The 72,089-nt window shown below is 28.9% G+C and overlaps 5 protein-coding genes, 1 long non-coding RNA gene and 1 other non-coding gene across 19 annotated transcripts; 2 read left to right on the forward strand and 5 right to left on the reverse strand.

Moving 5' to 3' along the window:
- Window positions 1-21,838: 21,838 nt before the first annotated feature.
- Window positions 21,839-24,399, reverse strand: LOC133036644 (oxysterol-binding protein-related protein 2B-like). 2 transcript variants are annotated; one of them, XR_009687222.1, is made up of 4 exons: window positions 23,536-24,399; window positions 23,183-23,413; window positions 22,944-23,094; window positions 21,839-22,790 (listed from the first exon to the last, which is right to left on the reverse strand). XR_009687222.1 is itself a non-coding variant. In XM_061113236.1 (2 exons), the coding sequence occupies exons 1-2, from the start codon at window positions 23,061-23,063 to the stop codon at window positions 22,608-22,610; spliced, it is 303 nt and encodes a 100-aa protein (XP_060969219.1). In that variant the 5' UTR covers window positions 23,064-23,172; the 3' UTR covers window positions 21,839-22,607. The 2 variants fall into 2 exon arrangements, 1 of the variants encoding a protein (XP_060969219.1); XM_061113236.1 differs by lacking the exons at window positions 23,183-23,413; window positions 23,536-24,399 and having other exon boundaries at window positions 22,944-23,172.
- Window positions 24,400-25,128: 729 nt separating this feature from the next.
- Window positions 25,129-34,419, forward strand: LOC115714973 (uncharacterized). 9 transcript variants are annotated; one of them, XR_009687219.1, is made up of 10 exons: window positions 25,145-25,358; window positions 26,003-26,775; window positions 27,148-28,292; window positions 28,667-28,922; window positions 29,042-29,248; window positions 29,403-29,576; window positions 29,799-29,990; window positions 30,093-30,206; window positions 30,337-30,686; window positions 33,287-34,419. XR_009687219.1 is itself a non-coding variant. In XM_030643742.2 (9 exons), exons 2-9 carry the CDS (start codon window positions 26,083-26,085, stop codon window positions 30,631-30,633), a joined length of 3,078 nt encoding a protein of 1,025 aa, XP_030499602.2. In that variant the 5' UTR covers window positions 25,129-25,358; window positions 26,003-26,082; the 3' UTR covers window positions 30,634-30,867. The 9 variants fall into 9 exon arrangements, 5 of the variants coding, with proteins under 5 accessions (XP_030499602.2, XP_030499603.2, XP_030499601.2 ...); XR_009687220.1 differs by lacking the exon at window positions 25,145-25,358 and adding an exon at window positions 25,402-25,618; XM_030643742.2 differs by lacking the exon at window positions 33,287-34,419 and having other exon boundaries at window positions 25,129-25,358; window positions 30,337-30,867.
- On the reverse strand, window positions 30,915-32,682 carry LOC115714975 (OVARIAN TUMOR DOMAIN-containing deubiquitinating enzyme 4). Of its 4 annotated transcripts, none has more exons than XM_030643746.2 (6): window positions 32,554-32,682; window positions 31,781-31,902; window positions 31,627-31,667; window positions 31,444-31,542; window positions 31,149-31,322; window positions 30,915-31,044 (listed from the first exon to the last, which is right to left on the reverse strand). In XM_030643746.2, the coding sequence occupies exons 1-6, from the start codon at window positions 32,612-32,614 to the stop codon at window positions 31,029-31,031; spliced, it is 513 nt and encodes a 170-aa protein (XP_030499606.1). In that variant the 5' UTR covers window positions 32,615-32,682; the 3' UTR covers window positions 30,915-31,028. The 4 variants fall into 4 exon arrangements, with proteins under 4 accessions (XP_030499606.1, XP_030499608.1, XP_030499607.1 ...); XM_030643748.2 differs by lacking the exon at window positions 32,554-32,682 and adding an exon at window positions 32,404-32,541; XM_030643747.2 differs by lacking the exon at window positions 32,554-32,682 and adding an exon at window positions 32,371-32,508.
- Window positions 34,420-34,456: 37 nt separating the features above from the next.
- On the reverse strand, window positions 34,457-34,617 carry LOC115715356 (U1 spliceosomal RNA). The gene has a single exon (XR_004011232.2). It is a non-coding gene; the product is annotated as a U1 spliceosomal RNA (small nuclear RNA).
- Window positions 34,618-42,088: 7,471 nt separating this feature from the next.
- Window positions 42,089-43,348, forward strand: LOC115714724 (uncharacterized). Its single transcript, XR_004011108.2, has 2 exons — window positions 42,089-42,700; window positions 42,837-43,348. It is a non-coding gene; the product is annotated as an uncharacterized LOC115714724 (long non-coding RNA).
- Window positions 43,349-46,105: 2,757 nt separating this feature from the next.
- Window positions 46,106-47,964, reverse strand: LOC115714670 (geraniol 8-hydroxylase). The gene is made up of 2 exons (XM_030643420.2): window positions 46,947-47,964; window positions 46,106-46,870 (listed from the first exon to the last, which is right to left on the reverse strand). The coding sequence occupies exons 1-2, from the start codon at window positions 47,889-47,891 to the stop codon at window positions 46,256-46,258; spliced, it is 1,560 nt and encodes a 519-aa protein (XP_030499280.2). The 5' UTR covers window positions 47,892-47,964; the 3' UTR covers window positions 46,106-46,255.
- Window positions 47,965-54,687: 6,723 nt separating this feature from the next.
- On the reverse strand, window positions 54,688-56,913 carry LOC115715257 (geraniol 8-hydroxylase). The gene is made up of 2 exons (XM_030644098.2): window positions 55,856-56,913; window positions 54,688-55,325 (listed from the first exon to the last, which is right to left on the reverse strand). The coding sequence occupies exons 1-2, from the start codon at window positions 56,792-56,794 to the stop codon at window positions 54,717-54,719; spliced, it is 1,548 nt and encodes a 515-aa protein (XP_030499958.2). The 5' UTR covers window positions 56,795-56,913; the 3' UTR covers window positions 54,688-54,716.
- Between the last annotated feature and the right edge of the window lie 15,176 nt (window positions 56,914-72,089).

The following is a 72,089-nucleotide window of genomic DNA, read 5'->3' on the forward strand; positions in this document are numbered from 1 at the left end:
TTGTTTTGTTTTGTTTGTTTGTTTTTTTTTTAATGTTTTTAGAACTTTAGCAGCTTTGAAAGACACAAAAGGGAAGAGTAGATACTAAAAAATCTTGTTTTGTGTAACTCTGAACCTTCTTATTTTGAGGGGGAGTTAAGTTTTAGTTTCATTTTTATGTTTGCTATAAGTTATGCATGCTTGTAGGGGGAGTTCTTCTCTTTACTTCTTTCTAACATGTGTGTTGCAGGTTTTTGTTTTATTGTTGTCTATCAAATTGCCAAGGGGGAGATTGTAAAATCATTTATTGACATATTTTATAAAATAGATAAAAAAAATGTTTGTGGTATTTTTTAAATTAATTTTATTTTTTTATTCATTAAATTTGAAAATTTAGTTTCCTTTTCTTGTGTGAAAAGGCTTTTCAAAATTAGATTTTATACCTTTTTGACTTTGTGTGAATTAAATATGAGTTTTCCTTTTATATAATATTTGATTTTATTTTTTACTTTTTAAGGAAATTCTTATTCATATTTTGTTCCTTTTGATATTGATTTCTTGACTAATAAACCGTGTACAACTATGTGTATTAATGTAGTTGAAGTTACTTTATTTATTTATGGAAACTTTGCTGAAATTCTGTTCAGGTTCAGTGTATCTGTTTGAACAGACTGACTGCCTGTTTAAATAGATTTTGACTTTCCTTTTTAGGAAGATTTTTATTTAATGACCTGATTATTTTTTGGTTGCTTGATCACGACCTAAAGAGTTTTTAAAGTGTATAAATACACCCTTAAGTCGCCAGTATTGCTTAGCTCTCTTGGTATATTAATTCTATATTACTTTTCAAAGTTAGAGAGTTTTTTCTTTGTTGTCTGAAGAACTTGAGTCCAACAAGTTCTTAGTATGTTATTATTGTGTTACTCTGTATTATTTCTTGTTGAAATTGTGCAGGTTGAACACCTTGGATATTGTTAATCAAGCTTCAAGAGAAGTCTTGTTTGTGAGTTACTTTGTCAGGAGGAAAAAGTGCATGTGAGTCACTCTTCGGGAGGAAGATTGCGAGTTAATCACTCTTCGGGAGGAAGATTGCAAGTTAGTCAGTCTTCGAGAGGAAGATTGCAAGTTAGACACTCTTCAGGAAGATTGCATGTGAGACACTCTTTGGGAAGAAGTGTGCAAGTGCCACGAATTGAAGGGAGTTCAAGGTCTTGACACTTCAGAAATTTGATTAGAAGAATTGGTTACAACAGTTGCGGTAAATTCAAAGAGGGAGTCTTTATTTGTATAAGTCAATTTAGTTTTGTAAACACTTGAAATTCATCTAATATATTTCTTTCTCTGGGCGTGGCCCTGTGGACTAGGAGCATTTCGAAAGAGTTGCTGATACCACGTATAAAATGTTGTGTGTCATTTTAATTTTTTGCATTTTATTTTCTACAGTATATTTCTGTTTTGTTAGATTCTGTGTCTGATAGAACAGAGATAATTTTTGTTCAAACAATTTTACTACAGTTTTTTGCATTATTTTAATTATTTGATAATGTCACTTGATAATTTTTAAAAATAAATTTTCTATTGTAAGGATTCCTTAATCTTTTATGTGTTTATTTTATTATTTTAGGAAATTCATATTTAGGATATTAGATTATAGATTTATAATCAAACATACATGTTAGTAAATGTAAATCTTGGTAAAATAAGTTCTAACAGGGTCCGGGGTAAGATGGTTTTATGTCATGGTATGGTGTAAAATATTGAATTTTTTTAGTAAGAAAAAATCTAAATATAGTTTTAGAAAATTTGTGCTAAACACCATTAAACTTTTAAAATGACAAAACCTGTTTTCTATTTTCACTTTTGAAAACACAATTTTAAAAACTATAAACTGAAAATACAACCAAATAGTCTCTATTTTCTAGAGTTTTCATCACTTTCTATTTTATATTATTTATTTCATTATTATTGCAAATTTTTTTTTTAAAAAAGTTTCTATCTATAAATATATGTATTAATTTTTAAAACTAATTTAGAAAACTAAAAATTGTACTTTAAAGAAAAACAAAACCAAATATTTGTTTCTTCTAAAAAAATACGAAAATTGTGTAAAAAAATAATAATACTAAATAAACTAATAATAATTTTCTTTTAAAAAAATCATTTTTAATTTTCTTAAATCTGAATAAAAGATAAAAATTTTTAAAATATTTATAATAAATAATGAAAAAAAATAAAGTATAAAAATAGTATGGAACGAAAGAAAAAAAAAGTGACAAAAGAGAACTTCATGTGAGAGAAAATGATATGCTTAATAAAGTGATGCATGAGAAAATAATATAAGTAATATGAGAAAAATAGTTTATATCTAGAGAATTCACTAACCTTTCTTAGGTGTATAACTACTTAGGTTAACTTAGGTGGCCATAGGGATATGGGAGGGTGCCTGTGTGGGAATACTGTTAGACAATTTATATGTATAAACTGAAACATACATGATTATGAATAAAGTGCGGAATTAATAAATCATATATGCACTATAATTTAAGGATCGAAATACCTCCAGCCATTGAATCTTTGAGCTTTAATCCCACATAAGCTTTAATCTGCAAAAGAAACCGATTGATGTGGGTAATCGGCCTTCCTCGCTCTCTCAGCTCTCTTTAGATGGATTTTGCTGTTATGAACAGAATGAGTGAGGAGCTCGGGGACCGAGACCCTATATTTATAGGTGAGATACTCCATCAGTATCTGCGCCACATTAATTGTCAGAATATTTTGACAATTAATTCAGGAAATCAAATCAGGTAATAAATATAGAAATCTGACCATATATAGAATATTACATAATTGATTTTGTTCAGATTCAATGAATATAAAATATTCATTTATCAGAAAATCAATTATTTATTTATTTATTTCCTTAAATAGAAAATCATTTCCTTAATTAGAAAATAATTTCCATAAATAAAATATTCTAATATTCTCCCACTTGGTCAGCATTTAAACTAAAATATTCAAACCCAACGTTCCTCATTATATAATAAACATACGAATCATAGCGACATGTCCTCATTATAAGTCGAGTATTATCTTCCATGTATTACGATATATTTATTATATAACAATGTACTTTATGTGGCAATGTACTTAAGTGAATAAACCCTAACCCTTATGTTTATTCAGGTCCTCTTACGATAATTTTCTCAGATGAAATTAAGGTGCACATAAATATGAGAAAATATCGAAATTAGAGTTTCATTAAATAATTTTTGGTTGTACAAATAAAAAAACTGCATATGGGTTAACTGAATCCCATATTTACTTTATGATCCTTGAATTTGTGTTGCGGCATGCCTTTAGTCAAGGATCTATGCGATCACCCAATTCAGTTTGCGTGATTAATGACCACTTATCACGCCTTTTTATGGCTAAATACTTAATGTCGATATGCTAGCTTCGACCAGTACTCTTAGAGTTATTAGCCATAAATATTGTAGCTGAATTTATCGCAAAATTTTCTTAATGGCCTAATGAAACTGTAATTCTGAACTCTAGGCCTACTATGAAACTCTATAATACATCATACGAGATGTATCCTCAAAACAATAAATGAATCTGACTTCTATAGTGGAAATAACAATCAAGATTCTCTACAATATAACTTACTGGTAATCTTAAGGACGTAATAAAATATTGATTTACGTGAATAAATACAACCAGTGAAGTATGTTAGAATCTAATTGGTTAACTATATTTCCAGATGGTCAATTCATCTTAAAATATGTATGAATATAATTTTTAGTATTTTAAAGATACCTCATCACTTTGTATGAAAAATAAAGTGGTCTTAACTTTAGTTATTCTGATACTACTTAACGATCCTGAAACAAATGTAATGCAAAGTCTTATTCAGACTCTTAGGCATACATTAGGCTTCTAAAATAGAAGCAAATGAATGTTCTTAATTTATTCTCACTCCACATCATTTTTCAGATGCTAGTTCGAGTTATATTTATCACACTTAAAGATAAAAGTTATATCAGATGAATAATACATAATTTTATTTAATCAGAGATGCTGTGGCTACTCTCTAATTAATTAAAATTATATATATTATTTATATTCCTTATCTCAAAATAATAGTTTGAGATATGAATTATTTTAACTTATATAGAAAACTTTTATCATCATTTGCAAGTAACATATTGTCTACGTATAAAACAAATATTACTCCCACTAACCTTCTGGTATATAATTATTTCCATAATTCTCTTTTCAAACCTAAAGGAAAAGATGATATAATACCAATTTGTGAGATGTTTGTTTTAATCTATAGGTAGACACTTTAAGCTTGCATATGTTCACCACTATTAGAGGAAAATCTTTATCACAGTCTATATACCTTCTCCTCTAGTTCACTATTTGGAATTGATTAATGAATTAAAACAAGCAACAAATGCCAAGGTCTATAATAGAATCTTTTATAAAAACAATTGAGAATGTAAATCTCCTTTGTTATTGATTCTTAGTTCAAAATGAACTTCTTAGCAATGAATATTCTTTTATATCTTTATGTTTCTCAATGTTGCCTAATGAATATTATTGGTGAAAAAACCTATGCTTAATTAATGTTGTCCACCCCATTAGGCAACTTTACTAAAGATAAACTTTATTGCTATTTAAGATATTCATTTCTTCATTCATGGCATATTGTACTACAACTTCAATTCTTTATCATTCTATAATTTAATTTGTGTCTCAAATTAATATTGTAGTTGAACTCTTATTGTACAAAATGTGATCACTAGAATACATTGATCTTACTGTTCTAATAAGTCATCTTAAGGATGGACCAACAAACTCTTAAAAGAGCAAATGGTTCAATAGCATGTTATTTTAGCAATTACTAAATAACATAACTTATTAGAATTTTATCAATGACTTGTAGATTATTAATGATTAGTTATGAATTCTCAATAACCATTAACTTTAAGGGTTGTTGTGAATCATAATTAATCTAACACTTGAGGTGGAAGTTTGAAAAAATATGAATGATCTTTCTCTAAAACTAGGTTCCTAGATTAATCACTCCCACTGATCAAGTCAATTCTTAATTCCAGAGTTCTAGTGTTGTGAGATGGATAATAAAATATGTAACCCTTAAACCTTATAGCTTTTCAAATGAAATATGCTCATTTATGGTTTTGGGCCCAGATCTTTTCTTCGACAATTGTACTCTAACTATATATGGGTATTTATAAAATGTGTACATGTCATCAAGTCGATTTTCAACCTTATCACAACTCAAAATATATTTGAGAAACAACTTTGGTTAGAACACGATTCGATATGTACACCCCATTGTTGAGTATCAATAGACAAAGATTTAGAAAAGATTGGAGTTTGCTATGTAGGCTCCACCCCATGTCCAAAAAAATGCTTAGTTTCTTAAATCTGTTACACACTATAATTTGGGTGTACCAAGCATATGTATCGGGCAATGAACCCATGCTTTTAAAGAAACTTTGCAAATAGACTGGGAGTTTATCCATACTCACGAATTTTAATGTAGTATTCTCCATTTTATTTTTGATCTCACTATCTTAATATGCAAAATGCACCATTTCTCTACTTAAGATTTAAATGTCTTTGAAACATATAAATCTATACTTTTGTAGAAAAATTATTTATGTGAGTAATCATTAAAAAAGAGATGCAAAATTTGAGTCCATGTCTTCAAAATTAATTGACTTGTATGATTTCTAATATGATAGAATTCTAGTATGCACCGATTTTGACTTGTTGAAATACATATTCTTAATGAAATTCACACAAGTTCTAAATAAAGTTAGTAAAATCAAGTGTAATGAAGATCCCTACCATTTACTAACATTTATTCTATTTATGGAGATAAGTTCCATAATTTTTGGTGCTATAATGTAGAAGAATTCTTACTAATAACACATTTCTTATTGTCAGATTGAACTTGCATATCTTTATGAGTGACATCATTTTATAGTAAAGACCTTTAAATATGTCTAAATCAAGTTTCAAAAGAAGCTTGGAACATAAAGATCTTTGCTAATTTTAAAACAAAGTCACTACTATATTGCTTGTTCCTTAAACTTCTAAATGTGAGAACTTATCTTGTCTGTGGATAAGATTTGCTCACAGTTACTGACTTTCTTAGGTTTATTTGTAAACCTTGGAAGAAATTATGAATGTGGAATAACAATCTAAAATAATCCACTATGTGTTAATAATCACATTAACTATATTAGAATGAATTCATACACAATAAATTAAAATTTATTGGTGATAATAAAGTGTGATTTATTTTTCTTAATTATACAGTAAAAACTGTACATTTTAGATTAAGTTATCAGAATAAATTTTTGGAAATTTCTACTGGTATGGAAGAAATTTATGAATAGTGATGTAATAAAATTACATATAAAGTTTTGAGGTTTAAATGAATCATGTTTTTACCAATGAATAAAATGCTTAAATATGAAATCTTATTAAACAAAAATTGCCTGTGGGCTAAATTTTTAATTTAATAAGATTAGATTTAGATGTAGATTATGATAGATTTACACAATTTATGAAAAACTTAAAGTTTAATATTTCTATCTCAATGAAAGGTGTGAAACACTTAATTATTTATAAATGTTTCAAAATTTTATACTTTATGATAAAATTATTAAATTAAATCTACATAATTTCCTGTGGGATAAATTAAGAGAATTTAATTTAACATATTAATTATGTAAATATAATAAAATTCCTGTAGGGTAAGATTATTATGTTCACATAATTCATGTCCATTATGTGATCTTGATCCACTTAATGTATATAATTTTATATAATTGAGGATGCTGTGGCTACTCCCTAATTATTTAAAATTATGTGGTTCACTAGACACCAAAGTATAAACTGAAGATTAAAATTTTACTAAATCCAAAATTGCCTGTGGGCTAAATTTTAAATTTAATAAAATTAGATGAACTTTATGATAGATTTAATTAAACAATTAGTTTTGGAAAATGAAGGTTTATTATCTATCTTTAATTAAATTTGTGATAACACTATTAAATTAAATCCCCATAACTCCCTGTGGGGTAAATTAAGAGAATTTAATTTAACATATTATCCTAATTAATTATACAAATATAATAAAATCCCTGTGGGGTAAAATTATTATACCTATATAATTAATTACAAGTTATGTCCATTAAGGTGAATTTTAATTAATATATAATTTTATACAAATAAGGATGCTGTGGCTACTCCCTAATTATATAAAATTATATTTTCACTTTAGATATTAGGTATTGGGCTCTACCTAAAAGTAATTTCGTTATTAACATAATAAACAATCACTGAGATTGGTGCTCCTAGTGTGGTCGTCCGAAGATCATTAAAAACCGTTCTAGATATGAGCATTTGTCCCAGGTTCATGTTTTCTTATGTCAAACCACAAAATTACTTACGTTTTATTCATATTTTATTCATTTTATAAAATTTTATGAATATTTTATGAAAAATTTTATGAAGTTTTATGAAACTTAATGTGCTAAATAAAATATTCAACCTATCTTAATGTTTGAATATTTCAAAATATATCTAGCACTATAAAAGGAATTTATATATAACATTTAAATCATACAAATCTAAATTAATTGCATTAAACACAAATTAATACAATTAATGTATGATAATAAATTAAATGCTTAATCCCATAATATATAATTAATTATGCATTTATGACCATATAATATCTTAAATATTTGCACTAATAATTAATTTGTATAAATAAGGTAAATATACAAATTAGTACAATTAATTATATGAAATAAATTAAATGCAAAATTAAAGAATATACTTAATGGCAGATTTTTTTTTTTTTTAAAAAAAAACTTTTATTAATTTAAACAATAAATTACATAAATTTGGTAATAAATAATTAAATGCACAATTATTACATGCCTAAATAAATCATGTAATTAATTACCAATTTAAAACAAATTTCCATTTTCAATTTATACTAAATAACATATTAATTCTAAATATATGTATTAAATTAAAAATGGAAATTAAATGAATGTAATTTATTGACTAAATTAACACAAAATAGGAAAATAATTAATATTCCAAATAAATAAAAATTTGGAATTTTCTTTTTTTTTTTAAAAAAAAAAAAAAAAAAAAAAGCCCCGACCCAAAACCGAACAGGAAAACGAATTCCGACGATAAAAATTCATGAAATCAATTCCAAAATGATCTAAATGAATAAATTAAGACATTCATATAGATTTCATGCATCGAAAACACGTAAAATAAAGACTTTAAAATCACCAAAAATTTCGGGTCCGATTTTTTTTTTTTTTTGAGATTTCTTTATTTTTCAAAATGAGTTTTCATGCTTTAGAACAATCTATATTAATGTATGAATGTATTTATTCAGAATGTATAATGTATATATAAACATATATACATATATATATATACAAAAAATAAAATAATGTAGCGTATGTATATATATAATCATGAAATGTATATATGTAAATATTTATATATAGCATTTAAGTATATAAACAATATGATATAATGAATATGTGAACATATATATATACAATATATATACCTAATGAAATGAAGAAAATATCTATATATAAACTGTATATGAATATTAGAATATTTTATTTATGGAAATTATTTTCTAATTAAGGAAATGATTTTCTATTTAAGGAAATAAATAAATAAATAATTGATTTTCTGATAAATGAATATTTTATATTCATTGAATCTGAACAAAATCAATTATGTAATATTCTATATATGGTCAGATTTCTATATTTATTACCTGATTTGATTTCCTGAATTAATTGTCAAAATATTCTGACAATTAATGTGGCGCAGATACTGATGGAGTATCTCACCTATAAATATAGGGTCTCGGTCCCCGAGCTCCTCACTCATTCTGTTCATAACAGCAAAATCCATCTAAAGAGAGTTGAGAGAGCGAGGAAGGCCGATTACCCACATCAATCGGTTTCTTTTGCAGATTAAAGCTTATGTGGGATTAAAGCTCAAAGATTCAATGGCTGGAGGTATTTCGATCCTTAAATTATAGTGCATATATGATTTATTAATTCCGCACTTTATTCATAATCATGTATGTTTCAGTTTATACATATAAATTGTCTAACAAATACTAGCATTGAGTCTTAGGTAAATGCATATATAATTACTTCAATAATAATAATAAAAAAAAAACCCAAAACGATATTTTTATAATATTGTTTAAAATTTTATGTTTCAAGTGACACTTTATGTTAAAATTATCTCATATTTTTTTACTATCTTTGTTAATTTTTTTTTTATCTTTTCCAAAATTAATCATTTCACAATTCAACTATATTATCTCTAAATATGACCACCACTAAATTTATCAAAAGATCTACTATCATCACTTACCATTCTAGCTATGCATTTCAAACTGCACTGTACATGATTTTTTAGATTTTTATTTTGTTTCAATATTTAGTAATTTTTTATAACTAAAATTTACAAAATTTTGATAAAATTTGATGCCCGCACAACGAGATCTTAAAAATCAAGATTGTTCGTAAAAAAATATTTTTGCTTTGATAGAACTTGATAGATGCTCATTGGGTACTTAATGTCATTCTTAAAAAAGATATAATTTTTCATGTGTCCGTTTGAGTTTTTTTTTTTTTTAAAAAAAAGAAAAAATTTGAGTATTTTTTCAAAATAATCTACAAGTTGGTGATATGTACATACATTTGAAAAATGTAAAGCTTGAAAACATGTCAAACTTCAATACAATATAGACTTTTTGGGATAGTTTTAAGTTTTATACTTCTCAAATATATATACACACACCACCAACATGTAGATTTTGAAATAAAAATACCCAAATTGAAAAAAATAAAAAAAAAAACTCAAACAGAGGTTTGAGTAAAAAATTAATTTTTTTTAAAGAATGACATTGAGCACCCATCGAGCATCTATCGAGTTTTATCTAGAAACTTTTTTTTTTGTAATGAAAATTTTAATTTTTAAGATTCCATCGAGTTCTCTCCGAAGTCTATCAAAATTTCTACAAATTTCAGCATTCAGATATGAAAAATCTAAAAAATAGCAAAAAAATCATGTATATATCACTTTAAAATGTATATATTAGTATTTTAGTTAATAAAAACTAAATTATTATCTTTTATGTGATTATTTTTGTGTAACATTTATAGAGATGTTAAGAAATTATTAAAAAAAAAAATGGAGGAAGAAAAAAAAAGATAAAAATATTGGGTTTGGCTCAAAAGTCAACTTGTCTTGGAGTTGTAAAGATATGGTTCAACTTTCAAGAGTTTTAGGACTTGCTATTTGCCACATTTATCAAGAAACATGCTCTCTCATTTATTATATATGGTTAGAAAATGAGCTACCTTATTTATTATATATGGTTGGTAGTTGAGGTTTTCTTTCTATAAATATGGAGCTCTTAGAAGAGCATTTGTATCGTAATAAAAAGCAACAATTCGGGTACAACTTTGAATAATCGGGTTTATTAGAAAATTTGAGAGAGAGAACATCTGTATATCCAAACTTTGGGAAACACTTTGGTGAGTTTGGAAAACACTTTAGAGATATTATTAGTAGAAAATTTGTATCTGTATTTTATATATTTCCTACTCAGATTAATGATATTAGCTTTCTCTTGTAGAGTAGGCGTATTGCCGAACCACATAATTCCGTGTGTTTTATTATTTACTGCTTTGATATGTTTATCGTTATCTTTTGCTATTTATTGCTTCTTCGCACAACAAATCAATATTAGAGTCAAATATTGCACTATCACATATCAAATTGAAGCTCTCGACGAGACGATTCCAACGTTGCAAGAATCACCTCAATCGAAGGTCCGATGCACTGCTAGTAGCCATCGGAGTTTTTCTGCCGATAACCAAGTTAACTCAGTATAACTATGTTTATGGGACTGAGTGATTCCATTTTTACCCATTTTTAACTGAGTCAGACCGATACCTAGCTATTTTGGACTGTTCTAAATTCAACTGCGACATTTGTTTTTCAAAATAAGGTAATGAGATTTTGAAAAATATTATCTTAAGTCATAAGCTTAAAAGTTTTGTTATCTGTTTGCACTTATGGCTGACAATAAAGATATTAAAAAAGATGCACAAGTTGACTTAAAAAGTTTTGGTGAGTCAAGAGGTTCTATGAGAAGAACCATGTTATCAAATGCAAAGTTTGAGGTGGAGAAATTTGATGGAACCAATAACTTTGACATGTGGTAATGTGAAGTATTAGATCTATTATTTCGAGAAGGATCTAATATTGCATTGGAGTCCAGGCCAAAAGATTATTCCGACGAAGATTGGAATTTTATCAATCGTCAAACTTGTGGCACAATTCGACTGTGTTTGGGAAAAGATCTGAATTACTTTGTCATGTTTGAAAGTGTTACTGCAGTTCTTTGGAAAAAAATTAGAGGACAAGTACATGACAAAGTGTATGTTTCCAGTTCAAGAAAGGTACCCCTATGATTGAATATTTAGATAATTTTAATAAAATTTTGGTAGATTTATGTTTAAATTAGTGATGAAGATAAAACTTTGTTGTTGCTAAATTCATTATCTGAAAGCTATGAACATTTAACCACAACTTTGTTATATGGTAAGGATGAGCTTAATTTTATAGATATTTCTAATGCTTTGGTAAATAATGAGTATCGGAAGAAGGATCAACATGATCACAGAGACTCAATATTAGATGCATTGGATGTTACTAGAGGTCGATCGAACAACAAGAAATTAGGTGGATCGAATAATAGAGGGCAATCCAGATCAAAGTCTAGAGGAGAATCGTCAAGAAGAAATCTTGCAAAAGACGAGTGTGCCTATTATCATCAGAAAGGGTACTGGAAGAAAGACTGTCTAGACAAGGACAAGCCAAATGAAAATGTCGCATAGAAGGTCGATATGCTTACAAAAGTAGTTACATGGATCAAGTTGTTGGAAATTATTTTACCAGGATCTTAGATCTACTCACAAGTATGTTTATTAACATCCTAAATAAGAACTTTCTAAAACGATAAATTAAACACATATAAAGTTTAAGAAACCTTACATTGGGTGCAGCGGAATATAATATGACTCCTTCCGTTCAGATATCTAGCCCTTGATTCCTTTCTGTAGCAGAGCATTATCAATATCTAAACCTGGATCTCTTTCTCTGAATCTTTGATGCTGAAACTCCTTTGCTGATGATCTTTCTTCACGATCTTCCTCACTATGATTGAGGTATCACTTGCTGTGTGTGGGCACTACTCAAATCACTAAGGTAGTTCGAAATTATCAAGGAAGAATAGAGAGAGAGAGTGGCGGCTAGAGAAGAGAGAGGAGGCTCAGGTTTTTCTGAATCAGAAGTGTCAGAAAAAAGTGTAATTTTCCTGAAGCCTTCACTATCTATTTATAGCATTCCACTAGGGTTAGGTTTGAATTATTTGGCATTAAAATAATGAAAATATCAGAGGTAAAACCCTACAAAAGTGGCCGGCCATGCAAGGTGGATTTGGGCCTCACTTTTTACAATTTTGCAGTTTTATCTTTTCTGCATCTGATTTTCTCAAAAACGCCAATTTTCTAATTCAACCATTTAAATGCCAACTCTAACTATTTAATAACTATAAATAATTATTAAATAATATTGTCATTTATCATATTTATTAATTGAACCATACAAAGTATCATAATTAACAAATATGCTCCTATAAACTCTTTCTTTACAATTTCGCCCTTACTTAGTGAAAAATTCACAAATAGACATAGTCTAATTTGAGAATTATAATTGATTAATCAAAACCAATTACATGAGTCTTACAAGCAATATTATCTCAACTAGTGGGGGGACCATGGGTCTATATAACCGAGCTTCCAATAAGTAGATCAAGAATTTAGGACTAAAATTCACTGACTTATTAATTCTTCGTTGAATCCACGCATAGAACTTAGAATTGCACTCTCAGTATATAGAATGCTCTATATGTTCCACCATATAGACACATCATTAGTTATCCATTGTTATAATCCTAATGTGATCAATGATCCTCTATATGAATGATCTAAACTGTAAAGGGATTAAATTACCGTTACACCCTACAATGTATTTATTCCTTAAAACACTTGACCCCGTATAAATGATATTTCAGCTTATGTGAAATGAGATCTCCACCATTTATTTTTGTTTGGTCAAGCTCGAAGGAGATCATCCTTTGCTTACTATTCGCCAGATAGAAGCTATAGATTCCATGTTTATGCTAGCGCTCCCACTCAATTGCACTACCGTGTTCCCAAAATGTACGTATCACCCTGACCTAAAAGTAGGCTTAACTAACAAATCAAAGAACACGAATAGCCTTTCAAGATTGAGCCTAATCATAACAGGATTAAGATCATTTGATCTAGGATCAACTAGGCGATATTGACTTGAATAGATATTACGGTAAGTTTAATAAATCTAAGTCAAAGTTCAATATCGGTCCCTTCCGATGCATACTCCATGCATCCAACTCCGAGCTTTACTTTAACCAATGCTCTGGAAAGAACATAGCACTTCTCCAAATGCAAGTAAACTCTGTTGTAGATTATCATATCAGTAAAACCCTATGTCTGATAAATCTAGGAAACTTTATTCACATAGTCATGTTTACTTTCCAATGTGTTGACGGCACAATAAACAGGATCAAGTACGTGAAAAGGGTTTCAGATGAATCTATACATTATGTACATATAATCATGAAATAAATCATGTGAACCATGCAACATTAACTGTTATTTCTGATCTATATTATTAAGTAAATCTGATTATATTGAAATGAGTTTTATTTAGGGCATAAAACCCAACAAACTCCCACTTGCACTAATATAAAACAAAAAGTGCGTTTCAAATAATCTCAACACCTTGATATACAAATCAAGTGTAGTAGTAGTAAACTCCTCGTAATAGGATCTGAAAGGTTGAATTAACCACAACCTTTTCTCCACTATTACTCTTCCTTTAATCACAAAATCATTGATAATGTGAAATTCCTCTCTATATGTCTACTTTCTTGGGATACTGGATTCTATATCTTTGGCAACTACTTTTGGTTAATCAGGAAATTAACACTAGTAGTTTAAGGCAATTTGGAATGATGCCAAAAATGTATAGAACTTTCCTTAGACTGAATAAGTACCTTTCCTGCAACCTTAACATTCAGTCCCTCTCTGGTAGACCTAAAGACTTCAGATAGGTTTTTACACTTCTCCAAAATCACTATTCCACCCCCCAGAGTAACCACCATCTTATCAGAAATATTTACTAGCACATAGGCAAATTTCGAAATCTGATGTGGTGTAGTCTAAGAGTTTTAAACACACTCTTATAGACTAACATATAGTTCCTCTTCTTAATCTTAGGATTTATTTGATTGTCTTCCAATGTTCTTCTCCTGGATTAATCTGATACCTACTCATTACTCCCACTCAACAGTAGGTGTCTGGTCTAAGGCATACAAAAGCATATCTAAGACCTCTCACTGTTGATATAAGAAATTCTTTCATGGCTTTATCTTTTCTGGAATAGTTAAGACTTTTCCTTAGATAAATAAAATCTATACCTAAGAAGTTGTGAAGCTTCTATAGATTGCCATTAGAAAGAAAATACTTCAGCATCTTACTAAAGTAAGTTGCTTGCATTAGAGTAAGTAATTACCAGGTATACCACAAGCCATAGGTTTAGATAAACTCAAACCTATAATACTAGGAACAGGAAGTTTGTTAAGTCCATAGAATAGACTTATTAACTAAAATTTCCTTTTATGTCCTTGTAATAGAAAACTTTAGGTTATTCCATGTGAATGGATTAAACCATAGTTCTATTGGCTTTCTTCTTAGTTTCTTATCTTGACAATCCATTACTTGTTTAAACTCACAATGGATTTTAATCACTAGTGTCTCCCAAGTCATAAGAAGGTGAGTTCCTAGAAACTCTCCCACTACGACAAGGCACCGTGAATTATGTCTAAGAAAACTAAATGGTATTGATCTCTTCGGTTGTGACAAGACAACAGAGGCAGTGGGATCATCATATGTTATATAAGATGATAGAACACTTTTGGAATCAAGAATTAAATATCTCCTTTATTTGCTACTTTTTTTTTCAGACTTAGTCATTTTCTTAGAAAAGTAGTATTTGTTTGAACAAACACTTTCTTATCTATTGACAATGGGATGGTCCACCCCTAATCACTTAGAAAAGCTAACAAACCATGGTTAACAGTTCTAGCTTTTCTTAAGATTTTTGATTAGGTCATCCATGAATCTAGTAATGTTTTACATTAAGTATACAACCATTACATCATTCTGAAATTGTATTACCATAGAAGGAATTAGGCAACGACTAGTAACTAATCATTAACATGCAACTCGAAATTTCTGGGGAGGTAAGTTTGGATATAATTCAAAAATCAATTTAATGATCTTTGAACTGCATATCTACTAACTATTTCTCCACCCCTATCAGTTCGCAAGATCTTTAACCACTTACCTTAATGGTTTTAACCATTGCTAGAAATTAATGAAATTTTTCAAACATTTCAAATTTCTTTGCTAAAAGGTATAATCTAGAGTTATCGTTTTAAGAATACAACGAAAAACTCATATCCACCCCTGAATGTACATCCATCTACGAATGAGATGAACTACTTTCAGTGGATATAGGCATATTAACTCTTTGCAGAGATTGATCTTGTCAAATCCACTATGAACAAGATACAAATGCCATAGATTAAAAAAAATGTGGTAGTGTCTATGATGACATAGATTTAGTTACATCAAAGAGTTCTTAGAATACTGTAAGTGGATCCTGGTCACAGAATACCTAACTCATATTCCATACAGTTTTAATCCATTAATAGAAGATAGATATTAAACACTTGAGAAAGTGTAACTGTATTGTATTTTGGAATTAGAAATATAAGAAAATTTCTATTTGGAATTTAAAATTAAAGTCAAAGACTTAAATTTATACCAAAAATAATGAGTAATTCTATCTTGGACCAGCACTACTAATACAAACTCTAAGTCAGATTTGCCCATACAAGTAGGAGATTTCTAAGATTGAGGTTTTATATCAATTGGGAATAGAATTTCGGGATTATAATCATATGCGTCATTTAATTTCTTAAGAGAAAATATAGAATGACATGAAATGATTTATAGACCATTCATCCAATGATATGTTTTTAAAGCTAATTCGAAATGAATAAGCTAAGAGGAATTAGGATAATTTCGTTTATAAATAAGAATTCAACGATGCTTCGATTAGCGAAAGACAAAGTAATCTTATTTATGTAATCTTCTTGTTTCATATTGTAAAAATTAGGGGTGGGCATCATCCAATCCAATCCAATTGAACCGAACCGATCCAATCCAATCCAATTACAAAAAGTTGGATATCCAATTACAATTGGATTGGATTGGATGCTAAAAGTTGGATTCTAATTGGATTGGATTGGTTATTGGATGTCAATCTCAAAATCCAATTAAAAACCGATCCAATCCAATTACATTTATATATATTAAAAAATTATTTATATAATAAAAAATATTGAAAAATATAATAAATATTTATTATATTTTTTTGTATGTTGAATTTGTAACACTTAAGTGTTTAGTATATTTATTTTCATAATGTTTTGTTCTATTTTATTACTTAAATATATTGTTATTTTAATTATTTAAAACTTTTAGCTACAATACACTTGTAAGAATAGTATGTTTATGAATTATTAAACTTAAATAAAAAGTGATACTCAGTTTTTTACGCATTTTTCTTTATATTTTTAAGTTAATATTGAAATTTAGGTGTGTAATTGGATATCCAATTAAAAAACCGATCTAATCCAATTAGTAATTGGATTGGATTGGATTGGATTTTGAGGTCTAATTGGATTGGATCGGATGATAATTTTCCAAATCCAATTACTAATTGGATTGGATCAGATGAGGAAAAAAAGGTTGGATTGGATCGGATGCCCACCCCTAGTAAAAATACTAGTCTAAGGTGTCATCAATTGATGAACAGCTAAATGTTGCATATACAATATTTATCTTTCGAGATCTTACACTATTATGTATGTCTAATGGTGAAAATCCATTAGGGATTTATCTCATTAGAAAAACAAACATGTTAGACCAACAATGAAGATTCGAAATTAAACTACAACTTAATAACAGAAAATAACATGGTTCAATATAAATTCATACACAATTCAGAAATTATAAACATATAGCAAGTAGGAATGACTAGTGAAAATACTAAAACATACAATCCTAAATAATTTCCAAGGTTTTCAACAAACTGATACAGTGTCCCGGTAGGCGAGAGTCAAAGCATCATTTATTGAATAGAGTTGTCAGCTCATCTAAAATAGAAACCATTCTAGCAACCTTTTATTCGATCAAAATAAGAATCCAACGTTGTCCCGGTAGGCGAGAGTCAAGGTTATTCTCATTTTATGAGCTTCCACCATTGTTTCATGTTTTATGAGTTTATCTCTAAGTAGTCACCGTAGGGGAGAGTCTAAATAGAGACGAAAACTCACAAAACACTTATCAAAAGAAATCTTACGGTGTTAAATGCGTTCAACGAATAACCATCCATAGGGGGATGAAGTCTAGCGTCTCGAGGTTATATTGAAAACATTTAACTTTTGTAAGACCAACAATGGAGATCGAATATCTTAATAATAATCAAGCTCATTATTTAAAGTGAGTTGTATTTTCTTTGATTCTCTTTATTTAATTTATTTATTTTAAATATATATTTATTTAAAATTTCCAATTTAGAATGAAAAATTCTAAATATAAATTTTAATTTAATATTTATAAATTTTACTTAGATGGATATAAAAATAACATGAATTATTTCCATCTTAGTAATAATTTCCAATAAATATTTAGAAAAATATTCAATTTAAGTTGTTACAAAATTAATATAAATTAATTTACATCTCAAATTTAATTTTCTATAAATATATATTGCATTTAAAGTATTTAAGAATACAATTTTCGAAAATGCATGTTAAAATAAAAAATTAATCCTGGAAAAATTATTCTAATTTAATGTTGGCCCAAAATTAATTAATAAAATTAATTTACAACAAAAAAATATAATTTTCCTATTTAATTAAATATATAAGAAAAATTTAAAATATTTAAGTATGATGATAAAATCAACTTAAATATTAATTTTTTATTTAATTAAATACACTAGAAAAATACTTCAAGCAAAAATATCATCTATTTAGACTTTCCTTTGACTAATTAATTCAATTTCTAATAATATACTTTAATTCAATTTATTTTAAATTAATCAATAAATGAAAAAATCATTGATTTAAGTTGATCCAAGAATTAATTAAAATAAATAATTAATTTACAACTTAATCTATTTTTCAAGATAAAATTCAAAATTCTAGCATTTAAGAAATGCAATTTCGAAAATTGATTAATAAAATAAAGAGAAAAAAATATATTTTGAAAATTATTTAAATTTAGTTGAAAAAATAAATTTCAACTAAAAATAATTTTCTATTTAATTAAATGTCATGAAAAAGAAATATTTAAGTATGATGATAAAAATCAACTTAGATATTCAATTTTCAAATTAATTAAATGTATTAAATTCAAGAAATAAATAATTAAGTGTAGAGAAGGCTTAATTATTAATCTCTAGTTTAATATTAGGAAAAAATATACTTAAAATAAATTGTACCAAAATTAATTATATAAATAATTAATTTCACAATGTATAATATTTTCCTATTTAATATTAGAAATAATAAGTAGTCTAGAAATAACTATCTAGAAAATATCTTATTTGACTAAGTATCTTTTCCACAAAATTTGAAAAAAAAAATATCTAATTTAAGTTGTATTAGAAAAAATCTAGAACTTAAATATTTTTCAAATTTAAATTTAATTAAATATCAAAAATTATGTTGTAACCACTTAATTTGAAAATATTCCATTTTAAGTTAATATTCGAAAAGATATTAACTTAAAAAATATCTAAAGAATCTTAATAACCAATGCCTAAAATTCCTCAACTTAATTTTGAAATTTGAAATTCAAAAGATATTCAGATTTAAGTTGGTTAGTTGTAGATAACTAAATATCAACTTAAATAAGAATATTTAATGAAAAATTTAAATTAAGTTCCAGAAAGAATTTAGATGGTTATAATTCTATATTTAATTAAATACAAGAAAATACATATAGTTTAGCTTAGAATAAAGAATTCTTTAAACTATAATTTTCTTAAATTAATTTTAAAATAAATGAAATTAATTATATTGCTAATCAATTTTATTAGGTTAAACTAGTGTAATTAACCTAGTACAGTTGTTCAAATCAGGCAAATGGGCCTTCACAATTGGGGTGGTTCATGTGAGGGGGTGCTGGGTTCAGTATGTCGTACCCACTTCTATGGCTCCCAACTTTCACACAAGGCCCAAAAGAGAGGAATTTAACCTTAATAAGAACAACTGTTATTAATTGAATAAGCCCAATAACTAAATGGGCCTAAATAAATTCTATCAAGAACTATGATAATTTATTTTAGCAACAACAACCTATATGTATCTATAATCAAATTAAACACATAGGCTCACACAGGCACACTTTGGATGGGTCCTATCATGTTGCTAGGTCATATTGAAATGAGTTTTATTTAGGGCATAAAACCCAACACAAGTTTCAACACTGCTTGAACTTGATCAACATCTCTCGGACTTAGAGCGCCTAGGGCGCATGTGGAGGCAACGCTTTTGTTTTTTAGTTTTTTTTGCCAAGGTGGAGATTGTTGGGTTTGACTCAAAAGTCAACTTGTCTTGGAGTTGCAAAAATATGGTTCAACTTTCAAGAATTTTGGGACTTGCTATTTGCCGCATTTATCAAGAAGCATGCTCTCTCATTTATTACATTTGGTTGGAGGATAAGCTACCTCATTTATTACATATGGTTGGTAGTTGATGTTTTCCTTCTATAAATATGAAGCTCTTAGAACAGCATTTGCATCTCAATGAAAAACAACAATTTGGGTACAATTTTGTACATTCATGTTCATTGGGAAATTTGTCAAAGAGAGAGAGAGCATTTGTACACTCAAACTTTGCGAAATACTTTGATGAGTTTGGAAACACTTTAGGAAATACTTGATAGATGTTATTATTAGGAAATTTATATCTGTATTCTATACTAGGTAGAAATTACGTGCCGATGCACGTAAATATTAGTTTTATTTAAAATTTGGTTATTTATTTCTTATCTTTTTCTTTGTTTGTGTGTGGTTTTCAGATCAAAGCAAAGTTTGGATTTCAGAGACAATATTAAAATTTCACAATAGTGTATTTCTTATCTTTTCTTTGTTTGTGTGTGGTTTTCAGATAAAATTAAAGTTTGAATTTTAGAGACAACATTAAAATTTCACAATGTAATGAAAATGAGAAGGAAATAATTAGGGGTGTTCACAAAGTATCCGATCCAATCAAATCCGCACGATCCAATCCAATCCAATCCGCAAAATGCGGATATCCGCACTTGTGCGGATTGGATTGGATTGAAAAATCTAAAATCCGCACTTGTGCGGATTGGATGTTGTTTGACCTCAAAAAGTAACCGATCCAATCCAATCCGCACTTAAATATAGATATTTTTAAAAAATTATAATATGTAATATATATTAATTAAAAAAAAACACAAACTTCTAATTTCTTAATCTTTTTTAGTAATATATTGAGTTGGTGTATTTTATTTATTTTGTAATAAAAAATACAAGAAAAATTTCACATAGACACATATACATAAAGTTTAAATATATATATACTAGCTTATTTATTTTAGTAATTAGATACATATATATTTTAGTGTAAATCCAAAGATAAGTATATATATATTGATATATATGTATATTGGTTTAATTTGTATATAAATAGAGATGGAAATAGATTAGTATTGGAGATTAAGAAACAATAGTCTTTTTTAAAATTTTTTTTTTCTATGAAATATTAAATAATTTATTATTAAAAAAGTAACCGATCCAAAATAACCGATCCAATCCGCACTATTGCGGATTGGATTGGATTGGATTTAAACTCTTATGCGGATCAGATTGGATCCAAAATATAAAATCCACACTTAGTGCGGATTGGATGTTGTTTGACCAAAAAAGTGCGGATTGGATCGGATGAACACCCCTAGAAATAATGGCTGAGTAAAGATATTTATTGTATATAAGCATCCTCATCCATTTAGGTATTAGAGCACTCACAAGAAAAGATGTAAATTGTCAAAAATGAAGACAATTTAGCTAATTGTAAAAAATGAATTCCAATAGATAATGTATAATTTATCCATGACAGCTAAGCTGGTCTAAGAAAAATTGTAACTACATTTAACTAAGAAAAATGAGAGAGTGAGCTAAACACTATTTAATTATTTTTTTTATATATTTATTTATTTGTTTTTCTCTTCTTTTTTACTTGATATAATTTTTTTTTTGTATTCTTTATTACCATTTTATTATTATTTAATTAATAAAAATATTTTTAAAAAATTATTATTTAATGATGTAGAAGACCTACAGAGAAGTTCATAAATAAAGTAGTATTTTGGTAATCTACTTTAGATGATAAGAAGAGAGCAATGCACTATTTATATCAACCTTTCCAAGTTTGAGCATTGTCAGAAAAACGAATACTATTAAAAAATTACAAGAATTACAATAATAATTTAATTTGTTCAATAAAGAAAAACAACAATAATTATATGAATACACATTTCTTCTTTTATTCCAATAGAGAGAGAGAGAAAGTACAAATAAATGTGAAACTAAAATCAATGTTTTCTGAACCTACAAGGGTCAGCAGCACAGATCAAGAAAAAATATATATTGGGAAGAAAATAAAGAAAAAAAAAAGCGGGGGTAGGGGAACAAGAGAATTACATTACATGATGATAAGCTAGCTGATGACACTCATACATTAGACACTGATATAGGGTGTTATTACATGGATAATTATGTTAGACTATAATCTAACAATCTTTGAAGTTGTTACAAAGGATATATTAGACTATAATCTAACTTCATCAACTTGTAGTAGTTAGAGGAAGAAGATGAATCCTTGTTTACATTTCCACTTTAAGGTCAGTTTTTTCTTTTTCTTCTTTTTCCTCTTTTCAGTCAACTGCATTCATTCGCATTCTCATTCTCATTTCAAATTCTCCGATCAGAAGGACCGATTCAAGAAATAATTTTTTTTAAAAAAAAAACAACCGGAATAGGTTTTAATCTGTAGAGCTTTTCTTTACTAAATACAAATTGTGAAAGGCAATGCAGCCCCCATTTGATATGATTTTATGTTATATAATGAAGTGTTGAATAAAAATAAGTAGTCTAAGTCAAGGAAAGAGAAAAGAAGAATGAGATAGATATTACCTGAATGATCATGAGTGTCATGATATGCCTTCTTGTTCTAGTTAAGTACGTTTTTTAAGGGCTCTCAGCAAGAGCTTCATCAAATTCACCAAATATGTTGGGACATTCATCCTATTTTCCTCGCTCGCGTGACTCCCAATAGCCACCCATGTAGCGGAAGGTCCATCTTTACCTTCTCTTTCGAACCATTGTGGTTTCCATCCACTTTCTTGTAATTTCCTTGACTGCATTTCCCATACACCAGATCATACCATTAGAGATAAGAAGAACAGAAGAAAAAAAAAACGTGAATATAGACATTTTCCTTACAGAGGAAATGTCAAGTATGTGAGAAAGGCTATTTACAATGCCATTTTGCAAAAATGTCCCATGCATACCATTCTTTGCCTTTTCTCTAAACGTTGTTTCTCAGCATTTGTCTTCTCATATTCTCCATTCTCCAAATGTCGTTGGTCTGGTCTAAGCCTGGAATCCGTAGGTGGGAGCTTCTCCTTCATTCCGTGATCAAATACCCGGGATCAGACAAAGCTATAAAAAAAGATTAGAGAGGCATAAGAGGAAGATGAAAATGCATGTCAAATAATCTCTTTGTTTTTCTCTAATACATCATGTCTACCTGCAAACCTTCCGTTAGGTCGTTCAAAGTGATTGCAAATGAAGTTAAGTTGTACCGAGTGAGATTAACCGTTGGCATAGTCCTTTTCCAAAATAATGATGTATCAGAGGAGGAACTACAATCTTTCATATTGTTGCCCCTGTCACCATTAATATAATACATGCTTTCATCCCACTTTCCAAATATTGTAGCAACATTTTTCCCCATAACATCTTCAACAAATCCATGAACCTGTATTTGTATTACATCATCAGATAAGAACAAATCTGTTAAATATACATGGTAGAGAATTGAAGAGCTAGACTGAAACATATATACTAATAAGAAAATTGAAATCTAAACGTGAAACTAACCTTAGAAATAGAATGGGGCAGAGAAAATGAAGCTGGGGAAATTGTTCAAATCAATTCATACAGACACAAGTTCAACCACAACTCCAAAGATGATAGTCTGAGAGATAGCTGTTAAGGTAACGTGATCTGAAGTTTGGCTTGAACTAAAAGGTGAACTTTGTGAAGAAGTCAATTTCTCAGCATCGGAAGCCATAATCAGAGGAAAGTTTTGAAACAGGGCAATCAAAAAATCCCTAAAAATACCCAAATCTCCTCTTCCTCCATTACAGATAGCAAAAACCGCAATCTCGCCCGTTAACTCAGCTACCCCAGCTGCAAAATCCAACGACGATTCCGCCGCTTTGCATACATATCTCAAAAACTCAGCCAAGAACGAAGCAATCACAGCAGTACCAAATGCTTGCAGCCAAAACGATTTACAGAATGAAGTTCGAATAGAATGAAAGAACTCCAAAACCACTACTTTAGGACGAAGATCAGCACAATCTAGACATTTAGACAGGCACAGAGCCACGACAAGGATAACATTGAGTTGAGATTCAGTGACGAGAGACTCTGGACCATCGGACCATTAGGGCTTCAATGATTGAAATCGTAGAAGCCAATGGTGATAGGTAGCAGTCGTGAGGAGCGACAGATGTAGAGGCAAGTGATATAATCCATTAATTCTGATTCAGAATCGGTCTTCTAGCGGGCAGTGGTGGTGCGATTTGGGATTTCGAATTTAGTTAGTCGGTCGAGACTGGAGAAAGAGGAAGGTAATGGAGATAGGACTTCACCATTCAGAAAAAGACTATAAATGGGGATGATGAATCGCAGATACAGTTGTAGGATGGAGAATTATTGGGATTGAAAATAGCAATATAGTTTTGTTAGAGAAAAAAGAGAATCGCAATATAGTTTGAATGTCATTTATTAAAGGATGGTCTCCGTTAAAGTTAACGGAATAAAAGATAAAAAAACGTTAAACCAAGAATTGCCGTTAGATAGACACTTTTAATATATAAAGATAAAGATATATTTTCTACTCAGATTAATAATATCAGCTATCTCTCGTGAAGTACACGAATTGCTATAATTGAGTTTGTTTTATTATTTGCTTTTGCTCCTTTAATATATATATTTATTATTAGTTTTTGCTATTTATTTTCGCGTACAACAGAAAAACTATATAAAACAATAAAAATAATGAGTGATGATAGTAAATTTATAGAAATGATGGATGATGGATATGAGAAGAGGGAGAATGAAATTGAGATATGAGATGAAATTTGTTGGAAAAGATATGTAAAGATTAATGTCATAAAACCCAGAAAATATACCTCTCTAGAAATCCCAAAGGATAATTTTCCTTATCTTATTAGTCATGATTCATGAATGATGGTGATATTTTAGGGATTGTATTTTTGTAACAACTTTAAAAATTTTAGCATTTGTGTAATTATCTTAATCTTGATGATATATTTAGGGGGTGATATTTTTGTAAATAATAAAAGTTTTTTTCTTTTGATAAGTAAATAAATAAATAAATTATTTTTTTAAACAAAAAAAATTCCCTTTTTTTTAGCGAAGAAAAAAAAAAATTCTCGATCAATTTATTCAATTCATTTTCTAGTTTCAACTATTATTTTTCTTAGCTTGGCACGCTTTTTCCACATCTTTGACCCAACCAAGAAACGAACTTTCATTTTACCGAAAAACTGAAGAAACACCCTGAAAGACACAGCTACATACATACATATACATATACATATATTTGTATATACGTACATGCACAGAATTATCTCTCACGGAAGCGATTACTTCTTTCTCAGTACAGGCAGGTACATTTATCGGTGGAGCTCTGATCATTTCGCTTTTTGGATAATAATTGCTAAATTCACTGTTTCAGTTGAATTTATTTGCTCTGATTCGGATCTTAAAGCTACCTCTTTCATTTTTTTTTGTTTTGGATTGACTTCTGGATAATGCAAATCCTTATTGTCGTTTTCCGTTTCTTCTAGCTTGTTTTGCTTTTTGTATTTGTGTTCTGATTTATGGTTGAACTCTGTGAGAGATCTAAATCTCAGCTTTTCAATGTCTAGTAAGTTTGATTGACTATCTCTCTCTCATTTAGATTATAATAATGAGTTAGGAGGTGATTCTTTTCTATAACTAATTAATTAATCAATTTATTTAATTTTTAATTAGCTTGTCGCTTATGGTGACTTCTAGTGTGTAATTGGTTTGAATTTTGTGGAGACAAAATGAGCGGAATCAGTGGGTGGCGTGAAGTGGGTCACACACAAAGCTAAAAAGAATTCAATTATTATAAATTTGGATGTGCATAATACCACCCTCACGTTCTACTCAACTCAATGGATTGCATTAGAAAAAAAGTATTTTTTTTTAATTTCTGTATACCATCATGCATTCAAAAGATTTTGTCATCTGATTTGCTGATTTAGTTTTTTTCTTGAGTATTTAGATTCATGGATAGAGGCACTGTAATTGATCGTACCCATTAAGAGCAATACCAAGTGTTTTTCCCAAAAGGGTCGTCAAACCATGGTTCTTGGCTTAAGATCAAAGAACCGGAAAAGTGTTCAAGTCCAAGTTGATTATATCATCCATGTCCAGGAGATTAAGCCATGGCCCTTGTCTCAGTCTCCTAAATCGGTTCAATCCGTGTTGCTTCATTGGGAAAATGGTGATCAAGCTTCTGGGTCCTTCTCTTGTGGTGTTGGAGATGGAAAGATTGAGTTCAATGAGTCTTTCAGGCTTCCAGTCTTGTTATGCAAGGAAGCATCAAAGAAAGGCCAGGCCTATGATAGTTACCAGAAGAATAACTTAGAATTTTACTTGTTTGAATCCCGGAAAGACAAGGCAATGAAGGGTCAACTCTTGGGATCGGCTTTAATTAATCTTGCAGATTGTGGAGTAATCAGGGAAACAACAATTTTAAGCACTCCAGTAAACTGTAAGAAGAGTTTTAAAAATTCGGGTCAACCACTTCTTTATGTTAATATTCAACCATTTGGTGATAATAGCTCCAGCCCTTCACCAAAAAGCAGCTTGTCAAAACAAGCTTCTACAGAAATTGCTGAAACTGAATCAGTGGTTGAGGAGAATGATGAAGAAGCTGAGATTGCCTCTTTTACTGACGACGACGACGATGATGGTGCTTCTTCACACTCATCTCACACTTTAAACTCTTCTAGTGTTGAGAGAACAGTCAGTTCAGCACCATATAGTGGAAAGGTATGGTATCAAATCTATTATGAGACATTTCCCTCGTTTTAACACTATATGTTTGTTCTGATCTTAGTTCAAGACAATGCACTTAAAAGTTGTCCAAGAAATCTATTTTTAGTCTTGTCCTTCCTTGAGTACAATCCACCATTTCATTACTAGGATGCGTATATTTTGGTTGAACCATATAATGCAGCGGCAATAGTCTAGCCATTTCTTTTAGGACTTACTATTTATAGGTAACTTTTGCACCAATGAAATGCTTCACAGTTATCATGTAGGAAGAATGGTAAAGCTGAAGTATGTCCACTCTAATTGGTGTATTATTTGGAACAATTCAGTTGAATACTTGTTTAAAAACTATCTGCCATTTAATTGCAGATTCAACCAGAAATGTCAAGGAATAATGTTGAAAGGAATGTTGGTGAGGGGGCTTCAAGAGCTGAGTCTGCAAACATAGTGTCAAGTGATCTAGCTACAAACTTCAACCAACCAAAAGAAACTTCATCTGCTTTGTCTTCAATAGGCTACTCCTCCAATGTTGATTCTATAAACGATGACGCCTTTCCCAATATTCCACAAGATAGATCCTCCATGCCAGTTCTGAAAAAATCTGTAACTCATGGTGTGCAGCCTTCTTCTTCTTCTTCCGTAAAGTCTGATAGTAGAAGGGCTGTTGACAGCAGAGTCCAGATGCCAGAATATTCTCAAGAGGCTACAAGAGACAATGTCATTGTTGCTAGTGCTCTTAAAAATAAAGTTGGCTCATCAAGTATGTATGTTAAGGAGTCAGTGAAAGGAAACTATATTGATTCTCAAACCACTCAGGAGGGTGACAGAAAAGTTTGGAGACATACGAAAAATGGCCAAGAAGAGACTACACCTGCAGATTCTGGTTATTCAGGGAATAATGGGAACAAAGAACACAGAGAAGAACATGGACGGAAAGATTATGTCTTTAAGGTGAAAGAACATTCTTTTGATGTAAAACAAATTTCTAGGTTCTCAGAGGATGTTAGTACAAGTGATTCTTCTACAAGCAGCAGTAGAGATATTGGAATCTCTCATAGCACTGTTAAAAATAATCAAGTAAAGCATGTTAATTCTGTACAGTTACCTTTTGACACAGATAACAACAATAGATTGTTAGTGAATACGGATTTTATTGAAAAGGCAAACAAAGCCAAAATAATCAAAGGTGCTCAAGCTGGTAGGATGACTAATGCTACAGGTGTAGAAAAAGAAGCTTCAAAAGGCCTGTCTGATAACAAAGCTGGACTAGACTCCCAAATTAATATGCTCAAGGAAGAGTTAAGGGAAGCTGCAGCAGTTGAGGTTGGTCTTTATTCAGTTGCTGCTGAGCATGGAAGCTCCACAAGTAAAATACATGCACCTGCTCGACGACTTTCTAGATTCTATCTTCATGCTTGCAAGGAAGGTTTACAGGCTAGGAAGGCAAATGCAGCTAGAGCTGCTATTTCTGGATTTATTTTGGTTTCTAAAGCATGTGGAAATGATGTTCCAAGGTATGCCAAGATTTGTACATGACACGTATAGGAAGTTAAAAATCCACTCAACTTTCTTATCATATTCGTCAACCAGAAGGCCTGTAATTCAGTCCTTTAAGAACACTGACTCAATTGAATTACAAATCACTTGTTTACAGATTAGGATATGTCATACATGGGCTTTGAGCCATTAACTTTTTATTGTTATTATTTATTCTACTTAGCATATGAATCTGTGGACTGGGATTTGAAAAAAGAAAAGTGTCTGAAGAAAATGATATTGTTCACATTTTGTTAAATGTTCATAAACATGTTGAATCTTTGGTTATCAAAATCAATAGCTTGCTAAAAGCACCATATTGTTTGACATTTTGTTGAATGTTCATAAACAGGCTGACTTTTTGGTTATCAAATTCAATCGTTTTAAGAGCTATTATCAGCCAGATTGTAGTAAAAGTACAGCATTCTGGTGGACCTTGCATTAGTAGTAATGGTGGTGGAAAGAGCTCAGTGAAGGGATCTACACTGAAACAAAACGACAACAAAGAAAGTTTTGATAATTGGGATGACCCACAGACATTTGTGATTGCCTTGGAAAAGTTTGAATCATGGATCTTCTCCCGAATCGTAGAGTCTGTGTGGTGGCAGGTCAAGCCCTTTCTTTCTTAAAATTAATTGATATATGTATTAGTTATTGGTAGGATGATTTAGCCCAAATTTAATTGTTCCCATCAAGGTTGATACCATATCTTGTGTTTTTTCTTCAGACTTTGACTCCACATATGCAGCCAGCAGCTACTAAGGTTTCCAGCTCAAAGAAAGTTTCTGGAAGAAAGTATGGTTCTAGTGATCACGAGCAGGGTAATTTCTCTATAGATCTCTGGAAGAAGGCTTTCAAAGATGCTTGCCAAAGGCTTTGTCCTGCTCGAGCTGGTGGACATGAATGTGGCTGCTTGCCCATACTTCCTCGTTTGGTGTGTATATTGAATTATAATTTTCTGACATCTCTGAGAAAAACACGCACTAAACAGCTCAATTCCTTAGCTTCATAATGTACCAAAATCTAGATATTTGCTTCAGGTTTTCATTCTGCACATATGAAAGACATTTTTTTTACCTACCTTTCAGGTTATGGAGCAGTTGGTTGATAGACTAGATGTGGCAATGTTCAATGCGATTCTTCGTGAAAATGCTGAAGAGATGCCAACGGATCCTGTATCTGACCCAATAAGTGATTCCAAGGTTCTTCCCATTCCAGCTGGAAGGTCAAGCTTTGGGGCTGGGGCACAGCTTAAAAATGCAGTGAGTATAAGTGCCTTGTTTTGTGGATTTATATGTTTGATTCCAGGATTGTCTTTTAAAATGTAATATGTTGGTCTCTTTGTCTTCTTTTTCATTTCACAATGTTCAACATCTAATTCTTCCCCCTTATTATAATCTAATAAAGAAAGAAAAATTTGACAGCATTATTCTGATTGCTTTATTATCATTGGCAGCACTGATTTCTTATATTTTTATCCCCAGATCGGAAGTTGGTCCAGGTGCCTCACTGATATATTTGACATTGATGATGCTTTAGACGATAAGGAGGTGCACGATGATGAAGAAAGACCGGAGTTTCAAACATCCTTCAAGGCATTCCGTCTTCTAAATTCTCTGAGTGACCTCATGATGATTCCATTTGAAATGCTAGCAGATAAGTCAATTAGAAAAGAGGTATAGTCGCAAATTTGTGCTGTATATTAATTTCATAGTTAATTTAGTGAGTTATCTAATCATTTCCCTTTTAATTTAACACTGTTCAATTAATTTTTAAAGGTATGCCCTACACTTAGTGCACCATTGATCAAGATGGTCCTCTACAATTTTGTTCCAGATGAGTTCTGTCCGAACCCCATTCCTGAAGCAGTGTTTGAGGCTCTGGATTCAGAGGTAAGTCCTCCAAGAACAAAAGAGCTTTGCAAATTATTATCTTGTTTACTATCTTGCATTATTCAACAAGCTACCTTGTAATAAAGCTTCATATGCATTTTCACTAATCTATTTGTGCTCTTGTATTTAGGATAATTCCGAGAATGAGGAAGAATCTGTTAGTTTCCCATTCACTGCAAATCCTACGTTCTATTCTCCACCTTCAGCTGCTTCACAAACAGGCATCATAGGAGAGATAGGAAATCAGACTCTACTGAGGAGTGGATCATCAGTGCTTAGAAAATCATACACTAGTGATGATGAGCTCGACGAGTTGGATTCACCTATTACTTCTATAATGAAAGATAATTTCCAAGATAAAAGAAAGGGTGATGTACAAGTAGTCAGATATCAATTACTCCGAGAAGTATGGAAAGACACAGAATGATAATAAGCCATTTCTCGTAGAGATCATTTCTGTATTTCACGCAACTGTGGGAGGTCAGTTAATCTGTTCTGCTGCATCTTATACAATTTTTTTAGCTATTGTAAGCTGGTTCAAAACTGGGTTATCTATTGGTAGAGTCATCGAAATCTTCGAGTCCTACAAACTTGTTTATAAATGTTAATGTATTTATTTGTAGCATACATGAAGTAACTTGATGTGAAGCATTATTATCTAGATTTCACAAATTGCAGTTAGTTCGAATGATGCTTGAAGAATAAGTTGAGAGATTCATAATCAAGATCATTTATTAATTTTGTCAGTTGTACCATTTTGAAAGGTACAATATGAACATTCCAATAACTTGAATATGACCAAGTCCTGTATTAACTATCCCTTCACCTTTGCTTGAACCTGTCAATGCCCACATTTGACATATAAGGGTGAAATTTCAAAGTCTAACCAAGGGAGCAAAAAGTTCCTAACTTGTGTGCTATATAAAATTTACAAGAGCTTACAGCTTGAATTGTGCACCGCGAGTAGGGCTTCGTAAAGCATCGTAGTGTCCACAACCATTATAAAGTACGCGTATAGGATTATCTTTACCATATTCTTGACCATATTCAGCTATGATCCTGAGGCCACTAGAACTCTTGTCATTCTTGTCTCGCATATACACTGTGATAGGCATCCTGGATAAGAGTATGAAACTTAGGATGAATGAAAGGGAATGGAAATCAATGATCTCCATTAAACTACAATCACATGATGAAACTTATACAGATAGCTGCAATGTTAAGAGAGAAGCCTTACTGTAGAACATGTGAAGCCATGAGTAACTCGGGCTCGCCTCCCCAGCTATGAGGTTGTCTCATCTGTCCAACATAGGTCTCAAAATCATCTTCAAGAAACCTGCCAATGTGTAGAAAATAATTCGTAAACTTAGGATAGAAAATTATACAAGTTAATTTTAGAAACCAAAGAGAACAAACTGACCATTCAGTGTCTGCTCTCCTCTTAACAAATTCGTCTGCAACCTGTCCAAAGTCCAACCATGCACAAGTTCTTTTAAAGGATTTATAACATAATACCATAAGAAATTGGTAAACTCAAACAAAGTCCTAGCTAAAATTTGACTTGTTTTTCATACTTTAGCTCTAAGCTCGTCTGCAAGTTCTCTTTGAAGGCTTTCACTGGGAGATGGCTTTCCTGTTCTTATGCTAGCACCGTGAACCACAGACCGAAACAAACATCTTCCATCACCAGGTATTCCTGTTTCAACAATACATAGATTAATTCACCAATGTCTTATCACTATCAAAAGTTGACAATTTATAGAATAGGGAAAAATGAAAGTACACAGCATAAAATATATAATTGACTCTTCAACTTGTTGTTTTTAACAATGAAAATGATGAAAGGGAGCAAACGAACCTAAGCCATAATCCATACTGATGACCAAAACTTTCTTTAATGGAAGGAATTAAGTTCCACAAAACTCAAATATTGATATAGTTAAATCATACCAAGGTGTTGATGAGCTAAAAGGTGCAAAGCTTTACTTGAAAGGTAAGAATCAACAAAACACCAAACTTACAAAGATGAAGAATAGCATTAAAGCATAACCAATCATTCAATTTCTCAAGGAAAAGAAAAGCATAACAATTGATGTACTCAATAGTATTATCTAACATTCTTGATGATCAACTTGAGAATTCTAGGGGAGCAAACCAGACATACTAAAGATTGGTGGTAATCGGGCGGAGTTGTTACCGAGTAGAGTTTCTGGTTTTGGCATTGTTAGAATAATGAAACACAGAACACAACCATGTATATGATCTTAATCAAAGTTGCTGAATAATACAAATAAAAATTTACTGAACATCATCATTTGATTTTGAAACCGGGGTTGAAAAAGATTACCTTGAAAGACTAGGACTTTGAGAATGAAGACCTCAAATGCCCAGAAAAGCTTTTGCTTCATCTATGGTGTGACAAGACCAAAGAATCTAATTCCATGATCTTTTTCTTTTCTCCACTCTGAGAGGCCAAGAGTAGAACTTGAGAGAATACTCTTTCTGACACACTTTTTCAACGTACACGTGTCAAGATCTTACAACTATCACACTATTAGGAATGCAACATACATCTAATCCAAACCTCATTATGAGCCTTAAACGAAAGTTAGTATATATAGAATCTATACAAAATCTAACTTAGTGTCCATAAAAATTGACGACAGTAATGACCGGCCATTTTTCATAGAACTCTAACTATATTTGATTTTCTACATTTAGATGTTCTTAAAATAATTCCCATTTATTTTCAAAAGAAAAATTATTATTGAAAGTTGTGCGGTTCTAATTAATTTATGGTAGATTAGTGGTATTGGAATCTAAGGTTGATGTAATTTTAACTTTCTATAGAATCTAAAAATTGTACCTTTTCTTTCTTTGTTTTCTCTCTTTTTTCTTTGCAGATATATCAGTTTTTGCTTTGGTAATAAATCAAAGAGTACTCTACTTTGCAACTCTTTTTTCTTCTTTTTGCTTAAGATTAATGAAATTAACATATTATTTATTTTATCTTTTGTATTAGATCTAGAATCTAATTAAATTTATTAACTTGGAAGATTGTTTTGCATCAACCTTTTCAGGATTCAACAGCATTGTCAAAATGAGTTGCAGAAGGCCTCCATTACATACCTGTGGTGTTTCAATTTTAACAGTAGCTCATAGAACCATTGAGGTTGCCCAAGATGCAGATGAACCATTAGGCTCAATAACCAAAAGGGTCCTCAAAATATCATCAGTTGCAATCCCATATCTCTACACCTTGCAATATCAATGGCTTGTATTTCTCTCATTTATTGACGATTTTATCCTAGCAGCTGAGAACATGGTAGAGAGAATTTTCCCTCCATCAAATCATGTTTTCAATAAGATTGATGATATTGTTCAAGTCATAGAAACTTTCCCTATGAAATATGATAATGTGGTGACTACATTCTCTACCATTATCCACCAAGTCCCATTTCTAGATTGGTTATTGGTACATGTTATCTCTTTACTGAAACTTCTGATAACTACATTGACTTACTGGGGTTCTCAAGGTACAAGGGAGAAGGAGATTATGGTCGATATAAACTGCGAAAACCGTGATACTAACCAATTTTTATCCATGAATGTTTATGAACACACAACAAGATCACATGTCCATGTTGATAGTGAGAATGATACCATCAACGGTGAGTTTCGTCATCCTCTACCTGAAACTGAGATGGCTTCTGTGAAAGTTGACGATGATGGCTTGAAGAGTACTTACAAAGAAGTTTTAGAGAAGAATACCACAAATGAGAATGAACATGGAAAGAAGGAAATTAGTTTTACAAAGGAGAGAAGGAAGAAAGCAACGGCTGATGAAAAAGTTGATAAAAAAGATGAAAGTCATAGCAAGGATGACCCAATGTTAAATTTGAGTACTTGCAAAGAAGTTTTAGAGAAGAATACCACAGATGACAAAGAACATGGAAATGGAAAGAAAGAAATTAAAGCTACTAAAATGGGAAGGAAGAAAGCAACAGATGAAAGGCATAACAAGGATGATCCAATACTAGATTTGTTCGAGTCAGGTTGGATAATGAGACGTTTAAAGAAAAATAAAAATTAATACTCAAAATCCGCCATGAACAAACTAATCTCATTTTCCTTTTAATATTAATATATTAGATTGTTTTTGAGTGTAATTATTTTTATTTTACATCAATAATACACAAAAAGTTTTTAGATTTAGAAATTAGTGTGATATAAACTTAGAAATTAATTGGATAGGGGCCGCGCGAACGCAGGTCCCCACTGCAACAAATTATGACGTAAGTTCCGCCACTTGGGCAGACCTTAGCTTGGCACTCTTCCTAAGTGCAATGGAAGCCACCAAACTAGGCCATGGGTCCTCTTGATCGCCCATTGACCCCGTCCAGGTAAGTATGTTTCTCTGTTGATCACATATTCAATTTATTGACTTTGCTCATCTTAATGCTCTTTAATTCCTTGATGTGGGATTAGTTACATAAAATCACTTGATTGCAAAATTAATAAAAAATAAACATAAACAATAAAAAAATAAAGAAATATAAATTAGGCCAAATTCTTTGTCTTGTCAAGGGGCTTTCACTAATTTATTCAGCAACAAAAAAAAAAGGAAAACAATCATCGTGGGACCTAGGATTTTGGTTAAGTGTCACACAATGAATATTCATTTACTTTTTAGTTTGGGGTCTTTTTAATATTATACCAAAAACTGATTTTATTTATAAAAATACCTTCAACAAATTTTTTTGCGCAAATACCGATGTGCCACGTCAGCTTAAATACCGAAATTCAAAATTATTACCGAAAATAGGAAAAACTTGAAAATTCTCGCTTTCAGAATTTTCAGTGTTTTGCAAGTTTTAAAAAAAAGCAACGTTTTGGTAGCTTTTGATGTAAATAATATATCAATTAGTTACTTTTTATTATAAAAAAATTACTTCATGAATAATTTTTTTATCATACACATTTAGTTGCTTATTTTAATCGGATAACCTTAAAACTATGATTTTTTTTTTTTTTTAATTTTTAGACTATATTATATGTTATTTTATTATTTAAGATACCTTGAGGTTACTTTTTTTTTTAGCAATTTTAAACCATATTTTGAGTTGTGGGAAACATATATATTTTTTTTGATATAAAAAAAAAAAAAGATGAACAAGATAAAAGTAACCTTTCTCTTTCTTTTATAAATTATTAACAAAGAAGTAACTAAATATTATATTTGAACAAAATAAGTATACCATCTAATTTTATGGGTTGCTACAATAAATATTATAATATATGTTTCCCATATGTTAAAACGATCCTCTTGAAAAGCAGATTGCGGTGATATAATTTTTGAGCTCAAATAATTATCGGTGTTACCAAATTTTTTTTTAACTTTTTTTAAAAAAACAAAAAGGAGATTCATTAGTGAATAATTCAAATAGAACATACATAAAAAAAAAAAACAACAAATTAGTTACTTATAATGTTCTTATTTATATAGTAGTTGTATGAAACCCACAAATCCCAACGGCGACATCGACGGCAGCGAACAGTGGTAAATACAAAATCCAAACCCATAAATAATTAGGAAAACAAAAGAAAAGTACAGACTTTATCGGAAAGATGAAAAAAAAAACAAAGGAGAAATAAGCCTAACTTGAAAGCCTACCTCATGCCTGAGCCATCGACTGGAAGCCATTGAATGTTGTAGCAGAGAAGATTGAAGAGAGAGAGCTTCAGAATTTTACAGAAGAAAAAGGGCAAGAGTATTGATATTGATGGAGGCCTTTTATCTTTCTTTACCCCAACAAATGCCCTCTATTTTTACAGAAGAAAAAGGGCAAGAGTAATATACATGCAAAACATATCAAATGTGAAAAGCATTTGGAACGGTATACGTGTCACTCCAAATTTTAAAATATAAACGGTATAAAACCGTATTAATTAAACTAAGGTTAAATTCATAATTAAAATGAAAACAACGTTCACTGGCGTAAATTTTTCTTTTAGTTTTTACTTGCCATAACGAGTTATTAATTTATACCAATAGAGGAATTAAAAACTATGGAATATTCAAGGCCGGGGTTATGAATTTATAACAAGTTATGAATTGTTTGTGTTGAAATGTCAAGACTGGATATTTAGGGTTTTTTTTAGTGTTATGAATTTATACCATGACTATTGTCATCCTCAAAGATAGCAGCATCACAATTAACATTTATCTCACCAAAACAAGGTTTAGCCCATTGCTCACACCCGGTTGTATTCGGACCAGAAACTGGCGAAACAACTCCATTTTCCAGTTGAGCATTCTTCCAAGAATCAAGGTAAGTAATTGCAGTATTCACCGCCCTCTCTAACGACAAAGCCTTATTACTCCAAACCAAGTCATTACGAGCTCCCCAAACTCCCCAAAGAATCATAGCAAGCCTCTCAATACGATCTATAGGCTGAACCTTACAAACATTATCAAACCAGCTGCCAAACACAGCAACTTCCCCCCTCCAACCGTCCCTCCCAGCCCTCTGTCAAGACAACTCTTAGTAAAAGCACAACTAACCATTATATGAAAAATTATCTCTTCCTCCCGGTTACACATCAGACACAATCCGCTCACGTGCACCCTTTTAGACCGCAGAGACACAAGAGTAGGGAGATAATTAGTAAGACCCCGCCAAAGAAAATTCTTCACCTTAGGTGGCAATTTCAAGTTCCAAAACATCCTCTAAAAACCTGAATTGTCTTGAGTATTCCACCTACCATTGCTTACTTGTAAGGCGCGATAAGCACTTTTGACAGAATAATCCCTATAAGTCTCCAACATCCAAAATCAAGCATCCTCAATCGAAGATGGAGACAACGGAATACGACAGATCAAATCAATATCCCTTTGAACAAATAAATCGTGAAGAACTTCCTCATCCCACTCAAGGGAGCCAACTTTTAATAAATTATTGACCTTACAGTCATGGAGAGCCACATGAGTAGAGACAACATACAGATTTTCCTTTGATGGAAGCCATGGTTGATTAAGAATCGGTATAGAAAAATCGGCTCCAACACGCCATCTTGCACCCATCTTAACCACAGATTTTGCCTCTAGAACACTTTGCCAAACGCAACTTGGATTAGCACCTAATTCAGCATCAAGGAACGAGGAATGGGGGTGAGGGGTAGGTGGTCTGTGTAGGCGGTGATGGGTAGGTTCAGTTTTGGTGAGGGTGAGATGTTGAGAGAAAACTGAGAGAGATATAGGAAGAGAGAGAGTTGAGGTTTGAAAATGAGAGGAGTATTTTTGGGTTTATTATAAAGTGGTCATATTTTTTAAATTTTAAAATGCATTAGTTTAGGCATAAAATTTTAAGGTATGCATATTTTTTCAAATTCCCCATGTATAATCTACAAAGATTTTATCCATAGGTAAAACAAGATAATTTTAAAAAGAAGTGAAGAATTACACATTCTATTTTTTTTAATTTTTATTTTTATTTTTGTTTTGTATTGTTCATGACTATATTTTTTTGTAATTTATTTCATATCATATTTTAGAAAACTATTTTAGCTTTAGTAATAGTGATAGTTGTTTTTTTTCAATTAAATTTAGTAAAAAAATCTATTTAAATAAATTTCATAAGTAAAAAACTGAATGAATTAAAAAAAAATGGTTATCTTATTTTTAAATAATAATACTAATCTCTTAGTTGTTGTTATTTGAAATAGTTGTATTATTTAATTAATCTTTTTATTTAGAATTTAAAAAAATCTCATTTATTTTGTATTATTAAAATATAAAATTTATTAGTAGTATGACGTTATAAATTTATTTCTGTTTTCAAAAAAAAAAAATATATTTTCTCTTAGTTTAGTTATGGTTAATTAATTATATATTAATTAGTGTTTATGTGATTAAGAAAATAAAGTATGACAAATATAAAGAAAGATACAATATATTTAATATTAATTGGTTTAGCACTACTTTAAAATGTATTATTTAATATCTATATTTAATAGGTTAGGTATTCTTTCAAAAAAAAAAAAAATAGGTTAGGTGTAAAATTTTTTCCTAAGCTCAATACTATTTTAATAATTTAATATTTTTACTGGGTATATGTGAGTGTATATTAATTAATGTGCACACTCAAAAGTCATGCACATCAAGGATTAAGAAAATATTCCTATACTATGAAAACAAAATAAGAGTATGTATTATAGAATTATTCTATATATACAATATATAAATTATAGGCTAATTAGTAATTTTTCTCCCCGAACTTTGACATATACTAAATCGTGCCCCCTGAACTTTTTTGGCCGTTAGAAATTCCCCTTGAACTATTGAGATTGTTAAATTTAAGGACTTTTGTCTATTTTCATTCAATTTTACTGTTTCAGTGATTGTTTATGTACTGAACCATGCTCCCCAAACTTTGATATCTATCAAATCATGCCCCTCAAACTTTGAAATGTACTAAATCATGCCCCTTGAATTTTCATCCATGTTAGAATTTTTTTACTAAAATTACACAAAAGTCTTTAAATTTAACAATCTCAATAGTTCGGGGGAAATTTTTAACGACCAAAAAAATTCAGGGAGAAAAATTACTAATTAGCCTAAATTATATATATACTAGGTTCAGGGCCGACCTAAGCATTGGGCAGCTTGGGCCATTGCACAAGACCCCCACTTTTTTAAGGCCCATTTTTTTTTTTTTTTGAAAGAAAAGGCCTATTTTTTTGTCCTATTATATATACATATATAAAAAACTTATAATTGAAAATTTATGAACGAATCTTAAAAAAAATACTAGTAATAGAATTGTAGTTTTAATCTTAAAGAAAAGGCCCAAGCATTTTTTTTTTAAAAAAAAAAAATAGCTCAATTTTAAAATTTTGCACAAGGCCCCCAAAATGCTTGGGCTGGCCCTGACTAGGTTATTGTTACGTACATTGCATGTATATTTAGTTATATGTTTAACTTTTTATTTTTTTCATATGTATTTTAAAATTTTTAAATTAAAAGGAAACCACTTATTATTAAAAAAAAAAGTTAAAGTTTTTAAAATTTGAAGAAAATAAATATAAATATTTTTTTTTTTTGAAAATAAAATAAATATAAAGTTTAAGAATATTAAAATTAAATATACTCTCAATTTTAAAAATAAAAATAAAAAATAATAACGTTACAAATAAGATATTTATATTTATATATATTATACTTAATGTAAAATAAATAATATTAATATTTATATATATATTTATAAAACTAATCCTACTAACACCGTTAAATTTAACAGATCGAATATTATTTTATTTTTAAAGTATATTTTGTTAAACAAATAGAAATAGTTAAATAGCCACTTTTTATATATAAAAATAATAGAATATTCTTTTACTTTTAAAATATATTCTGTTAAATTAACAAAAATAGTTAGATAATCATTTTTTATATATAAAGGTATTATATATAAAAATAGTAGAAGAGATAATTACAGCACATGTAATATATAATACATATAATATAATATAAAAAAGAAGATATATATACACTCACTCATAATCTTGAGTGTAAATTAGTATGGATCAGCATGACTTGAATAAAGTTTTACACATTTGTCCAAAAACTTATTTTCCCTTTCTCTAAACACTAAAGGAATTCTCATGGAAATAGCTTTGGATAGGGGTGCACATCGGGTAGGTTTTCTGGGCTTTCAGGTTTTCGAGTTCGGGTTTTTCGAGTTTGGCTTTTGGAATCTTGGGACCAAATCCGCTCGTATGGAGACCGAGTTTTTTGGGTGTCGGGTCTGGGTGAGTCGTGTTCGGGTTGAGACGGGTTTGGGTGGGTTGGATCGGGTTTTGAGTTGGGCTAGGTTTTTTTTGAAAAAACACTTTTTTCACAAAAAAATTACAAAATAATATAATTATACAATATATTATTATCATACACATACACAAACACAATACATAATTATACACAATAATACAATATATTATTATCATACAATTCCCAAATCTAGCGGTGCACATTTACACCTGAAAACCTATCCACCCGGCTCGAAACCTGAAAAGCCCAAAAAATGAGTTTCAATTTTAGTAGACCGGGTTCGGGTGTAACCCGATTCTGTACTGGGCCAGGTTCACGTTTAATATTTTTCAAAGCCTAAAATTTAAAATCTACCTGGAACCCGATTAGCATTTATTTTTTATTTTTTTATGTATATATTATATATGTTTTTAGGGTCTTTTTCATTTTCACACTTCAAAATAGTTTTTTTTTTTTTTTTTTTTTTTTTTTATTTTTATAGAATTCCACATAGACCCCTATAGCAATTAACAGAGCAATATAAATCGCAACCAAAATTCGTATAACAACCTACATAGAAACTACCGGAGAAACCCAAATCGTAAATTTGAAAAAAAAAAGTTAAAAAAAATAGTATATGAGGTATTTCTTTCTTATTATTTTTTTTAAATTTTGAATTTGTGAGTATGTGTTAAATTGTTAATGTGTTAGTTTATGTAATATGTATATATAATTATATATAAGTATTTTTTTGGAAATAATAAAAAAAAATCAGATTATGTGTAATTAATGTATTTGTGTAAAATTGAAATTGATAATAATATACTGTATTAATGATGTCCATATGTTGTTGTTCAGACGAGAGACAACGTATTTGGTGCTCTTATGGACAGTGTTAATTGGAGCTTGAAAATCTTTAAATGGCGTTTGGTTGGATGTAATGAAATAGAATAGAATGCAAAGAAAATAATTTTTATTTCATTTATTGGTCTGGAAGCATTTGAAAATATTGGAATGTCATTTAAATAGAATATTATTTTTACTATTTTGGTGGACTGACTATTCTATTTTGAAATAGAAGGAACGATTATTCCAATGTAACATGAGAAAAAATTTAATGATTTTTTTTATCAATTTTTTATGCAATTTAAATTTTATTCCATTGTATTCCCATTCCTGTTATCATTCACATTCTTATTCTTATATTTTCATTCCTCCTAACTAAACGCTACCTAAATTTCTCTCAACTCCAAGACCATGTGCATCTAGATGTCTAATATTGACCTCCACATCAACAAGCTTTTTTTTTCTAGCAAAATTCTCTAAAAGTCATTATATTAGATTATATGAGATTCGATATTTAATTGCACACTACTATAATTTAGGCTTTTAGTGACACTATATAGTGACTTTCACTTTTGTGCGGGTCACAAAATAGTTAGGAATAATTTTTAGTGACCCGCATAAATAGACTCTAAATTTTTGGTGTTAGTCTCTCATCATATGTGTCACTAAAAATATAAAACGTCACTAAAAAATATAATCCATAATTTTCTATTTTTTTTATTTATTAAAAACACTGACTTATAGAGTCACGCCAAGAATGACTAGAAAAGCATATCCCCACATACCTAGCGCGTCACTATAGGTGTTTTTAAAAAATAAAAAAAAAATTGAAAAGACACATCCAGTTAGGGTTGTACAAAAAAATTTGTAAACCGCCTAAACCGAATAACCCGCCCAAACCGAACCGAAAAAACGATAAAAATTACAAACCGAAATAACCCGAAAAAATTACAAACCGCCCAATCTATTAATTGTGCGGGTTTAAAATAGGTCCAACCCGCCCAATTAAACCGACCAACCCGACTAACCCGATTTTGCACTTTTATTTTTTTTTTAACTTTTTAGTTTTTATTATATATAATATAAATTATTAAATATATAATAATATAAAGTTATATACTTAATTATTAGTTTTAAAGTCATATATATGGTATTGTACTTTGGTGGAATGTGATATTTTTAATTTATTTTTAAAATTTTTGTTAATTTTGACTTTAAAACTAAGAAAAAAAAAAAAAAAAAATTGCTGGTTTGGGCGGGTTAACCCGACCAAACCGCCCAAACCGTTGGTCGGTTTATAGAAATTTTTTTTTAAAATTGGGCGGGTTGCACTCAAATTTTAGCTACCCGAACTTTAGATTGGGTTAGAAAATATATAGGATATATAAACCGCCCAAACCGACCGATGTACAGCCCTACATCCAGTGCTCTCTCTCATTTCTTAAAAGATATTTTCAATTTTTTATTTATTTATTAATTTTTTCATTTAGGGTAATAGTTTTAACCCTAAAATAGTTACTCTCTCTCTCTCTCTCTCTCTCTCTCTCTCTCTCTCCATTTCCAAGAGCCTCCCATTTTTAGATTATCTCTCTCTCTCTCTCTCTCTCTCTCTCTCTCTCTCTCTCTCTCTCTCTCTCTCTCTCTCTCTCTCTCTCTCTCTCTCTCTCTCTCTCTCTCTTTCTTCTCACATCTATCTTCTCTCATCCTTTTTCTCCCTTTCAAATTTGTGATAAAGTAGCCCTCCATTGAAGATGACGACCTTCAAGGCCAAGGAGAGCTCCATCGACGGACAACGGTCGCTTCCAAACGCCGAGCCCAGGCCATCTCCCTCTGCTCTACCATGGTATGTCCACAGTTGACGTCTTCGCTGCCCAAACGCCCACTAAGTTCACCCATAATGCTGGCTTAATCGGTATATTTATTTTTTTGTCCACTTAATTATCTTTCTCTCTCCCTCTCTTTGTCTCTGATCTATGCAGGTGGACGATGTTTGAAGGTCCTCGTGGGTCTTGCCTTTAATGTTTTTGTGGTTCTGGGTACATGATCGACGTTCGTGTTTGAAGGGCTTGGGTTCGACAAGCCTGGTGTTTGATGTTCGTGGTTGACAGTGTGGGACTTTGAGTTCAAACATGGACTTGGGATTATTTCATTCTAAAGCAATGTTTGACAGTGTGTGGTTGACAGTGTACACTTTAGATCTGAGTTTTTTTTTATTGTTTAGGTTTATTTTGTTCAAAGTGTACACTGTGTAATATTTTGAAAGTGATTTGGGATTATTTCATTCTAAATGAACACCGAATAAATAATTTGATCTGGGTTTCTTTCATATTTTTGTATTTTTTTAATAAAAACAGATGTGAGTTTGTATTAAGTTTCATATCAGTTGTAATTTGAGTGTAAAATTGTGTGTAAAGACTGTATTATTTTAGTTAATATTCTTAATAAAAATAAATATTTTCAGCAATAAAAATATTTTGTATTTTGTTTTTTAGTTTTATTATTTTAATTGAAATTTAGTATTGTTTATATTTAGTTAATTTAAATTATTATTGTTATATTTAATTGTATTAGTGTATAATTAATTAAATTATTATTTATATTATATAAATTTTGAATTAAAAAAAAATTAAATATTATATATTTTTTAGAAAAATATCTAATATAGTGGCTCTTTTTGTGTGTTGCTATATCTCCAAAAAATAATAATAAAAAATAAATATAAAAAAGATATAGTGACACTTTTTGTGTATTGCTGTTAATTTTTCAATCTGACAAAATCTGACTTTAAATGCCTATAGTGACGCACAGTGAGTGATTGTAAAAGGGTTTAGTGACACGTGTGAAGGGTCAATAAAAGCTATTTTTTCAATCACCCTCATTAGTGACGTGCGGTGAAGTGTCACTAAAATCCGTATAACAACCTACATAGAAACCACCAGAGAAACTCAAGCCGTAAATTTAAAAAAAAAAAGAGTTAAAAAATAGTATATGAGGTAATTTTTTATTTTTAAATTGCGAGTATGTGTTATATTGTTAATGTGTTAGTTTATGTAATATGTATATAATTATATATAAGTATTTTTTGGAAAAATAAAAAAAATCATAATCATAATTAATTTATTTGTTTGGAAGCATTTGAAGATATTAGAATGTCATCTCAATAGAATATTCTTCCCACCATTTTTGTGGAATGACTATTCTATTTTGAAATAGAAAAAAAGACCATTCCAATGTAACATGAGAAAAAATGATTTTTTTTTTTATCAATTTTTTTATGCAATTTAAATTTTCTTCCATTCTATTCCCATTCCTATTATCATTCACTTTTTTATTTTTATATTTTCATTCTTCCTAACTAAACGGTACCTTAATTTCTCTCAACTCCAAGACCATGTGCATCTAGATGTCTAGTATTGCACATCAACAAGCTTTTTTTTTTTTTTTTTTTTTTTTTTTTTTTTTTTTCTAGCAATATTAATCTCTAAAAGTCATTATATTAGATTATATGAGATTCGATACTTAATTGCACCAACACATCGATATGACAACGAAGGTGCAAGGCATCACTGGTGGTACCTAAATTATCTTGAGGTGATGCAATACGATTAGTTAGTGGTATTCTCTAAAAGTTATTATATTAAATTAAAGAGATATTTGCGGCATAAATACCATACGTTTTCGATTTTATACACTTAAATACCACATGTTTTTTTTTCGACGGATTAAATACCTTAAGTTACATTTTCGTTACTTCCGTCACTACTTTTCTGTTAAATCCTATTCAAACATAGAGTATTTGCGGCATAAATACTTGATGTTTTAAATTTCATACACTTATATACCACATGTTTTTTCTTTTAGCAGATTAAATACCTAAAGTTACGTTTACGCTACTTTTATCATTATCAATTTGTTAAATTCTATTAAAATAGACTAAGTTGACACCTGTCAACATATTAGTGGTCCACTAATATATTCTCAATAAAAAAATTATTAAATAATTTTAAAACCTATTAAACTGTAAATAAAACATAAAAAAATGTATTTTTTTGCTAAGTATTATTCAATAAAAAAAGTTATTAAATAATTTTAAAGTTAAAAAAAATAATTAAATAATATTTATTTAATTCATAAAAATAAAAAAAATTCTTTTTTTTGAGAGATATAAAAAATACTATTTATAATTATATCTTTCCTTGTTTCTTCGTATTTGTGCAAATAAATTTGTTGAAGATATTTTTGTAAATAAAATCAATTTTAGGTATAATATTGAAAAAAGCCCATATAATAGGATTTAAGAGACTTGTAATCCGTCAGAAGAAAAAACATGTGGTATATAAGTGTATGAAATTTAAAACAACAAGTATTTATGCCGCAAATACTCTATATTTGAATATGATTTAACAGAAAAGTAGTGACGGAAGTAACAGAAATGTAACTTAAGGTATTTAATCCGTCGAAAAAAAACATGTGGTATTTAAGTGTATAAAATTGAAAACATATGGTATTTATGCCGTAAATATCTCTAAATTAAATAAGATCGATATTTAATTGTATCAACATCAATATGACAATAAAGAATGTGCTAGGCACTATTAATGCATTTTAGCATATTGGGTACCAATAGTGCTTAACACCTTTTAAAGGCGACACACTATAATTGATTAGTGATATTCATTAAAAGTTATTATATTAAATTATATAGAACTCCACCAATAACAATATGATAATTAGAAGAGTACTAGACACCACTAGCTACTAGCTAGTACCTCTTAGCATTTCTATTTCTCTTTTCTATTTATTTGTAATTATTTCTATTTATTGGCAGCTTTAATTATGAACATTGTTATTGAGCACTACTAGCTAGTGTTCAATGCTTTCTCTACGTGGCGCTTCATGATTAGTTAGTGATATTCCCTAAGATATATGAGACTTTATACATAATTAGACTAATAGCAATATGATACTGAATAATATACTAAGCACCTCTTTTAGAAATTCTCTTCATTTATTGATTTTTACAGTGTGTGCTGCCGTGCCGACATAGTCTGAGTAGTTTCAATGTTTTTTTTAATCAAATTAATATCGAGCTTTCTTTATCCAATTATTAATAAACTAACACAATATACTATTGAGGGATGTTATGACTCATCTACATATAGCTCATAGAAAACGAAATATTATGATAACTGTTTATATACTGAATATATATAATCATTAATCTGTAAAAGAAAACCACCACGAGCTGTTTCGAACAAGTGTATATATATTGGTTCTTCTTATGCCAGCAAAGCTAGCCTGAGAAAATTAGTATATTGTATTAACTATAGGGTGACCACATGATCATAATTTATTGATATGTAAGGGCTAAATTAAACCAGACAAAGATATAACTAAATTAGGTGGAAACAATTGGTATAGGGAGAGCTTTCAAAGGCTGAGCTTTGTGTAAAGTGAGACCAAACTTGTCATCCATGTTCAAAGTCTGTGGTTTAACACCATCTTCCAACTTCCAATCAAAAGAATGGATCAGAGACCCTAACATCAAATGAACCATTCTAATGGCCAAAGGCAAACCCGGGCAAATTCTTCTTCCACCACCGAATGGAGTCAGCTCAAAGTGTCGACCTTTCACATCAATATCTGATTCCAAAAACCTCTCTGGAATGAACTCATTGGGATTGTCCCATATATTGGGGTCTCTGGAAATGGCCCATGCATTGACTAGGACTTGTGCTCCTTTAGGAACCACATAGCCACATAGTTCCACATCTGTTTCAGCTCTACGGGGAAGCAACAATGGAGCTGGTGGGTGCAAACGAAAGGTCTCCTTGATAACAGCTTGTAAGTAAGGGAGTCTCGATATATCTGATTCTTTCATTTGATTTACCTTGCCAATAACTTGGTTAAGCTCAGCTTGGGCTTTGGACATGGCTTCTGGGTTCTTCAGTAACTCAGTCATTGACCACTCTAACGTGGATGAAGTTGTGTCAGTTCCAGCTGCAAATAAATCCTGTACGTAAATAGTACATATACATTAAATACGAGAAACAAGAACTACTCAATAACAACATATATATTAAACTCACCAATAAGAGATGTTCAATGGTGGTTTTGTTTAGAAGCTGATTTTCACTGTTTTCTTTACTGGCCATGTAATTGAGAAGAGTATCCAACATATTATTATTTTCTTCTTCTCCTTTAGGACTATTACTTTCTTCTCTGTGTTTTAGTCTTTGAGTGATCATACCATCGAAAAAATCCTTCAATTTTCGGAAGTGAAAAGTCATGCTTCTCCTTAAGCCCAGAAGATCAAGCTTCCTAAGAACCGGGAAATAATCAGACAAGTTAGGCTTACCACCAGCCACCATGACATTCCCAATAGTCTCCTTGAGATCTACGGCCATGTCCGAAGCCGCGAGATTCTCCCAATCGGCGGAGAAAAAAGTGGTGGACAACAAGTTGAGAGTAGTTTTAAAACCAGCCACGCCAATAGCCACTGCCTCATTACTTGCTTCACCCATTGTACGGACATCAGCCAAGAGCTCTTGTACCTTCTGTTGCCTTAGATTCTGGTTGGAGTCGAGAGCTTTAACCGAAAACAAGTGGTTGTGGCATATTTTTCTAAGGTTTCTCCAGCTAGGAGAGACCGGACTTAATGACACACTGTGCTTGTCGTGATTGTAGGCTCGGAATGAGTCTGGGACAGTTCTGTTAGAGAAGAGGTTGTCATGAGTTTGGAGGATTTGTTTGGCCATTTCCGCTGAAGAAACCACAACTGTGGTGGTTTGGCCGAGCTTCAAATATATGATTGGGCCATGAATTTGGGAAAGCCTTGCAAGAGATTTGTGGGGATTGTGACCAAGTTCCAAAAGGTTACCAATTATGGGCAAGGGTCTTGGCCCTGGTGGAAGTTGTTGTTGAGTTTTGGTGTATGAAGACAATAGGTTGAAGATTTGAAATGATATAAAAATTGTGAGCATGAGATAAAGCAAATCACTCAACATATCATAAGTGTAGAACTCCATATTCATCTTTTCTTTCCAGCTAATAATTTAATTACTCTTTTCTATCAAAATGGTGTACATTATTATGTTGTTTTTTAATCTACTTATAGTGTGGTGTAACACTTTGTCAAATGGCTAAGAAGCTACTTATAGTGTGGTGTAATACATTGTCAAATGGCTAAGAAGCTACTTATAGTATGGTGTAATACTTTGTCAAATGGCATTAGTACTCTACCCGATTAGAATTTTTATGACCATTAGTACTTTGGCTCCCTTTATTTCTTTCCATTTATTTTTTTGAATCATTTTGTACATGGTTCCATGACATCCTAACTAAAAAAATTGTTTTTAATTTTGAAAAGAGAAAACCTTTTTTCTAGATCTAGGTACGTTTGGCCATACTTTTTGAAAACAGAAAATAAATTACAAAAAAAAAAATAATAAAAAATAATAAAAAAAAAAATTGAGAACAATAAATGTTGTTTTCTATTATAAAAAAATTAATTAATTATATTTTTTTTTTCAACTTTATCTCACTTTGTTTTTCTAATCATTTTCTCACATCATCACTTTCTCTCCATCTTTTTTTCTCACATTTTCTCTCTTTGTTAGGGTGTTATTAGTACTATTTTTAGATTAATTTTAGTTTGTTTTTAATTTATTTTTACTCTTGTTTGGAGAAATTTTACGCTTTTTTATCTTTTATTTTTGCAGATTTAAAATGAAAGAAAAATGAAAAATATCGAAAGAATAAGATGAAAAAAAAAAAGATATCAAGATCAAATATAAAAGATAATTGTGCACAAGATAGCGGTCATGCTTAGGCATGGAAATCCCATGCCTAGGCCCGTGTCAAGGCAAACCTGAAAGACGTGAGGATTTGCAACACGGGGCGCGACATAGGAAGTGCATGCCGCGGCCCGCCCATCTAATTCAAGGTAGATTAGGATTCTTTAGCGTGGGTTATCTTTTTCTATCTTTTTTATCCCTTATTGGCTATAAAAGAAGTAGACTTCAATTATTTTCAGGAAGCAATTGAGAAGCAATCAAGGGAGTACGAATTTTGGATAAGCAGTTTAGCAAATTTCTTGAAGTATTTAAAAATTGCATATCAACATTCCTTTTACGGAGGCCTTGGAACAAATGCCAAGCTACGTCAAATTCATGAAGGAGATTCTATCAAAGAAAAAGAAGATGGAAGAATTTGAGATATTAACTCTAACAGAGGAGTGTAATGCAATACTTTAGAAGAAACTCCCTTCTAAGCTGAAAGATCCTGAGAGTTTTACCATACCATGCACTATTGGGAGGCTTAAGAATATCCATGCATTGTGTGATATGGGGCTAGCATCAACCTTATGCCTTTCTCAGTATTTAAGAGGCTACAACTTGGGGAGGCAAAACCAACAACTATAACACTAGAGCTAGCTGATCCTTCTTTAGCCCATCCAAGAGAATAATTGAAGATGTCCTTGTTCAGGTGAAAATTTTTATATTTCCTGCTGATTTTATAGTCATCAACATGGAAGAAGACAATAATGTTCCTATCATCTTAGGAAGACCCTTCTTGGTAACCGAGAAAGCACTAATTGATGTTCAAAAGGGAGAGTTAAAACTTAGAGTTCAAGAGGGTTAGGTAGTATTTAACGTACTCAAGGCGATGACTTATCCAGAAGCTCGTGATAATTGTTTTTTAATTGATACGGTGGACAAGTTGTTGTGGCATATTTTTCTAAGGTTTCTCTAATTAGGAGAGACCGGACTTAATGACACATTGTGCTTGTTGTGATTGTAGGCTCAGAATGAGTCTTGGATAGTTCTGTTAGAGAAGAGGTTGTCATGAGTTTGGAGGACTTTTTGGCCATTTATGATGAAGAAACCACAACTGTGGTGATTTGGCTGAGCTTCAAACTTATGATTGGGCCATGAATATTAAAAAACCTTGCAAATGATTTATGGGGATTGTGACCAAGTTCGAAAAGATTGCCAATTATGGGCAAGGGTCTTGGCCCTAATGGAAGTTGTTGTTGAGTTTTGGTGCATAGAGACAATAGGTTGAAGATTTGAAATGATAGAAAAATTGTGAGCATGAGATAAAGCAAATCACTCAACATATCATAAGTGTAGAACTCCATATTGATATTTTCTTTCCAGCTAATAATTTAACTATTCTTTTTTATCAAAATGGTGTACATTACTATTGGGGAAATTTCATTGTTTGCCCCTAATAAAACCCCCAATATCAAAATTTAGACCTTCCACTAATTTGTACAAATTAATTCATTAATTACATGAACTTCCCATTTTACCCCTTTTTTTAAAAAGAATAAAAAAAAATTGTTAAAAACTAAAAAACTTCACCCTCTCTCTTCCTCTCTCTCTTGCCTCTCGTGCACCCCTCTCTCTCTCTAGAAAAAATTGAAAAAACTTCCCTCTCTCTCTCTTCCCTGTCGAATGTTTATTTCTCGGTTGGCGGTGGTAGAAAATCGGAGCACACCCCAATCACTCAAGAATCTTACACCATTATAATGGATAAGTTGTGTTTTAAGCATTTTGTTAGATTTTATGTAGTTTGCTTTCGTTATATGTGTCGTATTTGTTAGAAGTGATATTTTTTGGTCTGAAATGGTAGAGATCTTGCAGATCTGGTTTTCTATTGAAATCTTGGTTTTCTAGATGTTATCGATAGTTTATCGATAGAATATCGATGTTATGTCGATATCTTGCTAAGAAAGGTCAGGGATGACCGTTATTGACATGTTGTCGACAGTTTGTCGATATCATGTCGATTAAAAAGCAAATTAACATAAATAAGTTATTTGAGAATTTGTCGACATTCGGTCAAAATTGAAAGTAGTTTGACCAATAAAATTGTCTGTGTTGTTAATGTATATCGATAGGATGTCGTAGGTGTATCAATAGGATGTCGACACAATGAGAATAAAAAAAATTGACCTAAAATGTCGATAATTTGTCGACGGTATGTCGATATTTTGTTGACAATGTGATTTAATTGCTTTCTGTGTGATAATATCGACCTCATGTTGATGTCGATATTGTGTCGACAATTTTATTTGCTAAATAGGCGTGATCATATACTTGGAATATCGACAGTATGTCGACAGTATGTCGATATTTTGGCGACAATGTGATGTAATTGCTTTCTGTGATTGCTAAGTGTGATATTGATTGAATGTCGACATCATGTCGATATTGTGTCGACAAATTCTCATAAACTTATGTATGTTAATTTTCTTTTTAATCGACATGATATCGACAACATGTCGAGATAATGGTCATCCCTGACCTTTCTTAGCAGGATATCGACATAGCATCGATATTCTATCGATAAACTATCGATAACATCTAGAAAACCAAGATTTCAATAGAAAACTAGATCTGCAAGATCTCTACCATTTCAGACCAAAAAATACTAGTTCTAACAAATACGACACATATAACGAAAGCAAACTACATAAAATCTAACAAAATGCTTAAAACACAACTTATCCATTATAATGGTGTAAGATTCTTGAGTGATTGGGTGTGCTCCGATTTTCCACCACCGCCCACAGAGAAATAAACATTCGACAGGAAAAAGAGAGAGGGAAGAGAGCGAGGGAAGTTTTTTCTAGAGAGGTGCACGAGAAGGAAGAGAGAGAGGAAGAGAGAGGGAAGTTTTTTTAGTTTTAACAATTTTTTTTAATTTTTTTTAAAAAGAGTAAAATGGGAAGTTCATGTAATCAATAGAATTAATTTGTACAAATTAATGGAGGATCTAAATTTTGATATTGGGGATTTTATTAAAGGCAAAAAGTGAAATTTCCCTTACTATTGGCTTCTTTATGCTACTTATAGTATGGTGTAACACTTCACCAAACGGCGAAGAAGCTACTTATAGTATGGTGTAACACTTTGTCAAAGCTAAGTTATAGGATGGTGTAACACTTTGTCAAATGGCATTAGTATTCTACTTAATTTGAATATTTGTGATTATTAGTAATTTATTTCTTTTCATATATTTTTTTAAATCATTTTGTACATAGTTCCATCCTAACTAAAAAATTATTTAAAATTTTAAAAAGAACAAACCATTTTTTTTAGAACATCTAGATACGTTTGGCCATATTTTTTAAAAACTGAAAATAAATTACAAAAAAAAAAAAAAAATTTAAGAACAATAAATATTGTTTTCTATTATAAAAAATAATTAATTAATTGTAAATTATTTACTTACTTATTATTCATAATCTAGCGAGCTGATGTTGACTACTTTTCAACGTCAATAAGAATCATAATTAAGGGTGCACAACGGGTGGATTTCACCGGGTTTAGGTTTTTTGGGTACGGGTTTCAGGTTTTGGGTATTGAAAAGTGCAAACCGAACCCACCTATTTAGGAGAACGAGTTGTCGAGTTTGGGAGCGGGTTAGGATGGGTTCGAGGGGGGTGGAGAGGAGCTGGGTTCTAGTTGGGCTTGACCAATTTTTTTTTCAGTAAAGTGTCCAAATTAATTTCTAAAATATAATAATACAATACTATTATTTAAGAATAATCACATTCACATTTCTCTCACACATACATAAACACCAGGGTCGGCCTTGAGTTGAAATGGGTTATAGGCAAAAAAAAATTTTTGTGCCCTTACTATAAAGATAAATAGTATTTTTAAAAATTATTAAAAAAATATGTATATTTTTTAAAAGACAATTTTTTGAGTTGGGCCCTAGGCGCAGGCCTAGCCCACCTATGTCCAGGGGCGGCCCTGGTTAACACAAATCAATACACATTTTTTTTAAAAAAAATACTTATATATATCAACACAAAAAAATTACACAAAAAAAAAAATACAATATTATCATATATTCATAATAATATTCACATTTCTCTCTCCAACACATAGAATCATATTCATAATATCATCTTTATTTTAATTATATAACCGTGTTTTTAGGTGGGTTCGGGTGGGTCTAGATTTTTTATTTGTAAAATTTCTAGAACCAAAACTTGGCTCGATTTGGTACTGGGTTAAACTCAAACTCGCACTGTATTTCTTTAAACCTGATTTTTGGATTTTTTGGGTCCAGGTGAGTCGAGTTTGCCGGGTGGGTGAATTTTTTGGGTACAAATATTCTACCTAAATCGTAATTGTCCTAATTGTTTGCTCATTGTTTATTTCTCAATTTTTTATTATTGTCTTACTGTTATTTATTTTGCTGAAATTCTGAAAGAAAATTTGATCAAGGCTAATTAGTAATTTTTTCCTCTGAACTTTGACATGTACCAAATCGTGCCCCTGAACTTTTTTTGCCGTTAAAAATTCCCCCCGAACTATTGAGATTGTTAAATTTAAGGACTTTTGTCCAATTTTAGTAAAAAAATTCTAACATGGATGAAAGTTTAGGGGCATGATTTTAGAATTAAATGAAATTAGACAAAAGTCCTGAAATCAAACAATCTCAACAGTTTAGGGGGAATTTTTAACGGCAAAAAAAGTTCAGGGGGCATATAATTTGGTACATGTTAAAGTTTAGGGGGTAAAAATCCTAATTAGCAGCCATAGATAAATAGTACAAAAATAATTATAAAATGACATTTAATTTGATTTGTGTTTTTTTTTTTATATATAGAGAAAAAATAATTTATTTAATTTCATTTAAAATAATTTAGTTTGAACATGTTTTTGAATTAATAAAAATTTTTATAGGGAAAACTTAATAAAATAAAAAACTATGACAACGAAACTTTTTAAAATAAAATTAATTCATTATAAATTGTATATTATTATATATTAGATGAAAAATAAAAAACTTATAGACTAAGACATTAAAAAAAACACTATAAGACAAATTAAAATGATATAATAAGAATAATATTTATAGTCTATATGGATAATACATATATAATATATAAATAATGTGGGATATTTAATTCTAATGTATTTGAGGAAGAAATTTTATACATAATTTTATTTGTGTAGTTATTTTTTAAAAATTGAATGAAAAAATCTAAGATGTTACCTAAACATGTTTTGTTTCAAAAGAGGCCTGGACCGTCCGACTCATTAAGTATATGTGCCTATAAATATGGTACTATATCTTCTATGAAAAGGGTTCAAAAGTTTTGGTTTAAGGTTCGTTAATGTTATGGACATTCCCACATAGAATAAATGGTAGAGAATTGAGTCATATATAAGAACATGAACTACTCTACTCATTGTCAATTAATTTTGAGATAGAACCCGATGATACTCAACCCTTAAAAAACTGTCTTTTTCATCTTATAGTATTATTTTCTTTACCTCAATCTTTATTATATTCAGCTTTCGAAAAATTGGATAAACAATTATCAAAATCATGGATGGTATACTCTTTACTCTAATTTTTTTTTTTTTGGATTTGTCTCCTCTTAATATCTCTGGTACCTTTTTAATTAAAGTGTGAAAAGAATAATTTTAGCTAGTAAATTAGTGACAACGTTTTAAAAAAATTTGAAAACGACAAGAAAAGATTAAACGACATTATATGTTTTAGATATTTGTTAAAGAAACAGAATAATCCTTAACTTAATTGATCGGGTTCAGTTACCCAGAGCTCACAAAAAGCAGAATAAAAATAAGATGAGTCCAAACTGGTCTTCCATATGTTCATCAATCTCTAATATATTAATGAATATAATCATTAATCTGTTAAAAGAAACCCACCACAGCTTATTGCTATGCAAGGGCTAAGCCTAACAAAAATATAAATATATATATATATATATATTATATATATATACCATATTTATGGCTAACCTGGGCACACTTATAGAAAGTGATGTTATTTTTATAATGAAATTAAATTAAGTGGAATTAATTAATTGGAATAGGCAGAGCTTTCAAAGGCTGAGCCTTCTGCAAAGTGAGACCAAACTTTTCATCCATATTCAAAGTCTGTGGTGTAACTCCATCTTCCAACTTCCAATCAAAAGAATGGATCAGAGACCCTAACATCAAATGAACCATTCTAATGGCCAAAGGCAAACCCGGACATATTCTTCTTCCACCACCGAATGGAGTCAGCTCAAAGTGTCGACCTTTCACATCAATATTTGAATCCAAAAACCTTTCTGGAATGAACTCATTGGGATTTTCCCATATATTGGGGTCTCTGGAAATGGCCCATACATTGACTAGGACTTGTGCTCCTTCAGGAACCACATAGCCACACAGTTCCACATCTGTTTCAGCTCTACGTGGAAGCAACAATGGAGCTGGTGGGTGCAAACGAAAGGTCTCTTTGATAACAGCTTGTAAGTAAGGGAGTCTTGTTATATCTGATTCTTTCATTATGTTTCCCTTACCAATGACTTGTTTAAGCTCTGCTTGGGCATTGGACATAGCTTCTGGGTTTTTAAGTAGCTCAGCCATTGACCACTCTAATGTGGATGCAGTTGTATCAGTGCCAGCTGCAAATAGATCCTGTATGTAAATAGTATTAGAAATTGATTGGTATCACAATTGTATATATAAAATATGTGGTGTGTCATTAAATAAATAAGTTAAATTTATGTGGTCTATTTTCAAATAAAGTTTATGACTTAAGGGCATAATTGTCATGATTTTAATATGTGAATACCATAAGGACAATTTCTAGTTTGATGAGGGGCCAAATTAGCAATAGCCAAAAAAAAATTAATTACTTTAAATAGTTATTAGTCCTCATTTTTACATAGCTTCACATAACATATTATTGAATCCTCATCATGAAAAAACTCAGGTTCCAAAGAAAAACTTTGATGCAAAAATTAGAAGATCATATCATTACAAAATTAATTTTATGGACTCCGATACACGCTTCTACTATTCTTTAATTTTATTATTTATTTTTTATGAATTAATTAAGAATAATTCAAATTTACAGTATTCTTAACAAATAAATAGTACATATGTATATATCAAATAAATCAATAACAATATATAGAAAGGAATGAGGCATAACACAAACATACCATTAAGAGATGTTCAATGGTGGTTTTGTTCAGAAGTTGAATTTCTCTGTTTTCTTTACTGGCCATGTAATTGAGAAGAGTATCCAACATATTATTATTTTCTTCTTCTCCATTAGGACTATTACTTTCTTCTCTTTGTTTTAATCTCTGAGTGATCACACCATCGAAAAAACCCTTCAATTTACCAAAGTGAAAAGTCATGCTTCTCCTTAAGCCCAGAAGATCAAGCTTCCGAAGAACAGGGAAGTAATCAGACAAGTTAGGCTTACCAGCAGCCACCATGAGATTCCTAATAGTCTCCTTGAGATCTATGGCCATGTCTGAAGCCCCAAGATTCTCCCAATCGGCGGAGAAAAAAGTGGTGGACAACAAGTTGAGAGTAGTTTTAAAACCAGCTACGCCAATAGCCACTGCTTCATCACCTGCTTCACCCATTGTACGGACATCAGCCAAGAGCTCTTGTACCTTCTGTTGCCTTAGATTCTGGTTAAAGTCGAGAGCTTTAATCGAAAACAAGTGGTTGTTGCATATTTTTCTAAGGTTTCTCCAGCTAGGAGAGATGGGACTGAATGACATTCCATGATTGTGGTGATCGCAGGCTTTGAGTGAGTCTGGGACAGTTCTGTTGGAGAAGAGGTTGTCATGAGTTTGGAGGATTTGTTTGGCCATTTCTGCTGAAGAAACCACAATTGTGGTGATTCGGCCCAGCTTTAAACTCATGATTGGACCATGAATGTGGGAAAGTTTAGCTAGAGATTTATGGGGATTGTGACCAAGTTCCAAAAGGTTACCAATTATAGGCAAGGGTTTTGGCCCTGGTGGAAGATGTTGCTGAGTTTTGGTCGATGAAAACACCAAGTTGAAGATTTGCTTTGATATAAAAATGGTGAGAATGAGATAAAGCAAATAGCTCAACCAGTCACAAGTGTACAACTCCATATTGATCTTCCTTTTCCAGCTTTGGCTATTTGGCTATTTATTTATTTAGGGGATGAACAGCAAGCTCCAGTACTTTCCGCTTCTTGAAGATAGAACATTTGGGAAATTGGGACCATTATCCATACATGCCCTAATATATATAAAACTAATTTGTAGATTTATGTTTTAATAAAATAGGGACACGATTTTGTGATGTACGGCAGCTATTAGATGGTGAAGTTATTTAATCTGAGGGTTGTGGTTGATGTATGGGTAATTAGGATTAAAAAATAGTAACGTACCCTAAGACTCATTATTACGTACCCTGAGACACATTTAAAGGCTGTCGTACATCACTTAAAGGCTTAAGTACATTACGGAATAAAAGTACACTAACGAAACAAAATCGTGTCCCATATAAAATATTAAAATTGAGAGAATTAATGGGAGACGAGAAAAATAATTTTAGAGTGATTTTAAAATGACATGTCATTACCTCATTTATGTATGTATATAAACAAAATTTATAATTAATTATATTTGATTTAAATTTTAATATTTTTTTTAATTTTCTAATTTTTTTTTAAATATTTTATATTTTTATAGAAAATTAAAATAATAGTTAAATATCAATTTATAAATCTATATTTTTTTTATAGAATAATTATTAAAATAATAGTAAAATATCAATTTGTAGATTTATGCTTTAATAGAATATCAAAATTAAGATTAAAGAGAAAAAAGAAAGATAATTTTAAAGTGATTTTAAAATGTTATGTGACCGTCTCATACTTAAATAAATGTAGATAAAATCTTTATTTTTTTTCTTTATTTGGAGTAATACTACTACATGGACCCAAAATGAAAATATGCATGAAAAGACAAAATAAGCTATCGGATCGTACACCGAACAACGACAATGATGATTCATCTGTCATTTTTATACAAAATTTTCAAGATCTATCTATATATACACATGTCTATAATACGAACTAGGTTTTGTGATAAAGTTTTTGTGGCCATAAATAATCGATGTAATGGTCATAATCATAAACATATAAATGTATAATAATAGTTAAAAAATGTACCCCATCAAATCATTTACTATATTGTTTTAATAATTTTTGATAAATAAATATCTTTATACATATATAAAAACAAATTAAATATTATATTTTCTCAACTCTTCTCTTCTCTTCTCTCTCTCTTTTTTTTTGTTTGTTTGTTTGTCTGTACACTATTGTACACATTTTCCATGTAAAGTTTCAAGAAGGCAGACTGTAATGGTTGGAGATTAGATTTGTATGCACTTAAATAAACCATAATGGAGCATGGACCTTGTTGCAGTATTATTGTAAATTAATTAATGAAACAGTCGGAATAGGTGGAGGAAGAGCTTATTATTCTTATTTTATGTTAGAAAGAGACAATTTTTCTTTCATCTTGTTCTCCTTCTACAAAGATGAAAATTGAAGCTCATTTTATCTCCAACCCAGATCTACTTTACTTACTTTTCGATATTGTTTGGTTCAATTGCATTAGACAATTCAAGGATATGAAAAGTAGTAAAGTACTAAACCAAATAATAATAAGGTTAAATAGCGGCATAAGTACCCAAAGTTTTGAGTTTGTAAGCGGTATAAACTCAATAATTTTTTTAGTGGCATAAGTAGCCAATATTTGTAACTGATACTACATATTTTTCGTCCAAACTAAATAATCTAAAATTTGGATCTTATATGTGTCATGTTTAAGACAATAACAGAGTTTGTACTGATGAAACTAAAAGAAAATTACAGTTTTATAAACATTGGGTACTTATGCCACTAAAAAAATCATTGAGTTTATGCCGCTTACAAATCTAAAACTTTAGGTACTTATGTCACTATTTACCCTAATAATAATAATAATAATAAAAGCTTTTATGTATGTTTAGAAGATGGCTTCTCAATCTCCATTGCTGAGAATTTACTCATTTAAAATTTTAATATGTATTTTAAATATCTATTCTATATAAAATGTGCCTATATAACTGAATTCTTGGTTTATGAGAAATTCATTGGTGACTTTTTTTTTTTAAAAAAAAAAAAACTAATTAATTTATTTATATTATTTTAAGCTATTCATTTAAATTATGGATTGAATTCTTCCAATTAGATAATTAACACTAATAAATAATATTAATAATAGCAAATATTTAAGAAACAATAATGAAGACACATGTGAATATAGTCGACCACGTAGAAAAAGGGTAGAAGAACAAAGTCAAGATAAGTCTCACCAAACTAATTAATAAATTCACCAAATTAATAATGATAGTATATATAGCAAAAGACAAGAGAATAATATCAATATTGATAATATAAATACAAAATTATGCAGCTTCTTACGCGTAAATTGCAAAGAAAATAAAGACTTTATTCCATGTTAAATATTGAAATTGTATTTTATATATATATGGTGAAACATGTTTTTTTATGTCTTTTTGTTTTTGATAACTGATATATTTTCTATTAATTATTTAAGACTATTTACTGTTTTTATAAATTTTTGATTAACTTTTATTGTTGAAAATAAGTTTCAAAAAATAACAGCAGATTATAAAATTAATTTGTCACATAGTTTTACATTAATAATATAAACACAAACTTTATTTGAAAAATAAAATGATATAATATAAGAATTTATCATAATCGGTTGATTATTTTGTTCTTATATTTTTCTTTTTACTTTTCTTTTTTCTTTAGAACTTTGTAATTTGTTTCTGGGCAATTTGGTTATAGATTTCAGAGCCATTGTGAAGGGTTACGAGGTGTGGATCGGTTCTTAAATTTCTCTAAATAACTTGTGTTTTCCCACTTGTGTCTAAATATACTACCAATTTTTATTTGCACTGAAATTTTTCTGTATAATCTCAAATTTATCAACGTAATTTTTATTCCGTTTAGCTAATTATTTTGTTTCTATTTATTACCCATTTTGCCTTTTTAGATTGATTGTTTAGGAGAGTAAAAATAAAAACTTTTTGTGTGTTGGTCTTAGGATTTTTTTCGTTGCCCTTGGAATATAGATCTCAAGAAGGATTAGTTGTTTTGGTTTTATTTTTTTGAGTTTTTATCTGATTTGGAGTTTTGAGCGATATGAATAATAAGGATTCGTTCCACTTGTTTGCCATGGCCATTTGCATTCTGTGGTCGATTTGTTTTATAGTCCCATCACGCCCAATGTGTTCTTCCTCATTGGTACCAGCAAATGTGCGTTTGATTTATAAACTTAATGTTGTTTCGAATGAATTAGTTTATTAGAGTGAATAATTATTTGATGTATAGGATGATATTGAATTCTTTAATCAAACTTTAAATTTTCTTACTTTATTAGTGCATGACAATACAGTAGAGAAAATGTATAATGAATTAATTGTAGTAATGCTTATTGGTGTTTTAGTTAAGATTGAATTCATCTAATGAAAAATCTTTATGCGTGGTCGTGCAATTTAGACATTAACTATCATTCTCCACCATTTTCACACGATTATTTTGAAATGGTCAGTTAGAATCTCACTCTCACTCTTAAGTGATTGATATATACCTTTCACCACACCCGAGCTACAAAATTTCAATTAGAGAAATTCAAAAGGGTTAACTATGAGAGCACATCCTTTTTTTAATTGGATTATTATGAAATTATTATGATATTTTTTTACTTGTAGTTTGCAATGATAACTATACATGATTATCAAGCTCGAAGTGAGTGAATGGGTTATCTTCATCACTTCTTATATCATTTGGTGAGGCCTTATATTATTTACATTAATTGAATATATATATTAATAATCTCAAACAAACAAAAAAATATATTTTTTCTTTAATTATTTATTGTATTATTTTGAAATAAAGCAAAACACCTCTAACATAAAACTTAGTATATATACGTCCCTCGCACGTAGCATTCTACTAGTATATAAATATGGATCTACAGTTATTTTAAATTTTTTATGGATTTAATTTTCCTTTTTGTATGGACTGTAATTTTTATGTTGTTTTCGCAAAAATATTATACAACGGATCTATATATATAAATAAAGCAAAGTACAATAGAGGTTTAGGTGGCACTCTACATTCATTCTATCACTATTTTCTTTTTTTGTAAAAGTTTTCATTTTTTTATTATGTTATATTCATATATTTATAAAAAGTATAATTAATTAATAATTAATAATAAAAAAATTTAATATTATAACTTTTCCACTTCTTCATAATATATTTTATTATTGCATATTTATCACTATATATAAATACATAAATATAAAAACTTAAGTTACAACCTTTTAACTTACCCATAACTCCTTTGAATATTTTTGTATTTTCATCACTATATATACACATATAGATTTGAAGAAATATAATCACAACAAGTTAAGAGTGAAATACAAAATACAATAGCTTCATTGACAAATTTCATTACGGTACAATTTCTTCATTTTTTTCTTTTTTGTTATCTTTTAAATAATTGTGTGTATATATAATGTATGTATCTATTATCTATATTTATGTAATTCTATAAGTGATAGATTAAAATGTTTCTGGTATAAATTCTCAAACTTCTTATTTTTCATATCTCTATCTCTTTTTCTTTCACAAACTTTATATATTATGTATGTTTTGTTTTTGGCCACATTATTTCTAATCTACTTTATTATTTATTTTTATTGTAATTAAATACAATTACATATTTATCTTTGAAAAATGATGTAGCATTCTCTTCTTTTAATAATTTATTTTTTCTAATTTTTTATTTTTTTTTCTAATTATTTATATTTAACATTTAGTAATCTATAACAAAAAGAAAATGAAAAGAGATTGATATTAATATTATCTTTTACAATAATTATGATATTATTTTTTTCTTTTAATTTAGTAAGGAGTAATTATGAGATTTTTAATTACTAATTACATTAGTAATTTAATTAGACTACAGAAAGAAAAGTATATATATATAATTATGATTTATAAGAACCATAATATATAGTACAATGTATAACATATGTATAAATAGATACAATCATTAATAATTATAAGTACCATATGCTTATATAATAATAAGAATATATATATATATATAAACAAGGCACTCTGAGTTAAAATGAGCTATAAGCAAAAAAAATTTGTTGGACCCTTATTATAAAGATAAATGATATTTTTTAAAAGATATTTTTTTTATTTGGACCCTTAAAATGAGTGAACCCTAGGTGCGGGCCTAACCCGTCTATACCCAGAGCCGGCCCTGTATATAGACCACACAATACTATTTTATTAATGAAATGAATATATAAAGAAGTTACTTTACATATATACACACATTTGTGTTTATTCCACTTCAAATATAACATCTAAAAGTTAATATTCAGAATCAATCATGGTAATAATTAATATGTAATAATAGAAATATCAAAATTCTATCCATATTTCCCCAAAAAATAAATCGATCTATACCATCCATATCAACAACTTTTTTTTAATTACATTAGAAAATTTAGTATATAAAATAATATAATTAACTCAAAATCAGTTATTGTTTTTGTTTTTTTATTTTTATTTTTAAAAAAATCATTATATTTTTGAATTGCATAGAGAAATTCAAAAAACAATAATGCACATATATGAGTATATATATTTATATGGACCATAAAATATTGTCAAAATGATAAGATTGAAATATCAAGTAAGCATGAACAAACTTTTGATTTGAAATAAGTAAGTTAATAAATTGTTAGTGCATTTACAAATTATCTATTTATAATTTATTTTTTCAGTTACTAAATAGATAATTTGTAAATTGACTTTAAACTAATAATTAATTAAAAAGGTCTATTTGGTCGTAATGAGTTATTATTTTTTTATCAATTAGAATTTATCTATTTTTTAGTTAAACATTTTTTAAGAGAGAAATATATATAAATTTATATATAAAATGCTAAATAGTTTTCACTTTAATTACAAAATTATTTATTAATTTTACTATTCTATGTTAAATTTTAAATTTTTTACCAGAAAAAAAAAGGCACATGAAAAAAAAAATTATAATAAAACTATTTATTATAGACCAATGTTAATTTCTTTTTATTTTTAGTAACTATCACTATTATTATTAAATTGCATATACATATTGTAAATTATGTTTTAAAAATACCCATAAAATCATTTATTATCAAGAGTTTTCAATATTATATATACTATTTAACTAATTATTTTTTTTCTCAAAGAAATGAGATAAAAGTTTTGGAGAGTGTATAATTTGTGGATTATCATAAACACTATTTATATGTAGCATTATTATTAGTGATGATCAACTATTTATTGAAAAAAAAATCCACCAAGATATACATCGATATCAATATCTTTTTAAATTTGATGAGTAAAAATTTATATATTAAGTTAATTTAATTTTGTTTTATTACATAATCTAATAATCATCCTAACATATATAGATAAAATACATGAATATTATGTGTGAGCAGGTACAATTGTTAAAAATATGAGTTTAAAAAATTTGTGTTGTCATTATATTATATTATTAATTTTATATAATGATTTTGCCTAAGAAAAATTTAAAACTATTGTAAAAAATCGCGCGAAGCGCGGATTAGTAAAAGTGTAATTAAAAGTGTAATTAAGAAATCAATAAAAAAAATCTGTAAAAATAAAAAAAGTAATGCAATTTTAAGCATTTTGTGAAAAAAAAAAAACCCTAAAGAAAAAGAAGACTATTGATTTAGTAAAAGTAATCAGCATATTGGGTTTATCTCTTTCGGTTGAAGGTGGACTTTGCAAAGGGGTATGTTGAAAAATACCTCTTTTACTTATCAATGAACTAAATCTACCTCCAATTTTATATTTAATTGAAACATACCTCTTTTTATATGTATTGTACCTAAAATACCCTGACATAAAGGAGTTATATCGAGAGTATATTGAGGTGACAGGGGTAAAATTGGTAAAGTATATAAAAAAAGAGGTAAAAATGGTTGGCTTTAAAAAAGAGGATAAAAATAAAGGAGGACAATATGAAAAGGGTATAGAGTCTAATTTCCTCCTTTGCAAAAGAGAACATATTGGGCCCTATATATATAAATGGGACTTTTACAATATTATACCTAAAATTGATTTTTATTTTTAAAAATACCTTTAAGAGAATTATTTGCACAAATACGGTTGTGCTACGTCAGCATATATACCGAAATTCAAAACAATTGCCAAAATTAGAAAAAACTGAAAAAATGTCATTTCCAAAAATTTTTGCTTTTTTGAGTTTTAAAAAAAGAACCTATTTAGTTGCTTTTGATGTAAATAAAATATCAATTAGTTACTCTTCTATTAAAAAATTTATTTCAGAATTTTATACATATATAAATAATAAAAATAACTATTTTAATATGTGAAAAACATATATTTTTTTGTCTAAAAAAAAATAGACTATTATTAGAAGAAACTTCTTTGTTTCTTTTTTCTATTTTTAGGCTATATTGTGTTATTTTATTATTTAAGATACCTTGAGGTTGCTTTTTTTAGGGTGCGTTTGGAAAGCCACAATGTAATTGGATTTGTGTGTAATTAGAGGTAATTACACAATTTGACATGTTTTTCTGACCATGTAATTACACTGTAACTGTGTAATTGGAAGTAATTGAGGGGTTCCAATTACACTCTCCAATTCTTATGGCCCCCCATGAGAATTGGATGTAATTACACTGTGTAATTACTAAAAACTTTTCATATTAAACATTAGCTACTAAAAAATATTATTTTCCCATGTAATTACTAACTATTTTGCCAAACAAGATATTAGGAATTCATATGTAATTACCACATCATATCCAAACACACCTTGCATTTTAAAATATAGTGTAATTACTAAACTGTGTAATTATCACCCTAGTAATTACCCTACCTAGTAATTACACAGTTACTTCCAAACATACCCTTAATGTAACTCATATTTCAGATACTATTCACTTTATTTATAAATAATTTTATAAATCTATTAAAATAATTTTATAAAAATAAGTTTATTTTTATTTAATTTTGTAATGTTTAAATAAAAAATTAAAAAAAAATTAGTAACTTATTAAATTGTTTGATACATTAAATTTTATTTAAATTTAATAATTATTTATTTATTAACAAAATATTAAAAAAAACTTAAAATATTTAATAGAAAAATAAAAGAATATAGAGAATGTTTGATAAGTTTATCATCGTTATTAAAAAAAAAATAACTTTATATGTCATGAGCCTCATAAAGACAAAAAAAAAAAAATTAGTAAAAAAAATGTGTAGTATATGTGTATAAGATATACTAAAGTATCTATTCTATATAAAGTGTGCGTATATAACTGAAATTTTTGGTTTATGAGAAATTCATGGGTGACTTTTTATTTTTATTTAATAAAATAATAAAATATTATTTATATATAATAAAATAATAATAAAACAAATCCCATTAATATTTGAATTGATATTTGAACTGATATTAAATATTCGAGAATCACAACTCATTTAAAAAGAAAATAACCGGAGATTTGATACGGAGAGGAGATTTGAGCAAACAATCGTTTATTTCAACTCAAGTTTTCATAAAAAAAAAAATAAATATTGCAGTGGTTTTCCAACTTTCTCCATTTGAATATCAAAATACAATACAGCTTCCTTGTCCTGTTTAAATTTCTCCATTTCACATCAAAATTCGTCAAAGGGGAACTTATTAATGATTCTTACATGGTCTTTGTATCATTCTTCAAATTGATGATTCACACCGATTTTTTTATGGATATTTTTTTTTTTTGCAATTATATTATCATGATTTCTCAAATTGTTATATTAAATAATTACATCTTTTTAGGTTGCAACAACATAATTTTAATTACTTTAATTTACATAAAAATAACTCCACACAATAATAAAAAATTAGTTTTACTTAAATAAATTACTTTATTAAAAAAATTCAATTAGACTATGATAATAATATAAATTATATAATTATTTATTAAACCATTCTCAGTTAAATTATAAAATACTTAACATAAAACTAAATATACGTCCATTTGCACGTGTACTTAGTTTGTGATTCTTTTGTTTTTTCTTAGTTTACTTTTTATTAGACTTTAAATTTACTTTCTTCTATATTAATTATTGTAAATAATTGAGTATGACTCTATTAGCTAATTTTGCGATAAGCATCATTTTTTTTTATAACAAACACCTCTAATTGACTTATTTGATATGTATATCTTTCTTTTTTAATAAAAATAAATTATTTTTTTATTTTGTATTGATATTAGGAATGTTTTAGTACTTAAGCACTTAACGACAACTAAAGATATGAAAATGAAAATCTCAAATAAAATAATTGCACAATATAGAGATTACAATTTCTCTCTAAGAGCATCTCTAATTAAGTGCTATTATTGTGTGTATATGTATTTTTTTTATCCATATTCATATATAAGATTCTATATATATTATATATATATATAAATATTTATCTAATTTTTTTTTCACAAAAGAAAGAATTATGAAGCTTTCTTAAACATTGATATATTACATCCGAATATTTATTTTTAATTGTCAAAATTATAAAATACATTATTTAAATATACATAATAATAATCTCACCTAATAGCTAATAATATTTTTTTTTTCAATTATTAATTGTATCACTTTTAAATAAAATAAAAAAAAAACCTAGCATAAAATTTAGTATACGTGTCTCGCACACGTAACTTTTTACTAGTATATATAGGGCAAGACTATGGTAGGACTTAGCATAAGTTCCCAACCGGTAGGGAAACTTTTTTGACCATTGATTTTAGATCATGTGGTCATTATGATATAAGGTGTATACTTTTATAATATGACTGCTTGTATACAATTAAAACTTTATATATTATAATAATATTTAATAATATATTTATTTAAAAAATAAAATAATATTAATAATTAAAAAATTTATTAATTTTTTAATTTGAATTATTATTTTCTTAAAAGTTAATTTGAATTATTTTTATATAGGTATTTATTTTCAAAAAATAATTTTACTAATGAAATTTGCTATTAACTTTTTTATACTATTAGTTGACTGACTATAACAAAATTAATTACTTAAATACTTTTGCTACTTATTTATTTACATACATAGATATACTATAATTATCTGTTAAGTTACTTTGCTTGAATATTTTATAAAATTATGTATTAATATTTTTATTTGAAATATTTTTATATTATTTTTTTTATCAAGAAAGATGTTTTCTATTAATTAAACCGAGACAATTACATCCACAAATGATTTCCTTTCAAAAGACAAACTTACAACACTTTTACATTTATAAGAATAATTTTATCTATGCTAGACAACTTCTTTTCCTCTACAAAATTAAGTCTACTTTTGAGACTCTCTTTAATGTCATTATCTATACAATTCGGATTCATACATTTTTTTTTTCATTTATACACAAATTTCAATTTAGTGTAAATGTCATTAAACTTGTTAATACATTCTTATGAACATAATATAATTTTTGTATGACACTTTTTAATATATATTCTTTTTTCATTTTTAAAATTATATATATTTTTTTTGAAATATATCTATTTTTTTTCAATAGCAAAAAAAAAAAAAACAAAAAAAAAAAAACCAAAACAAAACAAAGCCTATCGACTTGAAGCCAAGAAAAAAAAAACCCAAAAATAAATCATTCGCAATTTTGCTTTTACATGGTGATGTGATACACTGTGCAATATTAGACTGTGTGAATATGTTTTATTTTAAAAAAAAATAAGGACAATTTTTTTGTTTGACTTGAGAAAACATAATAAAGAAATATATATATAAAAAAAATGTGTTGTTATCATTCTTTATTTTTTTGGAGTGTGTTTGTTGTATGATTTTGGCTCATAGTTTTTTTTCTTACATTTTTTGATTTTTTTACTATACTGACTGTTAAAAAAAATATTTAAGGAATTTTTAGGTGATTCTATAATTTAGGTTTTTTTTGTGATAGAATTGTGTAATCCTATTTAATTTTGGTTGATTTTGTGGAAATTACATAAATTATGGTAGTTTTTTTTTATTTAAATTTATATGGTAGTTTTTAATTTTTATATTTTTATGGGATTTTTCCTATATATATGTTTAGTTTTTTTTTCTCATCTTGAAACCAGTTTCTCAATTTTTTGAGTGCATGATATTAACTATATTTCTTTTTTGTTGGTAATATAAGTGCATTTTATTTATGTTATTTTTCAGCTAAATTTTAATTTGATTATTTTAAGGATCGATTCTTAATTTATTTATTTTAAAAATCAGCTTTTGATTTAGTTAGTTCAAGGAACGAGTTTTTTTTTAGTAATTTTAGGAATCGATTTTTTATTTAGTTATTTTATGTAACTAGTTTTGTGTTATTAGGTTTTTTTTAGTTGCTTTACTCAATCCATTTTTTTGTCTTAGATTTTTAACTAGTTGATAAACGTAATTGGTTTCTTTGTGTCATATTTCAATGTCTAACTCTAGCATCTAACTCCGTTGACAATTTTTCTGACACGTATGAAAATTCCGGTGACTTTTTCGGCGACGGTAATAAATTATAGTAATTTTTTTGGCGACGATGGTTGCTCCGTGACTATTTTTGCGACGATGGCTGCTCCAGCGATTTTTCTGGTGATGATAGCTGTTTCGATAACTTTTCTGACGATATTTATTCTTAAAATTCATGTTAATTTTATTTAAAATATTTTGTTGGGGTATTCATTCTTAAAATATTTTAATTATAACATGAAATTTTTGCATGTAACTATAAATTACGTCTTATTACAAATAAATAAAAAAAAAACACTCGTGCACTTTTACATGAATGAACAATACCGTAACATAAGTATGAATAAAGTATTAAAATTTTGATTTAAAAAATGTATTGAAATTTTCATAAAAAGAAAAAAAAATTGAATAGTGTGGACATAATAAAATATATAAATCTTATTTTTGGCATTATAAATTACTCAAAAAATTTAAAATTTTATAAGAAGTCTTAAATAATTATAATATACACAATTATAAAAAAAAAAAAATAGATTAAAAGACTCTTTTAAATGTTGAAGTAGTCTACAGAAACACTCATTTATAAAGAAGTATATGTATTAAAAATTTATCCATTATTATTTATTATCTTATTATTTATAAGAGAAAAGTTTTGAATAAATAGTGTTGAATATATTATACAGTATATAATAGTTAAAATAATTTGAAAAAAAAAATTAAAATAATATAAAAATATTTAACAAAATGATCTAATATGCTAACATCCATAGGATTAATATATATCCTAACGTATGATCCATCATGATTGGTTGAAAAACCTTCCTCATCGGTAGGGTAAAAAGGTCACGCCCCACTGTAGTATTACCTTATATCTTTATATATTAAAAGTACCTATCTAACGGTATTTCTTGGTTTAACATTCTTGGTTTAACAGAATATACTTAAAAATAAAAGAATATTCTGTTAAATTTAACGATTAGGTTTGATCTCCCGTTAAAAAATAAACCCAATAATTAAACCAAAAAATTAAACAATCTTTTAAATAAACAATCTTTTAAATATTAATAATCTCTTTTTAAATTAAAAAAATCATCTTAGCCACATATCTCTCTAACAAACCTATATTGAGAGAATATTAATAATTTTTTTATTTATTTTTTAAAAAAGAAAAATATAGATAAAATATCTAGAAAAGATAATATAAAAGAAGATTGATTGTGTTGGCTTAGAGATTTTTGTGCTTACCTTATATGTTTGTGCTTATTTACCTTATATGTTTGTGCTTATTTTTAGTTTTATTTTTAATTTTACCACCAAGAGGAGAAGGTTGAAAAATATTAGAATATGAAAATATTATTGGTGCTTATTAGTAATTTGCAAAGAATGTGAAAGTCTATAAATATATAGTTGTGTAGCTGTTATTAGATATGAAATGAGATAATAGAACTTTTTTCAATTAGAAGATTAATGTACATTTTACTATTAATAACATACATTATTATAACACAACTATGTTTTACTTACTAAATATACTGACACATATTTTATTTTTATAAAACAAATCGTTCAAATAATTATACTATTTTAATTATTAATTAAAATAAAAAACTAAAATACTAAATAAAACTAACACTACGTGGCTTGACACGTAACAATCACCTAGTATATATAATAGCTGCTTTTTTTTTTTTCTTTTTTCAGATTTGTCACTTTTTATACGCATGTCAAAATTTTTTTAAATTCTATACAATCAAATCAAGTATATATTAGATAGAGTGTACACTTAAAAGATATATACACTAAATTATTCAAAAAAAAAAAAAAATATATACACTAAGGGTTAACAAAATGTCCTATTATTTTTTTTTTCTTATTCACGCGTTTATATATTACAATCATGTTTTAATTGGGACTCAAACCCAAGACCTGTGTATACACTAAGGGTTAACAAAATTTCCTATACTAAGGGTTGACAAATTGTCCTATACTACTACTGTATAAGGACAAAATAAGAGTACTTTTAGTAGAATTATTCTATATATAAATATAGATAGTATAATATAAATAGAATATAACTAAAATTAACTTGAGTTAAGGCAGGTTAGGTCTCTAATTAAGGCTCACTCAAACACAAGGTCAAAAAATCTTATTCATACATATTAGGGTTGTTCATTCGATCCAATCAGCACTTTTTTGGTCAAACAACATTCAATCCGCACTAAGTGCGGATTTCATTTTTTGAATCCAATCCAATCCGCATAATAACTCAAATCCAATCCAATCCAATCCGCAAAAGTACGGATTGGATCGGTTACTTTGGATTGGTTATTTTTTAATATTAAATTATTTAACATTTATGAAAAAAAATATTTTTTTTTTCACATAACTAGCAACAAAATAAAACAAATTATAGTTATTTTATGTCTCCAACAACACATTAAGTAAATAAAATAACAAATAATAAATTCAAAGAAAGAAAAAAAATTGTATATATAAAAAAAATATTTAATTTTATTTTAAATTGTATGTAGAAAAAAATATATAAGAATAGAATATACATTTTATCGATTAAGTTTTGCAATATAATTGTATTATATGTATTAGACTTTTAAATTACTATTTCCTTTATATTAAAATATTATTTGTATATATAATTTTTTAATTTTGTTATAAATGTGTGTGAATTGGATTGGATCGGTTACTTTTACATGTCAATCAACATTTAATCCGCACAAGTGCGGATTTTGAATTTTCCAATCCAATCCAATCCGCACAAGTGCGAATATCCGCACTTTGCGGATTGGATTGGATTGGATCGTGCAGATTGGATTGGATTGGCTATTTTATGAACATCCCTAATACATATGTGCTTCCAAAAAAAAAAGAAACAAAATAAAAGGTTATTTATTTTGTGAAGTAATTAAGCACAATCTAATGACACCATCTATTAGTCAAGCCCTCTTGGTAATCTAGCCCAAATTCATTTATTAACAAATTTCAAGAAAAATGATATGTTGCTAGCTAGTAATACGATAAGGGGTTTTTGTTTACACCTACTAAATTTTTTTTATTATTATTTATTTTTTTTTATTGTATGATAGAATTTTTTCAAAAATACTGTGTTTTTTTTTTGTAGAAAATACTATGTAAGTTTTATACTGTGTACTGTGTTAAGTTTTTACTGTTGTTTTTTAGTTGTTCTATTGTTATTTTAATTGTTTTACGGTTGTTTTATAAAAAGATAGTATTTTTGTAAAAAATTCTGTGTGACAGTACAATTATAAACTTTAACCAAAAATTCAATATTTTTATAAATTTTTTTATTTTCAATGAAAATGTTCTTAGGCCCAAAAGTTGTCAGGGTCAACCCAAATTAGTCTTCTTAAAAATCAGACCTTTTTTTTTTTTTTTAATAAAATCAACATCTTTATTAACTAACCAAATCGTTAAAAATAATAGAACGTGCTTCAGAGGAACAATCCTCCAACTGAAGCACACGACCTGGAGAGAAACAAGAATCTCTGGCTAAGCAGTGAGCCAGCTTGTTTGCAGATCGTTTGACAAAACACAATTCAACATTGTCTAAATATAAAAGCAACGCACTAAAAGACCAAAAGAAGATGACATCGAGATTTTACTTTGAATAGCTTGTATGCACACCAAGCTGTCTGATTTTAAAATTACTTGTCCCCAAATTGTGACAATCAATCCAACTTAATGCTTC

This window comes from Cannabis sativa, chromosome 4 (genome assembly GCF_029168945.1).
Source record: "Cannabis sativa cultivar Pink pepper isolate KNU-18-1 chromosome 4, ASM2916894v1, whole genome shotgun sequence".
Classification (NCBI taxonomy): Eukaryota; Viridiplantae; Streptophyta; class Magnoliopsida; order Rosales; family Cannabaceae; genus Cannabis; species Cannabis sativa.

Bases quoted from the DNA above. Each gene is read 5' to 3' on its own strand.
- LOC133036644 (XM_061113236.1), bottom strand. From the start codon at position 23,063: ATGAAGGAGAAGCTCCCACCTACGGATTCCAGGCTTAGACCAGACCAA. The intron at 22,791-22,943 runs GTATGCATGGGA...TGGGAAATGCAG, and splicing joins TAGAGAAAAGGCAAAGAATG to TCAAGGAAATTACAAGAAAG.
- LOC115714973 (XM_030643742.2), top strand. From the start codon at position 26,083: ATGGTTCTTGGCTTAAGATCAAAGAACCGGAAAAGTGTTCAAGTCCAA. The intron at 28,293-28,666 runs GTATGCCAAGAT...GTTCATAAACAG, and splicing joins TGTGGAAATGATGTTCCAAG to GCTGACTTTTTGGTTATCAA. The intron at 29,577-29,798 runs GTGAGTATAAGT...TTTTATCCCCAG, and splicing joins GGGCACAGCTTAAAAATGCA to ATCGGAAGTTGGTCCAGGTG.
- LOC115714975 (XM_030643746.2), bottom strand. From the start codon at position 32,614: ATGAAGCAAAAGCTTTTCTGGGCATTTGAGGTCTTCATTCTCAAAGTC. The intron at 31,668-31,780 runs GTATGAAAAACA...GACTTTGGACAG, and splicing joins CAGACGAGCTTAGAGCTAAA to GTTGCAGACGAATTTGTTAA. The intron at 31,543-31,626 runs GTCAGTTTGTTC...ACACATTGGCAG, and splicing joins AGGAGAGCAGACACTGAATG to GTTTCTTGAAGATGATTTTG.
- LOC115714670 (XM_030643420.2), bottom strand. From the start codon at position 47,891: ATGAATATGGAGTTCTACACTTATGATATGTTGAGTGATTTGCTTTAT. The intron at 46,871-46,946 runs GTGAGTTTAATA...ATTTACGTACAG, and splicing joins CCATTGAACATCTCTTATTG to GATTTATTTGCAGCTGGAAC.
- LOC115715257 (XM_030644098.2), bottom strand. From the start codon at position 56,794: ATGGAGTTGTACACTTGTGACTGGTTGAGCTATTTGCTTTATCTCATT. The intron at 55,326-55,855 runs GTATGTTTGTGT...ATTTACATACAG, and splicing joins CCATTGAACATCTCTTAATG to GATCTATTTGCAGCTGGCAC.